Source organism: Pollicipes pollicipes, unplaced genomic scaffold (genome assembly GCF_011947565.3).
Source record: "Pollicipes pollicipes isolate AB1234 unplaced genomic scaffold, Ppol_2.1 Scaffold_6138;HRSCAF=7277_pilon_pilon_pilon, whole genome shotgun sequence".
Lineage (NCBI taxonomy): Eukaryota > Metazoa > Arthropoda > Thecostraca > Pollicipedomorpha > Pollicipedidae > Pollicipes > Pollicipes pollicipes.
Window position 1 is genome coordinate 30627474 of NW_023596818.1, and position 70242 is coordinate 30697715.

General features: G+C 57.6%; 3 protein-coding genes and 2 long non-coding RNA genes across 6 annotated transcripts in view; 2 read left to right on the forward strand and 3 right to left on the reverse strand.

Moving 5' to 3' along the window:
* Positions 1 to 16823: 16823 nt before the first annotated feature.
* LOC119106240 (uncharacterized) lies at positions 16824 to 17524 on the reverse strand. Its single transcript, XR_005095110.1, has 3 exons — positions 17490 to 17524; positions 17182 to 17255; positions 16824 to 16858 (listed from the first exon to the last, which is right to left on the reverse strand). It is a non-coding gene; the product is annotated as an uncharacterized LOC119106240 (long non-coding RNA).
* A 797-nt stretch (positions 17525 to 18321) lies between these two features.
* LOC119106467 (uncharacterized) lies at positions 18322 to 19845 on the reverse strand. 2 transcript variants are annotated; one of them, XR_005095147.1, is made up of 3 exons: positions 19635 to 19845; positions 18961 to 19071; positions 18322 to 18453 (listed from the first exon to the last, which is right to left on the reverse strand). It is a non-coding gene; the product is annotated as an uncharacterized LOC119106467 (long non-coding RNA). The 2 variants fall into 2 exon arrangements; XR_005095146.1 differs by having other exon boundaries at positions 18322 to 18456.
* A 1337-nt stretch (positions 19846 to 21182) lies between these two features.
* On the reverse strand, positions 21183 to 51870 carry LOC119105562 (CCR4-NOT transcription complex subunit 1-like). The gene is given in 44 exon segments (XM_037229023.1): positions 21183 to 21203; positions 21436 to 21619; positions 21884 to 22016; positions 22347 to 22372; positions 22514 to 22641; positions 22643 to 22738; positions 23554 to 23709; positions 24268 to 24471; positions 25030 to 25164; positions 26497 to 26643; positions 27368 to 27607; positions 27744 to 28002; positions 28231 to 28322; positions 28730 to 28892; positions 29320 to 29468; positions 29822 to 30067; positions 30379 to 30591; positions 31027 to 31170; positions 32545 to 32736; positions 33083 to 33187; positions 33442 to 33771; positions 34275 to 34409; positions 35488 to 35601; positions 36084 to 36197; positions 36970 to 37149; positions 37957 to 38262; positions 38574 to 38763; positions 39410 to 39537; positions 39994 to 40169; positions 40700 to 40820; positions 41243 to 41259; positions 41482 to 41593; positions 42050 to 42295; positions 42648 to 42806; positions 43152 to 43321; positions 43782 to 43969; positions 44418 to 44545; positions 44925 to 45110; positions 45456 to 45737; positions 46531 to 46683; positions 47548 to 47657; positions 48130 to 48304; positions 48508 to 48714; positions 51592 to 51870. Coding segments are annotated over 44 exon segments (7062 nt in total). The 5' UTR covers positions 51694 to 51870.
* A 6231-nt stretch (positions 51871 to 58101) lies between these two features.
* On the forward strand, positions 58102 to 64618 carry LOC119106466 (EARP and GARP complex-interacting protein 1-like). Its single transcript, XM_037230109.1, has 8 exons — positions 58102 to 58183; positions 59571 to 59702; positions 60302 to 60496; positions 60698 to 60805; positions 61296 to 61474; positions 62504 to 62629; positions 63279 to 63431; positions 64086 to 64618. The coding sequence occupies exons 1-8, from the start codon at positions 58142 to 58144 to the stop codon at positions 64252 to 64254; spliced, it is 1104 nt and encodes a 367-aa protein (XP_037086004.1). The 5' UTR covers positions 58102 to 58141; the 3' UTR covers positions 64255 to 64618.
* A 2258-nt stretch (positions 64619 to 66876) lies between these two features.
* The window catches only part of LOC119105563 (nudC domain-containing protein 1), a 7524-nt gene continuing 4158 nt past the window's right edge, over positions 66877 to 70242 (forward strand). Inside the window, exons 1-5 of the mRNA XM_037229024.1 lie at positions 66877 to 67056; positions 67606 to 67760; positions 68560 to 68742; positions 69489 to 69678; positions 70155 to 70242. The exon at positions 70155 to 70242 is cut by the window's right edge and continues 21 nt beyond it. Of these exons, the coding sequence (XP_037084919.1) occupies positions 66942 to 67056; positions 67606 to 67760; positions 68560 to 68742; positions 69489 to 69678; positions 70155 to 70242 (731 nt within the window). The 5' untranslated portion in view covers positions 66877 to 66941. The remainder of the gene's footprint in view (positions 67057 to 67605; positions 67761 to 68559; positions 68743 to 69488; positions 69679 to 70154) is intronic.

Genomic DNA, 70242 nt, shown 5'->3' on the forward strand with positions numbered 1-70242 from the left:
AGGCGTCTGTCGGCTGACCGCGGCACATTGCGGGCCTGCACTGGTGGTACCGCGTCACCAGTCACACTTTATAACTCCGCAAGCCACGGCTATGGTTTTCCAGACCGTCACATGCGCCCCAGGTCCAGATAATTACTACACGAAACTCGAGTCCGTGACCGAAGGTCGTTCAAAAACATGCAGCTAAGCGCACCGGGTTTTAGTTTTCAGTTTCCAAGCTAACACGACTGTTTCACAGGACCCTCTGCTCCCGTCCGTGCAAGGCCTCTCGGTTCACATCATGAGCTTCCAAACTGCACACGGTCGTCCCACCATACCTTAAGCTGCGACAAAAACTTAGATTTTCAATGCCCACAAACCTGGATGGCCAAAAGCATCGCCACTCCAATATCCCGCGACTCTCCACCCTCGCAAACGGCACCGGAGCCCCTCCCCCCCCCCTTCTCTCCCCGAACTGAGCGCGTCTCGCCGCGCCAGACCGTACCGTACCTTCGGGTCTGAGAGCGGCCATCTGACGACGCCCGGGGGTGAGCCGGCGCGGGTCGTCCACGACCATCCCCAGCACGCAGCCGGCCGGCAGCTCGGCCGGCGACTGTGCCTGTCCCACCGCCCGCCAGAGGGCGCGCTGTCGCTCCAGGCATGCCGCCGAGACCCCGGCAGACGAGGCGTCCGCGGCGTCCGCCACGCGCAGACACGCCTGCAGCACCGCCTGTGCGCCGGGCCCGCTCAGGCGCAGGCGCACCAGGCGGTCACGCAGCTCCGTCAGCGCCAGGCTCCCGTCGGCGCCGACGTGGCGTCGAATCACGTCCAGACGGCGAGGCGCCAGCTTCAGCTGGTCCACGTTCTTGTGCGGTGTGCCGGCGGGGGCCGCGGCGGCGTCGCTGCTGCCCATCGCCTCCGCGGGGTCCGCGGGGGCTGCAGCTTGACCGGCCGGCGCAGGGGCGTCGCCGCCGCTGTCCATCACATCACCGGAGTCGGCCTCGGTCGCCGTGGGGTCGTGCTCGGCCTCCAGCGGGCCGTCCGGCACCGGCTCTTCGCGCGGCTCGGCAGGCAGGTCCAGCACGCGCACTAGCGCCGCGCGCACCGCCTCGTAACCAGCCGGATGCACCCATAGCCAGAGAGTCCGCTGCCGGTCCGCCTCCCAGTCACCGCCGGAGCCGACCGGAGGCTGGCCGGCCGGAGCCGGATCCGGAGCGAGCCGGAGCCGGCCGGAGCCGGAGCCGGAAGCCGGAGCCGAGCCGGACCGAGGCCTGAGCCAGATGCCGGCTGCCAGAGAAGCGACCGGCGCCAGGGCGCGGTGCGGCTCCTCAGGCTCCAGCAGCAGCAGCCGGCCCTGGTGGCGGCCCGAGAGTAGGTGCGGCGCGCCGGCGGCGGCGGCGCCCAGCGCGCCTAGTGCGGCCAGCAGCCGCTTCTGCGGCCCGCCCAGTTCCAGCTGGCACAGGTACGAGACGTCCTGTGGCCGACCGGTGGCGGGGTCAGGCGGAGAGGCGTGACACGCGTCACAAGACGGGTGCCCGGGCTGCAGCCACGAAGGGTCGCCCGCGACAACCGGTCGCAAACACATTCCAAAAGTAATAGCATTTAGGGACGCAAACAATCAGATATCGGACGTTCAGTATTTCCCAGAATGCAAATGAAGGTGACGCGAGCTAACTGGTTTCAAAAAGAAGCTTAACGATGATGTGGAAATGGTACGCTGTGTTTGCCCGGACTTAATTGCATCGCCTCACTAGTTCATACTACTTGACCTCTTCTTCTCAATCGCCTGCATCTAACCCAAACAGCCTGAGTATCACGACCGGCAGTTCGGCTGCGTAACACAGCGTTGGTGTTTTCAGCGATCCTTTGTGCACAAGACAGTGATGGGACTACCCCACAGCTCTCACCTGCACCAGACAGTGATGGGCCTCCTCATAGCTCTCACCTGCACCAGACAGTGGTGGGCCTCCCCACAGCTCTCACCTGCACCAGACAGTGGTGGGCCTCCCTACAGCACTCACCTGCACCAGACAGTGGTGGGCCTCCCTACAGGCGACTCACCTGCACCAGACAGTGGTGGGCCTCCCTACAGCACTCACCTGCATCAGACAGTGGTGGGCCTCCCCACAGCTCCTCACCTACAGACATGATTTGGCCCTCCCTCATAGCTCTCACCTGCCACCAGACAGTGACAGGCCTGACCACATTCTACCTTCACTTGGACAGTGGTGAGCCTCCTCACAGCTCTCACCTGCACCACGACAGAGGTGGGCCTCCCCACAGCTCTCACCTGCACCAGACAGTGGTGGGCCTCCTCACAGCTCTCACCTGCACCAGACACTATGTTGGGCCTCTCTTCACAGTTATGCACCTGCAACAGACAGAAGTGGGGCCTCCCTCAAAACTCTCACTTGCATCAGACAGTGGTGGGGGCCTCTGCACAGCTCCCTCACCTGCACAAGACAGTGGTGGGCCGTGGCGCGGTACGCCGCACGGAAGCCTTTGTCGGTGGCCCTCTCCGGCAGCCGGTAGCCCCAGCGGCGCACCATGTGAAAGCGGCGCGCGTGCCAGATGTGCGTCTCCAGCCAGACGTGCTCGCGCTGCCGCCGGTTGTACTCCTGCAGCAGCTGGCTCGGCCGACGACGGTGGCGCCGGCTCGGCCGCTTCGACACTTTCAGTTGCGTCATGTCCCGCTGTGAGGCGCTTACGACGTCAAGGGCCCGCAGGCGGCACTCTCATCGCATTCGACAACTCTTGCTGCATTCGAGCCGGATGCAGCATATACCAAAGAGCAGCCTGCCGTTTATGTCAGGTGCCGTGTGGTCGAGTGCCTATGGCGTACACTGATATGCGCCAACGCTCGCGCATGAATGCAAGCCCAACAGTGATAGTCAAATCTCATAGGTGACAACGCTGTATCAGCGCAATGCCACGCCACGGGACGGGTCGGCCGCTGCCAGCTTCCGGCAGGCGTCAGGCCGAGCCCGCCACGCCATGGTGCGGGTGCCACAACACCAGTGAAATCAGTACAACCCCGGCCACTGAGCTGGTGTGATGAGTGCGCAACTAAGCACGGGAAACTCAAGGCAAAAGAGTGATTCTGAGAGCGGGCTCAGCGATCCGACCAGCCTTCCGCCCCCCCCCCCCCCCCCCCGCCGGCTGTTGAGACATGGGGCGTCTGCTCGCGCTCACCTGCTGCTCGAAGACCTGACGCAGTCGCACTGGAAGCCGTCTGGGGTCGTGGCTCATGGCGCGCCGCTGCATGTGCCGCGGCAGACGCTGGTATGCCATCTTGGTGCGGTTCGGGTTCTCTGGGGAGTGATGCACGCTGGTGTGGACTGCGTGGCGCGCACACCAGGATAATCCGGCGCGTACACCCGAGGAGCACTGACTAATGATGGATGGTGCAGAATGTGAATCGTGCGAGTCAAAGACCATGTTCTGTGGTCTATATCGCAGGAGATATTGCACCTGGCATGGCATATATGTAACTGTTTACATACAATAACAAATAGCAAATGTCACATTTGCTCTTTGCTTAGTAAACTACATAAAGTTGGCAAGCTGTGCCCAAAATCATAGGACATCCCATTCCACAAAGCCAATGTGGTGTCAGAAAATGTCATTATCAATATTTTTACAACTTTGTGAGGTGTGCATCATGTTTCAAACTCAGTCAGTCTGAAGCTGCACATGCAGCTGAAGTACAATCACAGCAGACCTGTTGATCAATTTCCAGGCACCATGTCCATGCTGGCTCATGGCTGGCACTGGGAGGCTAGGACCAAGGGCAGAGCCATGCACATTGTGCACAGACAGGCTTCAGTGCCAGGAGCCATTGGTGACTGTAGTTATCAATGGAAGGTGATGTATTTTGTAATAGTGACTTTCTGTCATATGGGATATAGTAGGAAGAAGATGAACAATGTGGAATTAAATTTGGCATCACAAAACATTGCATAAAGGCATGAAGACACAGGCTGCTGGTAGATATGCTGCACCATAGATTTCTCCATATCACTCAACAACAAACGTGAGCATCTACACTGTGATTTTGCATCTTAGTATCTTCTCAGCCTTTGAAAATGCCAAGCACACCTGTGAGATCTTTTGACCTGTTTACCATAGAGAACAGGCCATCCAGTGTGCTGATGTAGCTGACTTGTCACATTACAGCTCATTGGCATTACAGCCACAAGATGGCCCAAAAGAGAAAGGCAGCAGATTCTCACCAATGGCATCAGTCAGCCTTTGTATCTCATTTGCTCTCTCTGCTGTCAGTTCAAGAAAGCTGATATTCTTGCCAGTGAAGACAGGTTCTTCTTGATTAGAGCTCACTTCCATGTTTGATACTTCAGTATATCACTTGTCTGATGCACACAACACAGCCAATCTCCACTGGAAGAGGGTGCAATATATGTTAGTTGTAACCAGTGCCCGCCTCGCTTTAACACTACCGACAGATGTTGAAAGGATGAGGTGATCTAAAAAAGCCAGATGAATTATTTTGGGATTCAACCATTATTATTAAACAGCATGAGTACTTCACATGCTATTAAGAGGAAGATGCACATACCACATTCCACAGGGGCATAATAACACTCAAACCCACTAATGATGTCTCCAACCATGACACATGACACATCCATGAAAACATACCTGCAACAAATGTAAACCAACCTTGCTAGTACTAGGCAAGTAATATTAATCCTACATACATGTACAATCCCAGCATGGACTGGTGTGTCCAATCCAAACCAAACCAATCCAATCCAAACCAATCATAGCTGGCTAATGCTGTGGCAAGATGACATCGCAAATCAACTGGAAAAGCTTCTTCACAGGGTTCTGTACATGTCAACATTTTTGGGGCTAATTTCCATGATACCAGACATGCAGCCATCCTGCTTTCCATGCTGCATTCTCTCCCCATGATCAAATGGCAGCTATCCATGCAAGGAATTTAGGAAATATGAAGTGACCTGCACTATCACTATCTATCTATACCATGATATTTGTATATATATATATATATACATATATATTTACAGTGATCATAAGAGACCTTTTTAAATTTTGTGATTGCCTGATTGTAAAGGGTGCTAATTCAGGTCACACCATCAGGCCAACTAAATGTTCTTTATGCCAAGAATAACCAGCCCATGAATTGCTTGCTGCACACTTACAGCCACCACAAGATCTATGACTAGAGGCATATAATTATGTGCTGCAAATTCCAGGAAATCAATTATACATTCCCTGAATGCTTTCAGAAGTAGATGTACACATCCATGCACATTTTCACACCATGCAGTTGGAGTATGACTTGCTTTTGCTTTACAAATGAGTTTGCGGGACATATGCAATGTCATGCGATAAAGAGGACAACCAGCAAGTCATAAACCAGCTACACAAAACGCAAGCACGCTACCCGAAGAAGAATATCACACGCTCGCACACTCAGTTCCCATGTAACAGAATCAGGGGTGTTATACGCAAGCAGTGCGTGATTCGGCGGCAGCCACCATCGAATCTTGTGCGTCATTTTCGCTGTAATAAGGAGCTAGCAAATGGCGTGCCGGATGGGACAGACCACAGAAATGATGTTCAAGTTGACAAACACTGCATTATTACGAGCAGTCTGCTGATTCATTTGTCGAATTCAACACGGGCTTAGAGACGCACAAGTTTCTAAATATCCTGAAAAGTCACACAAACTTGCATATGCTGTTTCACTTAAGTCACGCTCCAGTTTGTTTACCATTAGTCAGAGTGGGAAACGACAATTTATTACGGACATTTTAGCAGCATGCCATATGTCTGATTGTCATCCCAATCTGGGATCGTTTTTGCGCGGAACACATTTTAAAATGCGCGCTATTTCAAAAGCGCAGGCAGGGGGCACAGGGGGCACGTGCCCCCTAAGGCCTCGAGGGGTCCGAGTGGTCCCTCGAAACTCATGATTAAGGGCCCGAAAAACCAGCCAGAGGTCCCATTTAGGGGTCCAGCCCGCAGGGCCGGGCACTCAACTGCAGGCCAGAAAGCCCTGCGTGCTGATCAGAGGTCCACTGAGTCACTAAAGGCCAATGTTTTGGTCAGGCACCACCAGCAACGCGCAGTCGGCTCCGTTGCGGCATGGGCCTAAGGGCCCATTTCCCAAGCAGGGACAAAACCGGAGCCAGTGATTTACATTGATTGGGCCTCGCAGCAAAAAACAGGGGCTCTGTGTTGTCAAGGAGTTCCGAGTCGGCCAGAGGCAGTGTTAGAGGAGGCCCGAAGAGCCTACAGGGCCCACCTGGCCCGACGATCAACGGCCCGATCGGAGGGCTCTTGATTAGAGGGCGTAAAGGGCTGGTCGAGTCTTATTCAGCGGCCCCGGCTCGCGGGGATGGGCTCTTAAATGACAGCCAGAGGGCCCTTTGCGACGGTTGGAGACCTTCTGATCCGATATGGGCCTATATGCCGGCCAGGTATCACCGCACCGCATAGTCGGCTCCGTGTCGATATAGGCCTGAGGACCCACTTTTCAATCAGCTATACAGCCGGGGTCAGTGATTTACACTGGCCAGGGGCCCTGTATCTGTCAGGGGCCACAGCGCCTAACAGAGGGCCCCGTACTCGCAAGGGCCCGGAGCCAACCAAAGAAAGTGTTTGATGAGGCCCGAAGAGGGGTCCGGGCGACCCACCGGAACCGACTAGCAAGGGCCCGGTTGGATGGCATAAGGGCCCAAAGGACTGGCTGTAGGTCTCATCAGGAATCTGAGCCCGTAGGGCCGTGGTCTCAAATGTCAATAAGATGACCCCTTACATCGATAAGGACCCCTGAGACAGAGCGTTCCTTTATTTCGGCCAGAGATCACAAACAACGAACAATCAGCTCCGTGTTGATATGAGCTTTGGCGGCCCATTTCTCAAGCGGGGACAAGGCCAAGCCCGCGATTTACACGGTTGGGCTCCTGTATCGTTTGGGGGCCACAGTGCCTAACAGGGCCGCTCTGTGTTAACAAGGGGCCTCGCACCGGTCAGGGGAAGATTTGTTCAAGAGGAACGTGGCCGGCAGCCCGAATAGCAGAGGGTCTTCTGTGTTGGTCAGGGCCTTCTGGCAATTGAAGAAAACAGGAAATTATGATGAGTTGTAGCGGTGGACCATGCTCCGGGACCGTGTGTGAGCATGTAAGGCGAGTGGGCGATGGCTCATGTCTGAGTGAGGGGAGGAATCACGGCTCGGGGCGGTGCGTCAAGATGGCGCCGGCCAGTCGCTCGCAGATCGTGTTGCGGGGATGAGTCTTGGAAGGAGGACAAGAGGTGCTGCTCGGGCGCGTGGGGTGGGTCTCTCCCTGTCGGCGTCGTGTGCGGCAGGCCACCGCTGCGCGTGAGGTAGTCCGACCGAGAATTCTTTTCATCATCGAATGCAAGCTATTTCGGCCAGAATGCCCGAGACCTCGGCAGCGGCTGCAGGCGGCGTGGTGACGTTCATCACGGCTGGTGGCGCAGCGACACCAGCGTCAGCCAGCGGGAGTGCCAGCGGGAGCAGGACCGTCACGCGGGATGGAGGCGGGCAGTTTGACGCCCGGCTCATCCCGGAGTACGATGGATCGTCGGACGTCGTGGAGTGGTTTACGCGCGCAGCGGTGCTGAGCAGGCATCGCGGCGTGGACCTGACCGGCGTCCTGCCAGCACGGCTCACGGGCGGCGCCTTCGCTGTCTGGCTGCAGATGCCGGAGGCATCGCGGGACTCCGCGGACGCCGTGCGCGACGCGTTGTACAACGCGTTCGCCATGGACCGCCTCGCGGCCTACGATGCCTCTGCGAGCCACCGTCTGCGGCCTAGTGAGTCTGCGGACATGTACCTTGCAGACCTGCGCCGGCTCGCCACCCTCTTCGGCGGAGTGCCTAACAGCGCACTCGTCTGCGCATTCGTCTCCGGCCTGCCAGACGAAGTCCGCAAGACGATCCGGGCCGGCACCCGCGCGGAGGCGCTGGACCTAGCGAGCGTTCTCGCACGGGCACGAGCCGTGCTCAGCGATGAACGCGTCGCTGTGGCAGCGGCCGTGGCGCGTGTAGAGGCGCCTCCACAAGCCCCGACGACGCGCTTGGCGAGACGCCCACTGCGACGCTGCTGGACGTGCGGTGAGTCAGGCCACATCGCCGTCGCCTGTCCACAGTGTCGGTCGGGAAACGAGTCGGGGGGACGCCGCGTCAGCGCGAGCGCCGTCTCCCCGCCATTAAGGGGCGCGCTGCCCATCACCCGGCTGGAGGTGAACGAGCGGATGGTCAGCGTGCTGGTGGACACGGGCTGTACGGACACGCTCGTGTACACTGGCCGCTGCGAACAATGGACACCGCGGACGGTGGAAAATGGCCACGATTAACGGCCAAGAACTCAGATGCTGCGGGACCGGCAGCATAGTGGTTAATACCAAGGACCGTCGAGTGACGCTCGAGGTCCTGGTAGTGCCGGACCGACCGCTGGGTGTTGACGTCGTGCTCGGCATGAGTGGCATCACTGCCCTGGGAGGCATCAGCGTGCGGACGCCGACAGACGTGCGGTTCTGTGCGGCGGCAGCTGTGACTCAGCGAGGCCTGGAGGTGGACGCAGTCGACTTTACGGCGAGGTTTAGCGGCGAGCAGCAAGCGTGGACGGTCGCCTGGAAGTGGACGGATGGCACAGGTCCGGAATGTCTACGCAAAGTGGTGGATGAGTATCCTGTGTCGCGGACGCGTGACAGGCGTGTGACGCGGAGATCAACGCATGGACCAGTAATGGCTGGCTGATGCCGTACGACAAACAGGTGGCTGGACCGCCGCGCGGGCTGGTGCCGCTGATGGCGGTACGACAGACAAATCAGGATAAGGTGAGACCTGTCCTGGACTATCGTGAGCTCAACAGCTTCGTGACGGCCCACACGGCGGACGCGGACGTCTGCGCCGACCAGCTCCGAAAGTGGCGGCGACATGGGACACGTGTCACTGTGGTGGACCTGCGCAAGGCGTACCTGCAGCTGCGCCTGGAACGCTAGCGCTACTGCCTGACACGACTGGGCTTTGGGCTCAACGTCGCCCCGCTCATCATGAAGGCTGTCGTTCGTGCAGTGCTGGCGGAGGACGCCGACATGCAGCACGCCGTGCTCCCATACGTGGGCGACCTGCTGGTCGACGAGGACATCGTGAGCGCAGACCGCGTGGTGCGTCACTTCGCTCGCTTCGGCCTGGCCTGTAAAGCGCCGGAGCGTGTAGCGGACGGCGCGCGCCTGCTCGGCCTGCGCGTGCAGCTGGTGGATAGGAAACTGCACTGGTCGCGCGACAATAGCGTCGCTGCACCACCAGAGCAGGTCACGCGGCGCGCTGTGTTCGCATGGTGCGGCCGGCCGGTGGCTCATCTGCCCGTCAGCAGATGGCTTTGCACTGCTGTCGCTTGGTTGAAGCGCAGGGTGAATGCCGTCACGCACGGATGTGGTGACGCCACCACGGACGTGGCACTCCTCTCCCAGATCTCTCAGACCGCAGACAGACTGAGGACGAACGACCCGGCCCGCTGCCCGAGGCGCCTGACAGGTGAAAAGGTCATCGTTTGGACGGACGCCAGCGCCATTGCTGCAGGTGTGGTTATCGGGAGCCCAGACGACGGTGTGGTCGAGGATGCCTGCTGGCTGCGTCCTGAAACCGCGATGTCAACACACATCAACATGGCGGAGCTGGATGCGGCGGTGCGCGGGATCAACCTGGCCATCGCCTGGGGGATGAAGACCATCGACCTCCGCACTGACTACGCTACGGTCCATCGGTGGATTGACGACGCGCTGAGTGGCCGCGCGCGCCTCGGCACCAAGGCGCGTGGCGAAGTGCTGATTCGACGGCGCACTGACGTCATCCGGCAGTTGGTGGATGAGCTGAGCCTAACGCTGACAGTCGCTCTGGTGCGGTCGGATGAAAACCTAGCGGATACTCTGACCCGTGTCCCAAAGGAATGGCTGCGCGGGACTCAGGTAGACGACGGTGTGTCAGCTGGGATCCTGGCACGCACCGGGGGTGCAGGTGCCGTGGGACGTGACAAGAGCGTGCGCATCGGCCCCAGGGCGGCAGCTGCCGCCGTACATGATGGTGCTGACGCGGCGAAGCGCAGCAATAGCATGGACATCGAGGCGCGGATCATGGCTGCACACGAGAGTGCCGGCCATCCAGGAATCCGCCTGACACTGTACTTCGTGAGGTGCGACGTAGCGCGGGAGGCGTCGCGAGCCGCCGTACGATCGGTTGTGGGTCGGTGCGATGTGTGCCGATCCATCGACCCAGCGCCACCGCGGCGGCGGCATGGCTCGCTGCACGTCTCTGACACATGGACACGTTTCGTGATAGACGTGGCCCACTACCAGGGTGGATCGCATCTGTCCCTGATTGACTGCGACCCGTCCCGGTACAGCCTGTGGCGGCAGCTGCGCCGTGCCGATGCAACGGAAGTCGTCCAACATCTAGAGGCGATCTTCCACGAGCGCGGCGCGCCGGCAGAAATTCTGGCGGACAACAACACGGTCTTTCGTGGCCGTCAGATGGCCGCTTTGGCGTCAAAGTGGGGCACAGCTCTTCGCTTCCGGGCCGTCCACGAGCCAGGGGGCAACGGCATCGTGGAGCGCAGTCATCGCACGATAAAAGTGATCGCTGCGCGACGACGTTACGTTGCATTGCAGAGGCCGTGCACCTGTACAACATCACCCCGCGTTCTGGCCACTCTGCCGCGGACGCACCGGCCGCTGACATTTACCAGTGCCAGATGCGAGATAGCGTGTAGCCCAGCCAGGGTGACGCGGCCGATGACTCGCAGAGGTCACCACCGGCGCCAGACGAGGCGCGGCAACGGCTCGGCAACTCCACGTTCCGAGTTGGTGACCTCGTCTGGATGCGCCGCCGTGGTACGCGATGTACGGCAACATCCGTCAGGGCGTCGTCACGCGGATCGTGTCGTCGCAAGTGGCCAAGATGGATGGCGTACCGTGGCACGTGCGGGATCTGCGGCCTCGGTACAGCGATGCATCGCGATGTGACGCCAGTGACAAGGAGGACGACGGACCCCTATACCTGGCCGCGGACCCGTCACACCAGGAGGCCTCTGGCGCAGTCGCTGACAATCCGGACAACGCGGAGCACGCACCGACGGCGACTGGGATGGAACCGGTGGGCATCCTGGCCTGTCCTGAGCAGCCGGCGGAAGAAGTTGCGACGATGCCGCTGCAACGCAGCCAGCGTGTGCGTCGGCAATCGAGCCGACTTTATGGTGTGTCGAGTGAGTGGATAGTATGAAACGTTGGTGTGAGTGTATGATCTTTGAAGATCAGGGGTGGGTGTAGCGATGGACCATGCCCCGGGACCGTGTGTCAGCATGTAAAGCGAGTAGGGCGATGGCCCATGTCTGAGCGAGGGGAACAATCACGGCTCGGGGCGGTGCGTCACGGTGGCGCCGGCCAGTCGCTCGCAGATCGTGTTGCGGGGATGAGTCTTGGAAGGAGGACAAGAGGTGCTGCTCGGTCGCGTGGGGTGGGTCTCTCCCCGTCGGCGTCGTGTGTGGCAGGTCACCGCTGCGTGTGAGGCAGTCCGACCGAGAATTCTTCTCATCGTCGAATACATGAGTGCTCACATTGAGGTAATAGAAGAATCATGTGCCAGTCAGGGCCCCCAATACCGAACGGTGGGCCCACCGTTCCAGCATGGCCCCGTCAAGCCCAAGTGGAGTGTATGTGCCAGTTATTTGACCACCTGCAAAGATGTTGTGTTAATGACGTTCATGCGTCGATCCGGGGTCAACTACGTGGGTCACAAGGCCTCCTGCATCAGGGAGCGGACCAATGTGATATGATGCATCCCTCAAGGGGCCTACAGATCAGCCAGGGCACGCCGCCCCGTGTCGCCAGAAGAACGCCGGAAAACGCACCGCGGTGGGACAGAATGGCCCTTTAGTTCTTGACCGAGAGCAACAATGTGTCCCGTAGTGCTGTTCTCAAGGGACCCCTTTACTGGCAATAAAACTTTACTGGAAAGGGTCTCTAGTGCTCAATGGAGTTGGTCGAAACGAATTCAAAACGCTCAAGGCCATCCCGTGTTTCCCAGAGAACGTTTAATTTTTGTAGAATCGACTAATGAAACAAACACCATCAAAATGTTTGAAGCTGAGCGCCGGGCGCCGATAATGTAGCAGTTCACGCGCCTGCGTTAACCACTGCGTGTCTGAGAAACCACAGGAATCCCAATGACACGGCCGTAATTTCGGAGAGCAAGGAAAGCGATGACTTGGGTCACAGTTTTCGTAAAACCGAACGGCGTTGGCCACTGCATGTAATGCCAGGGGGTGAGCGCCGAATGCTCAACAATGACCATAAGTGAAGTCATGTTTCTGCATGCCTTTCAAACTTAATTTAGCAACACTACCGATACAAATTTTACCTTTCTTTTCCAGTTTCACCACCACATCCCAGTACCACTTTGTCATGCTGTAAAGACCGAACGCTCTTGTCACGAACCTAAAACCCGCGCAGGTGAAATATATGTCCGTAACAGGGGCGGATCTAGCCTGAAGTTGTTTTTTTTTGGGGGGGGGCAACCGTTTGTCTCCAGCTGGCTGATGTGGGATCCGAGGCCCAGTGCATGGCGCTTCTCGCGAGTACCTAGTAGGGACACCATCCAAGCACCGAAATGCTTTTGAATCTACTATCTGCAGTGTGCATGTTTACAAAGCTCGTAGCCCTCATTTTCAGGTATTATTTTGCTATCATTTATTTGCTATTATGTAGGCTATTATTTTGAGGTACATCTTTTGAGGTAAGTAGACGGAACTTCTATGAAGTTCTGGGAATGTTTTTTTTTGGGGGGGGGGGCCAAACCATACTCTCAGAGTTTTGGGGCGCCATGGCTCCGTGCCCCCCTCCCCGGATCCGCCTATGGTCCGGAATGCTTCTAAATGTACGATTTGGTGTCCAAAAGCGTTCGAAGGTGCTTCTTTCAGATGCGCCACCATTTTCGTGCACCTGTTGGCCACGGCGTAGTGTAAGCCGAGTGGCCGACGCTGTGTGGCCTATGGAGACTGCAACGCCTGGCGTCGAAGTTTTTCATTTCCAAGGTACGCGAACGCGCATGTTCAAAACTACGTTACATTCATAATTCCACTGATCAATTTTGGCTGAATGTTGAAGGCATCCGGACAAATATGGCTTGGCCATGTAAGTACAAGTTGTTGACCGATTTTGATATTCAATCTACATTCGCGGAATCATTGCTATTTCTGCACAACCCAGATACAAATTTTGACAAAGTTTGTGAGTTCTATCGGTTTAAATAGCCCTCTAGACCATTGTAAAATGAAGAGCGCCAGCGAATTACCTCAAATGGTCCGTCAACGCGTGGTTTTTTAGTTCAGTTACCATAAATTTAAGGCAGAAGTGAACTCCCAGTAGCGCCTGGCCTATATTCCAGTTTTCGGTGAAAACGGGCTATGCATGTCATCACAGGAAAAATCTATATAGCTATCGGGTCATACCCGGCGATTTTTGAGGATTCCTTTATTAACTGGGGCTCTTTGTCAATCCTGTGCATCTCTTGCCAAGACCCTGGCTGCGCTCCCGCGCCATTATATACGTCAGCTATGCCGAAAACAAGCGAGGACGTGGCAGATGATCCTAGGTCGACGTACGTACTTCCTTGCTCTCACCAAATTCCAATTCCGAAGCCAAAACGTCCATAAAGACCGGCACGTGTCTACTATAAACATATATTTCAGACAGAAGCATAAAATGCGATATATCAATACAGGGGGCGACATTGCCTCCCGGGCAACCGGCATATATAGCACTAAACATACCTGCGCCAGGATGCCGCCCACCGGCGGTGCTGCGCATCTAGTGCCACCAGAAGACCGGCCCTGTGACGGCCGGCAGCCTCGGCGCACAGCACGCGCTCAAGCGTGTCGAGCTGTACATCGCTGCCCTGTTGCTCTCAAGAGCCTCGCGGTAACGCACACCAACCTGAGACCTCAGAATATCGGACCGCGCCGGCGCACGCCTCCCCGCCCACACGTTCTACCACAACACATCCATCATATTCACCGCTGGCCCAGCGCATACGGCTCCTCCAGCGCGTGCAGCTGGCGGGCCATCCAGTCACGAGGTCCAAACAAAAGGTTAACTAGTTCACAGCTCTGGGCGCGCTGACAGAAACGGTAAAATCGGCCCTCCGCCGCCGCCGCAGCTAGCCGGCGACGCGGTGTTCGCCACTGAAAGACTGACAACGGCAACGGAACGCAGGTCCGCGCGGCGGCACGGGCGAGACTGACGGCAGCGGCACCGAGGCCGCTCCCTGTACACGACCGGGGTGCGTGCGTGTGTGTGTGTGTAGGGGGGGGGGGGGTGTCCGCGTCCATGCACTTCTCTCGTGCGCCCCCACCAGCAGCGGCTCGCGCTCAGCAGCTGGGGGCCGCCGCCTCCGCATGGGGATCAGCAGCCGTGCACAGGCGCCAGGCGCCGTCCTCAGCCGGCCCGTCAGCAAACGCACGAACGGACCCTCTGACGACCAGCGCGAGGGTGGCGCTGCGTGAGCCTAACTCAAGCGGTGACTGGGAAGCCCTGAACTGCGATGCCGCCATGCAATCCAATCGTGGCGCCGCGCCCGCCCCTCTGACGGCTCAGAACATCTCTCGATGCTTTGAGCGACGGCCCCCCCCCCCCCCCCCCATACATACAGGGCGAAACCTGCACCCGGGTCGCACTTCTGTCACACAATGAACCAAACAGCACCTACTGATTATGCTATGCACGGCATGACCAGGTAGCGGTGCCAGGCAGCACCACCAAGCAGCACTACCTGGCAGCATGACCAGGCAGCAGTGCCAGGCAGCACAACCAGGCAGCACTATCAGGCAGCACTACCATGCAGCACTACCACACAGCACTACCAGGCAGCACCACCAGGCAGCAGTACCAGGCAGCACTATCAGGCAGTACAACCAGGCAGCACTACCAGGTGGCACCACCAGGCAGCATGACCAGGCAGCATTACCAGGCAGCAGTGCTAGGCAGCATTACCAGGCAGCACTGCCAGGCAGCACTACCAAGCAGCAGTGCCAGGCAGCACTACCAGGCACCACCACCAGGCAGCAGTGCCAGGCAGCATTACCAGGCAGCATGACCAGGCAGCACCACCAGGCAGCACTAGCAGGCAGCACTACCAGGCACCAGCACCAGGCAGCACTACCAGGCACCACTACCAGGCAGCGACTCCAACCAAACAGTCAGCTGGTGAAAATATACATTAGACAATATGACAAGCAAGCCTGAATGACACACCATGGCAAGTCCAGGCCCCCCGACAAGACCCGCCAGTGACCGAACCATCCTCGACGGCCACACCAGCCTCAGTTCAAGGTTCCCACCGCGCTGTCCTCGACGGCCACACCTGCCTCACTCAAGGTCACGTTCCAGGCCGAGCCGGCACGCGGGCGTCTATTCATTGGACACCGCCCTGCTGCGGCACTAAGCAGGGATCTGGCAGCTCTTGGCCATCCCAGCGCAGGGGCGTTGCCTCCTGCACTGTCCTGAGGTGGTGTCAGCCAAGTGGGTGAAGTCATGTCAGGTCAGAATAGTGGCTCGCCTCTGTACAGGGGTTCAAGCATCAGGTCATGTCAGGTCAGCGAAACGAGGTCAAAGGCCAGCAACATACATCGTCTCTGCGCGGAGCACACATCAGGTAAACAGGGCCAGCCACCTCTGTCCAGAGGTTACACGAGGTCACATCAGGGCAGCAGGGCAGGCCATCTGCCTGAAGGTCACACCAGGTCACACTACGTCAGCAGGGTAGGCCGCCTGTGCGGAGGTCACGCCAGGTCAGCAGGGTGCGTCGCCCCTCTCCGGAGGTCGGAGGTCACAGCGGGCGACGTCCGGTCAGCAGGGGGAGCCGCCGGCGGCGCCGGCCGGCCCCGACGCGTCGTCCTCCTGGTCGGAGCCGGTGTCAGCCTCCATGGTGGCCGCGATGGTCCGCAGGCTCCGCACGCCCGACATCAGCTGACTGCCGACCAGGGCCGGCGCGTCAGCGGCGCCGCCGCACCGCCCAGCTCGCCCACCCCACGCATCGCCGTGGCTCGCCCGCCCGGAGGGCGCGGCCACCGCTGCTGCAGCAGGCATGATGCCAAACGCAAACCTTGATCGTGAGAGGCTCGTAGGAGTTACGGTGCAGGGCGCGGCGTTGCTGGTTGGGAACTGGGTGGGATGGCACGATATCACATGCTTGATATTTGACTAAGGGAACAATGCCTCCATGCCGGACGTCTCTACCAAGTACAAATTCATTGCTAAGGACAACACCAGTGTGACCACTGACCACAGGCCAGCCAAGTACACAGGTATTCATGAACATCTTTGCATTCTCCTTCATACATCCCTACCATCACCATAGCGGTCCTCAACTACCATCCGTCTTAAGCTTTCAACCCACCCCATCTGTCAACAACCCCTGCTGCTAACTGTTGGCTGCCTGCCAGTCATCGCCAGTCACAAATTATTTGTCCCAGACTATCAACAGTTTCAACAACCTCCGGCGGCCTCGACAGCCTCCGACCATCATCGGTCATCTGCCACTATTCGTCGCCACTTTGAGCCGCCGCCGGTCATCGCGCGTAGTTCGCCACCCAGCTGAGCCGTACCTGATGAGCTGCTCGGCGCCGGTGGCGGCGGCCACAATCTGCCCTGCCACCTGGCGGGAGGAGGCGGTGGCGCCACCGTGGCGGCGCAGCGCGGCGTTCTCGCGGCGCAGCGCGCGCACCTCCTCCTGCAGGCGGCCGGCGTCGGCCGACGCGCCTGTAGTCACACCCGGCCGTAGCTGCTGCTGCTGCTGCAGGCTGCTCGACCTGTCCGACGGCCGGGGGGAGGGGGGGGGGAGGGGTCAGAGGAGAGACGCGAACGGACGATAGTGCTGCCGACGGGCCCGCAACGCTCAGAGGACGCTGGAACGCAGGCCGCCGGTGCTCCAGACGGACAAGTCCGTCAGCGACGCACGGAATGTGTTTGGCGAGCATGGTACATAGTTCAGGATGCAGGTGTTGACATTATGACCCTCGGGACGATGCCGCTGGTCAATAGATATCACCCTTAACTTCCAAGGCCAAATGTTCGACAAGGAATACAGAAATCAGACACGTTTGGTCTGCCGATCATTAATGCACGGACAAACCTTCTTCTCTCATACTGCAGCTGCTGTTGCAGGCGGTCGATGTCTCTCCGCAGGCAAGCGTTCTCCCGCTCCAGCTGTGGCACAAACGCGTTGTCAGGCATGCTACTTCGCTGAACACAGCTGGTCCAGCAGCTGACGAAACCTGGCACGAGCGCCCTTCGTACACAGGAGACATTCCAGCATGCCGAACAGCGATAAGCAAATTTCAAACATAAACACGTCTCTTGCCCGACCACTGAACAGACAAACATCGCCAGGGGCACGAGAGGGCGCCGTGCTGGCCGCTAGCCGACACCGCCCCGACTGACCCGCTGCAGCCGCTGCGGGCTGGTCGGCTCGTGCGGCCGCGACGGCCCATGCGGCGGCGCGCCGTTGGTCTCGCCGTCGCCGTGCAGCGTGCCCATCGGCCCGTCCGACAGGAAGTCCGGCAGGCCCTGCGGCTGGGCAGCGCCGAGCGGCGGCGCGGCGGCGCCGGCCGCGCACGACAGCGATGTCGGCACCTGCGGAGGCGGCGGGTCATGTCAGGGGTCGGGCGCTGGCCGGCCGGCACTTGCTGCGGCGGCGGGTCATGTCAGGGGACAGGCACCAGCCGGTTGGCACCTGCAGAGGTGGCAGGTCATGCCAGGGGTCGGGCGCCGGCCGGCTGCCCCTGCAGAGATGGCAGGTCATGTCAGAGGTCGGGCGCCGACCGGCCAGCAACAGTCGCATACACCCGACCGAACGACCCACTGATAGCAGGCATTAACACATTAAAGCCATTGAAGAACAGATGGTGTTGCACCTACTTACAACCTGGCAGACTTCTGCATTATGGTAGTGGAAGGTTTGTGCTCCCACCAACTAAGGCTAGTGAGCGGGAGTGGGCAAGCGACCAGGAAAATCACGCATGTCTGCCAGCGGCTTGCCCTTAACAAACAACACTGTTCTGTAGCATTGACCCCATGCTCGGACCGGTGCTGGCGTAAAGCCGCCCCCTGGCCGCGCCTGGGGTCTGTGGTCGCACCTTGCGCCGCGTGCCGGTAGCGGCGGCGGGCGGCTGCCGCGGGGGGGGCCGCTGGCGCTCGCGGCCGTCGAGCGAGGCCGCCGCCGACGCCAGGTGGTCCTGTACGAAGTCGGGCAGGCCGGCGGCCACGTCCGGTCTGCCCTGGCCCCACGTGCCAGGCGGGCCGCCGCCGCCGCCGCCGCCGACCGGCTCCAGGAACCGGCGGAACGAGAGCGGCGCCTCGCCGCCGCCGATGGCGCCGGCCGACTTGGGGGTTGCGCCACCATCACCTGCTGGGTGGAGAAAGGTGTGGTGTGTTGAACCAGGTGCCAGTGGTGAGTTGGGTGAAAGCTGTTTGTTTTTGATGTTGGTGAAAACGAGTAGGGGAAGAAGCCCCATAGCATTGCTGAGTGAGAGGGAATACAGAAATTTTCAGAAGTATTACAGTCAGCAGTCAGGATCTATGACAATATAGTTCACTGAGAGCCTGTACAGTGGCCCAAGCTGCAGAGAACAAAGTTATCCACATCTGAAGATGCTATATGTTTTTAAAGGCAAGTTTTACTGTTTAAATCACTATAGAGTACACAAACTTCTATCCAAAACATGTTTTCCATAAGCTTTAAGTGATGAAGAACAACAGCTTCGAAAATGAATGAGGGCATTTGAGTGTGCATGATATGAAATGCTCTTTTTTAACACATAATCAATAACCAGGTGGATTAAGTTGAGCCATGCACCAGCCATATTTGCTGCCAATGACATAGCCTGTATATTAATTGAATGAACAACCATACCTGCCTGACCATGGTTCACAGTTTCATCATTGGGCAACCCTAAATCAGGAACAAATGGGGACTGCTCATTGTGCTTGTCTCCTTCCTGATGATCATCTCCATTTTCCATTTCTGAAATAAGGTCACAGATATTCTCACAACATGATCAGTTGCCATACATGTGGGTGTGATGTACATAATCTGCAGGACTTTTATATTCAATGTGCATCATTTATAAATTTCTGAATTTGTTGCTGGCAGCACCATATGAAAAGAAAAAGATCACCCTTACCTCTCTTTCATGTCAGAGAACACATCATTGTAGAAAAAATATATATAATAAAAAAGATTTGCATTGAAAAATCATATAAACTAGCATCTATCACTGCAGCTGGGATTTCAGTGGAACATTAAGTCTCAAGTAAATCTGTGGCCCACTTTGCTTAAAACACAAAACAATTATAGCCTTGAGATCAAGACATTTGTCATGCTTATTCAGGCTTTTCACACTTATTGGAGGAGCATGGATGCAGTCCAAGACATGCAACCATGTACAAGGTGAACCACAGAAGACATCATATCAACTAGGTGATGTAATACAAATGAACAAAGATAAAATATGCAGCAAGGAGCATAAAGTGGAGTCATCTCACACATGTTCAAGGTAAAGGAGCTATCAGGCCCCATCTGTCTACCTGTAATTGCAGACTCGGGTAGTAAATGTCAGCTCCCCGCGTGTCCCTCGAGTGCAACGGGGACTTCGTAATATTGTACCAATGCAAATATGATGTTCCTCAAAAAGCTGTAAAGATTTGTAAGTACTAATTAACTGAGTCCAACACCAGCCTAAGCAATATAAAATGAGCACGACTGACGAACCCGACACAACTGACTGATAGCTGGCGACTTTGTTGACACCCAGCAGATCAACACGCATAACCATAGCAGGCATCAAGGCGTATCTGCGTATTTGACGCATGGATGCGCCGTGATGCAGAGCTTGCTTGTACCCGTCAGCTGTCTGTATTACATGACGTCAGCGGAGCCATCACCGACAAAACATTTCGAATTTTACGATGCATTTTGCACCTCTACTTATTAGAGAAGGAGGGCACAATTTAATACACAATTGTAGAACTTTTCACCTTCACGTTAAATTGGTAAAGCGCGCCTATTTGATTTTGGTAAAAGTTTATTTTTTGAAGGGAGAGGAATGGTAGCTAATTGAGGCCCTCAAATAGCAGCGGGATCTAGTGATACAGACAAGATAAGGATTGAGAGACTCGCTTGCAATATGTAACACTTATTTTCGCATTTTGTCAGCAGTCAACTACGGTGAAAAATTAAAAATGCGGGCCTGAAGTTCCCCCCCCTTCCTTGCTGCGCTTGTGGTTGGAGTCCATCTAAGCACCCCGCATTGGTTGAGGGGCTGGCTGTTTCGGGACCTGTCACCCCATCAGTGTCCCTAATCCAGGTCATATTGAGGCAGTCCAACATTATTGGTCCCTTGTATCGCTCTCGCGAAAGCCCACCTAACCTTTTGACTCAGAAATGTGTGCCCATTCGCGACACATTAAGCGTTATTTTGACGATCAGCATACATGATCTGAGCGCGGCTGGCGCTAGGGGTGCAGTGTGAGAACGTCTTGCACATGAGCTGATGAGTAGATCTGCGTTTAGGATATGCAGATAGGATTCACAGATATGCCATGTAGCAACTCCCGCCTTCCTATCTGTTTATCTGCAGACAAAATAGCACGAGTAGGTGCTGATCACCAGCCATACAACTGAACTTTACTTATAATGCTGCTCATGTTTCTCCCCCAGAACCGCCAACATGCGTATCTGTGTGCAACATCGCCATCCCTTGATCCACGGTGAACTCGGTGCAACTAAGCTCAATGTGCAACTGACAGTTGGAGTATCATCCTGTCACGTCACACAATAACTGCCTTTAATAGCACCACTCCTGCTTGTTTGTTCCCAAGTGCCACCTCCACCAGAGGTGTAACCATTCTACCGTCACAGGCGTCAAACACCAACCTTGCTGTGTTTATTTGCAGATATACAAAACTACAGTGGGACTCGCATGACCACTCAAAGTAAGGGAAACATGTCCGGCAGGCAGCCTGGCATATATACGTCTCAAAACCACATAAAACTGATTAGGTGATCGCAGTGCCCCGTCTCTGCCAACCTCACACAACCATGCAGCCTCGCAGACAAAACAGCCGATTTGAGGTTCACAGCTCTGCAGTGTGCGACTGGCAGAATGCCAGCACGCGCCGGCGAGTGCCGGTCGCGACCCCCTGCCCCCCTCCCTCACCCACGCACTACCGGCGTCTCTGGTACGGGCGCCGTCGACCCGACCTGCGCGTCACCCGTCTGTCTTTGAGCCGCTGGCCGGTGCTGCCACCCCCGCGGCGCGGCGCGGCACTACTCGGGCCCGGCGCCGGTCGGCTGAGGGGGCGGCGGCCGCAGCGCCGCCGCCGCCGCCCCCTTCTGACCCAGCGCTACGCACGAGCGAGCCACGCTGTCAAACAGCTTTTCGATCTCGGGCGCGCAGTGCACGAACTCGTGCTTCCAGAACTTGAACGCTGGGTTCTTGATGAGTTCGATGAAGGTGATGAGCAGGCCCCACGGGTGCGGCCGGTTGACGATCAGCCGCTCGAGCAGAACCCTGCCGCACGGGGGGGGGGAGGGGGGTCGGGTTACGTCGCCCGGCCTGCTCGCCACGCCCACAGCCCGAAGAGTGCCACTGAAGGCAGCCACTAGATCAGCAGGAGGGAACCGAACACGGCCATCCACTGCACCCCATTACGCTTATCATTCATCACTTTGTCACTGCGCCCAAACCCAGCCGCTGCACATTGCATTGCGTCGGAAGAGCGGTAGTGCGGTAGTGACGAATTCAAACGATGGCTGCAGCCTGCTCGCCACGTACCTGGTGATCTGTTCCTGGATGGCCGCCGTGTTCGCCTCCGCGAACAAATACAGCAGCAGGTTGAGGAAGTAGTTGGTGTGACTGTTCGGGTACCGCAGTTGGTTGGCAATGGCGTTCAAGAACAGGTACCGGCCTGCGGGCGCACAATCCGACCATGCTCAACGTTACGAAACTCGACGTTCAACAAAACGCCACGCTCAACGTCGCGAACACCTCAACAGATTCAAGTCCCAGGTATGTTGGTAGGTTTTCCACATGGCTGTCAAAACCCTTCATTGGCATCATCTCCTCTGCTCCAGCACCCAGCTCTGCATGACACCACTTCGACGTTCCACGTCCTCGGCGAGACCCCGACACCCGCTCCTCCAGCACCCCCGCTCTGCATGACACCACCTCGACGTCCACGTCCCTCGGCGAGACCCCGACACCCGCTCCTCCAGCACCCCGCTCTGCATGACACCACCATCGACGTTCACGTCCTCGGCGAGACCGCGACAACCCGCTCCTCCAGCACCCGCGCTCTGCATGACGCCACCTCGACGTCCACGTCCTCGGCGAGACCCCGACACCCTTCAAGGTTCACCCCTGCGCCGGCCCTGAACCTACCCTCATATCCAGGTCGACAGCCGGTTCTGGAAGATATCCATGTGCGAGCTGTGCGCGATTGTTTGCTTGCTCGGCTGCAGCCCCTTGCTCTGGATGGCGGCGATCGCCTGCGTGCCCACGTACAGCACCAGCGCGTTGATCAGCTGCACGTTTGTACCGGCTGCCGGGCTGGGCGCCAGTCTGCAGCGTCGAGCGCAGGTCCGTGACGACGTCACCCGGCGTGCGCGCCTTCAGGTACGTGTCCAGCTCCTGCGCCGCCGACGGGAGTCGGTTAGCTGGGCGAGCTCACGGCCGCAGGCCCGGACGGCGGCGAGCTCACGGCCGCAGGCCCAGCGGCTCACGGCCGCAGGCCAGGACGGCGGCGAGCTCACGGCCGCAGGCCCAGCGAGCTCACGGCTGCAGACCCAGCGGGCTCACGGCCGCAGGCCAGGACGGCGGCGAGCTCACGGCCGCAGCCCCGGCGCGCTCACGGCCGCAGACCCGGAGGGCGCGCCGGACAAGGGTGGCGCGAGCGGCGGCATGCGTAGTCAACGTCCTGCCCTAGCGACTGACTGGATATGGATGAGAAGTTAAGTCATTATCTCAATATTAATGACCAAGTCATGCAAAACTGGCATTGACAGTATGCGGTTGACGAGGTGCCGGTGGCAATAGCGTACCCACGTTCCTTCGTTAGATAGAAATAGAATGTTACTAGCGAAACTACCTGTTGGACAAAGTTCGGGGGCATGAGTCAAAGTCGCGCCCGTATACAGCCAGCGTCGAGGCACCGGGTGCCCGCAATGATGTATAAAAAACTGGCCATTGTGCACTTTTACTCGTGCGTTGATTGAACTGAAAGTCCTTTGAAACAGACTTCAATGAGTGCTAGCATCTAGTTCAGTAACTTAGAAGAATCTAGAGAATTTAAAGCACAAATAGTCGCCAAAAACTATCCTATTCAAATAGACAACCTGCCGCCATTTAACAGAACTTAACGACAACTCAGTCACTTTAAACTTCCTCTCGCCAGAAGCGGCCCTCGGGCGAACCCGGCAGCCGAGCGGCAGCCGGTCGTCGCTCACATTTTTGAAGCTGGGCGGCTGGATGAGCGAGGCGAAGTTGGTCTGGATCATGGGCGCCTCGCGGATCTCGGGGATCATGTCCACCTGCAGCTTGCTGGTGAACGGGTCCGGCGGCGGCATGTTCCGTGGGAAGGCCGACAGCACCAGGTTGCGCATCTGCGGCAGCGGCCGACGCCAGTCAGCACCTCATGCGGGGACTCGGGTGAAGACGTGGGCTCAGCGCGAGCCAGCACACCACGGCGGGAATTTCATCCCATGCCACGCCAAATGTCCCAGCCAGCTACTCACAATCGTGGCGACGACAGCAATTTTCGGTGTCGGGGAGCGGGGGGGGGGGGGCTGGAGCGAGGGGGCGGGCGGAGAATGCCGATGCTATTCGGTGCTGTTAGTTCCTCCCCTAAATGAGCGCTGGGCACAATACCTTTTGAAGCATTTCACGCTCCGAAAGGTCATAGTAAGCACACAGAACCCACGATTACTTCATGAGCTGAATCCGGAAACTTTGCACCGTCACACAGGTGACACCATCCACAGGTTTCAAGTCGCACTAGCCCAGCATAATTCGGAATTTCCATGAGCGCACTCGTTACCCACATACAAACCCATGGCCTCTCAATTACCAACCTCGCAGACCACGTGCCCGGGGTCCCACGTCCGGTCCGCTGGACCTGACCTGCGTTCACTGGGCCCCACGCCCGGTCCGCCGGACCTGACCTGGATGCAGTTTGGCGGGATGACGTCGCAGAAGTTGTAGTGGTAGTCGCACAGGAATTCTGGGAAGTCGTGCAGCAGCACCAGCAGCACGCGCAGGCAGCCCTTGTACAGGATGGTGACGGGCTTGGCCAGCTCAGCGTTGCGCAGGAACGGCGACAGGAAGTTGAAGAGGTCGATCAGCAGCTGCGCGTACGGGCCCCAGCCCTGCCGATGAGGCGACGCCGGTGAGCAGGCTGGCAAACTCCATCACACAAGGCCACCTGTGTGCTGGCAGCCCTTCATGCTCTTAAATGCATGTTGCAACACGGACAAAAGGGTACAATACGTAACTACGAATCTGGACGCCACTGAAAAGGTGAAAAAGAAATGTGACGCTTGATTCCATTTAAGTATTTCACTACGCGTTACGTTGACATAAATGTCGGAAAAAAACGCAAGAAAAAACAAACGTGCCACAGAAAATTAGGATCCAATCTTTCCAGCTCGTTGACCATTCAACCGCACATTTTCTTAAGACTCTCATCTACCGTCCATCGAACTGAACCTTGAAAAACTACGACTTCACGAGCAAGGCCAGCCACCAACCGCCACCGTGTCGGCCGGGTACCAGCGCGGGACGCTGCAACCGAACCCAACGCCAGCGAGCGAGCGAGCGAGCGAGCGAGCGAGCGCGCGCGCGTGCATGCGTGTCGCCCGCGCCGCCGCGCCGCCAGCGCGCGCGCCTCCGGTCACCTTATGCTGCAGAGTGACTGCCCCAGTCACCTTGTGCTGGGGCGTGACTGCCAGCATGCGGCCGATGAACACGCGGTGAGAGACGATGTCGAGCCAGGCGTACGCAAAGCCGGGCGCCTTCTCCGGCCGCAGGATATGCAGCACGTTACAGAAGGCCGTCAGCACCTGCGGCGGCGGCGACGGCAGGCGTCAGCATCGGCAGCTGCACCGGCGGCAGCGGCCGAGGCCACGGTGTCGCGCGCGCGCGCGCGCACGTGTGTGTGTGTGTGTGTGTGTGTGTGCGTGTGTGTGTGTGTGTGTGGTGTGTGTGTGTGTGTGTGTGTGTGTGTGTGTGTGTGTGTGTGTGTGTGTGTGTGCGTGCGTGCGTGCGTGCGTGCGTGCGTGCGTGCGTGCGTGCGTGCGTGCGTGCGTGCGTGCGTGCGTGCGTATATGCATGCATGCGTGCATGCATGCGTGCGTGCGTGTGTGTATGCGTGCGTGTATGCGTGCGTGCGTGCGTATGTGTGTTGGTGACGTATGACGGTAAGATGGGTATGGTGACCGGTCGGTTTGTCGTGAGGTGATTCTCGCACCGCCTCGTCACACTTGTCAACTGTTGCATAGCGCACAGTGGACACGGGGAGTCAAATGACTTGTTGCGGCTGCAGATATCTGACATGGCCTATTCCAGGCCCCATCCACTTGTCACATTCGTTACAAGCCATTCCAGGTTGGACATTATCACTATCAGCGCCGTAACTTCTACCACGCATGATGCCGTTGTTTTTTGTCATTTGAATGGTTTTCTCCCTCACTTTAAGTTCTCTGTAAGTAACGACTGAAATTTCATAGTTCACGCAGAACGGTTAAGACAAGTAATCTATACACCATATTGACAAGAAATTCGTGCACCATATGTTCAGATTGTCCACAGGACTAAGGTAACGGAGACGGAGACGGAGACGGAGACGGAGACGGAGACGGAGACGGAGACGGAGACGGAGACGGAGACGGAGACGGAGACGGAGACGGAGACGGAGACGGAGACGGAGACGGAGACGGAGACGGAGACGGAGACGGAGACGGAGACGGAGACGGAGACGGAGACGGAGACGGAGACGGAGACGGAGACGGAGACGGAGACGGAGACGGAGACGGAGACGGAGACGGAGACGGAGACGGAGACGGAGACGGAGACGGAGACGGAGACGGAGACGGAGACGGAGACGGAGACGGAGACGGAGACGGAGACGGAGACGGAGACGGAGACGGAGACGGAGACGGAGACGGAGACGGAGACGGAGACGGAGACGGAGACGGAGACGGAGACGAGAGACGGAGAGAGAGAGAGAGAGAGAGAGAGAGAGAGAGAGAGAGAGAGAGAGAGAGAGAGAGAGAGAGAGAGAGAGAGAGAGAGAGAGAGAGAGAGAGAGAGAGAGAGAGAGAGAGAGAGAGAGAGAGAGAGAGAGAGAGAGAGAGGGAGAGAGAGACGCTTGACACCTAGCGGCGGCCTCCGACCTGGAAGTTGATAGCCTCCAGGACTGTCTCTGGCGCGTTCAACTCAAGCAGCAGCATGATGAAGATGCGGTGGTAGGGCAGCTGCTGGAATTCCGTTTTGCGCACCTCGTGGTCCTGCAGCAGCACGCCCGTCACGATGCCCAGCACCTGCCGAGGGCGGGGGCGCCGTTAGCTGGCCGCCGGCACCAGCGCCGGCACAGGTGAGCGCAGGGTCACGCTCGAGTGACGCTCGGCCGGGCCGGGCCTCAACGGACTGCGTCGGTCACGGTCCGCTCCGGCTGGTCAGACCAGCGGGGCCGTGGGTCCACCGTCACGGTCAAGCTGCATCCGCAGCTCACGCAGCCGCATGCTCCCGCTCAGACGACAGGCCCTGTCACGGACCCAGACCACACCACACCACACCACACCAAATCATGCCATGCCACACCATACCATAACTACACCACACCACATCATGCCACGCCACACTATACCATAACCACACGCCACGCCACACCACACCCGCACACGCACGCACGCACGCACGCACGCACGCACGCACGCACGCACCCACACACACCCACACACCCACCCCACCCACACCCACACACACACACACATACACTACACATACACATACACATACACACACACACCCCACCACACCACACCACACCACACAATAATTACATCAATCACATCACATCACATCACATCACACCACACCACACCACACCACACCACACCACACCACACCTCACCACACCACACCACACCACACACCACACACCCATCGTAATCGTCATCGTCACCATCATCGTCATCGTCATCGCCACCGTCACCGCCCACGTGCCGACACCTCCTGGGCCGCCCGCTTTCGCCGCCAGCGCACCTTGTTGAGCAGGTTGATCTTTGAGACGGCGTGCGGCGACTCGCCGCTGTGCTTGACCAGCAGCGCGATCAGGCGCACGAACGCGTCCAGCGTGCGGAAGCACTTGGAGCGCACCATGGCCGGCGAGCCCACCGCAGAGTCCGTCAGCGCACGGTAGCTCAGGTCCACACACATCTGGGTCGACAGCCGGAAGAAGCGCGTGATCAGGTCGTCAGTCTTCAAGATGCCCTGCACGTTCATCTGAAACCGAGCGACGACCGCGCGTCAGCCGTGTGGCGGGCCGCGTGGGCCGTTCACGGCGACTGGGCGATGCGGCGCTCCTCAGGCGGCGAGGTCACGGAGCGGCGCGCCACGTCTGCAGCCGGCGTCCGCTCACCTGGTGCACGATGATGGTGAACGCCTTGGTGGAGTCGCGGCCGGAGCTGGGCATGTGGTACAGCTGCACCCACTCCCTCAGCAGGTACTCGGTCTTCTGCTGCATGTCGGGCGGGTCGTCGAACTCGCGCGCCTGCGAGATGCCCTTGTGGATGTGGGCGGTGGGGCCGCTCGGGCTGCGGTCGGCCGGGAACGGCGGCTCGCGGCCCGCGCCGCCGGCCCGCACCTGCTCCAGCAACAGCGGGATGTTCTCCGGACAGCTGCCGGCCGGAGGAGACCACGTCAGGCGGCGGCGGCGGCGGCGGCGGCGGCGGCAGCGCCCACAGCTTACAGAGGTCGTCTCCGTCCTGCGCGCCACGTCATGGAGCGACAATGAGGCGGGTCCGCCCGGGACCGAGGCCGTCTGCATCTGTCTGGTCTGGACCGGTGTCCAGCGCGGCCGGACCGGCTGTCCGGAGGGCCCGGTCCGCCCGGGACGCCGCACTCACCCGGGCTGCTGGGCCAGCTTCGCCAGCGCGTCCAGCGTGTTCATGAAGTCGTTCTCCGTGACTGCGTTGCTGCGGTCGTCCACCAGGAACGCCTGCATGGCGGTATGAGGGTTGACAACCGATAAGAAGGGACAGATGAGGTTCTGTAGTGTGCCGCCACACCTGATCTGCAGCCAGCTCTTGTCACTGCAGCCCACAAGAGAGGCTACAGTCCACACTAGCAGAGGTGGTAATGAGACTGTACATGATACATATATATATATATATATATATATATATATATATATATATATATATATATATATATATATATGTACATAGTACATATATGAGACAGGCATAGGACAGTAGGAACGGGCAGACGCCAGACGGCTTATACATTACGTGCTAATCGACTAGAACACACGAGACCAGTGAGGTCCTCTGACCACGCCCGCACCGCCATCCACACCGACCTCACAGCGCCATCTTCAGCTCGCCAAGCCCAAGCCCGGCCCACCTGAAGCAGCTGAAGACTGAGGCCCATCAGGCTGTAATTGCCGGCCTCCATGGCGTGCGCCAGGTGGGCATCGAGCTGCTGCGTGGAGACGAGCCGGGCGCGGATGAGCGCGTCCACCGCCTCCAGGTTCAGCCGCTGGTCCTCCCGACACTCTATCACCAGGCTGCCGGCGGGCCGCCGCGGCGTCAGAGACTGACCCTCGCCGGCCAGCGATCGGACGGGAGGGGACGTCACAACAGTCACGGAGGAGCCGGCACCGCCCTGATGGGATCGGTCGGCAGGCGGGGACGCCGGTGCCGTCACTGAAAGCCCGCCTACCAGGACCCGGTCATTAGACCGCGGCCGTCCAAGCACGGCCGGGGGACGCATCCCTATTACAAAGCTATCGCCATCACATGGCTGATGTCAATCAGCTCCACTCACCAGTCCTGCACCCGCAACGACCATTCAATCGAACCCAGCGCCGACCCCACCGACGCGTCACCGTCATTTCCAGCTCCCCAAACATCAACACCTGCCCGTATCGTCACCGTCCGGCGCCCCGCCCCCGCCACTGCCGCCGCCGGCCACAGCAGCCGCCGCCGTCTCACCTAGTGACGTGCTTCTGAACCCAATGCGGTCCGTGCGCGCGCGGATCCTGCAGCGCTCGCAGCACCATCAGGTGGCCGTCGCGACAGCGCACGGCCAGGTCCGGGTCAGCCGGCAGCTGCGACATGTACTCCAGCAGGCCGTCCACCGCCTGCGGACGGCGAGGCGCACAGTCAGCCGCCGACCTCGGGCAGCCAGAGGCCGCCGCTGCAGCCCCCCATCGGCCTCAGGTGCCGCACAGGCCGCCACTGCAGCCCCTACCCCTCCCCCCACCGGCCTCCGCGTGACCGCAGAGGCCGCCACTGCAGTCCCCGACCGGTTCTGGGTGTGGCCGGTTTGTAGCCGAGCAACGCACACATGTGAGCTTGTATCGCATCAAATAGGGGCGGAATGTACGGGCAAAACGAGAAAAATCAGATCGCAGCAGCACCGCGGCTCAGTCCCTCCCGCCTGACCGGGCCACGGACGGCTCCTCATATGACAGGCCGCCGGCGCAGTACGCACCATCTTGACGAGGTGGACGTGGGCGTTGGGGTCACGTGCCGCCGCGCTCAGCGAAACGTCCTTGGCAAGGCGGGCGAGCGCCTGCGCCTGGGGCGCGGCCGCCGCCGCCGGGTGCAGGCTGTGCACGGCCGCCTGCAGCTCCAGCGACAGCTTCTCCAGCAGGGCCGGTAGCTCGTCGCTGGCGGCGGACGGCAGCGGCAGCGGCGGCGGCGGCGGCGGCTGAGAGGCGCGCAGCGGTGGTGGACCCTGCCAGGCGCGCGCAGAGCGACGGTCAGCGAGGCGCGCGCTCGGTCGGCGCGGGTGTGTCCGGGGTCGCGCCTGGCGTCCCGTGGCGACCAATGGGCCAAAGTAGGCTTCCTCGCTACTCTTCTCAAACGTCATCAGCTCAGTTATCGCTAGTTTCGTCCATGCAACAACAGTAGCTCACACGAGAGTGGACAGCAGTAAATCCGTAATGCGTCAATTGCCCAATTTACGATACCACAGCGCATATAGACACCGAGCGTCCTCCTTGCAGGTGGGGGACACAGGCCGCCCACCCTGAGTCAGCCGCTCACCAGTGCCACACCGCTGGAGGCGGGCGGCGCCACCTCCGGCGTGGCGGCGAAGCCGGGCACGGAGCGCGCGAACTCCTCGAACACGGCCGCCTGGCGGGCGGTGAGCGCCGCCAGGCGCAGCGGCTCGGGCATGTGCGACTCGTGGTAAACGGCCATATGTGGGTCGACGTAGCGGCGTCCTTCCTCGCGCGCCCTCTTGCGCAGGTCGTACTCCTGCGGCGCGCACAGACGACGGTCAGTGAGCTCGGCGCCGGCCGGACGGCCCGTTCGCTAGCATAGGGCAGGACCATTGCCGGCCCTGAAGCGCTGGTTTGGTTACAATTGCTTCGACAGATCGCTGCACTAACGCCAAACCTGGAGGCGGGTCCAGCCTAGATCAAAGGCGGCCGTGCCACGATCTTTACCACGCGATGTATGTCGCATACACATACACCCGCCCATACATACGCCGCATACACATACATACCCGCCCATACATACGCCGCATACGCATACACCCGCGCAGCTTAAACACAGGCGGAAGAACCGGCACAAGGTGGGCCCTCGGTAAGCATGCGTAGAGGGTCTCACGACAGTGGAGAGCTGTTACCGGAACGACACGGTGCGCGGACAGCCGCGTCCGTCGCCGTCGCCGGGCGCGTTACTGACCGCCATGAGCCGCTTGTCCACCTCCAGGATGGCCTTCTCGACGGCCGTCTTCTGGATGAAGCAGCAGGCCAGCTCCACGTTGTCGGCCGCCACCCGGCCGGCCGTCTGCTCCATGAACTCCTGCTGCTGCGGCGTGGTGGCCGTCTGACGGCGAACGGCCACGCCCGTCATTCGTCGGCCGCAGTCGGACTGGCCGTCGCCGGGGCACGGCCGCTGTGGCGACCGCGCCCCGGCGCAACCACCGTACCTTGGCCGCAGCCCTGTACCGGCGTCACCCACCTGCAGCTGGCGCGATGACAGCGACAGGCTCGTGGCCGGCAAACTCCTGCCGTGGACGCGGTACGCCAGCATCGCACTCGTCACAACGTCGCCGGCCCCAAACACGATCAGCATTCACTCCGACCACGTCTCCCCCGGGCTCCAGCGGGCGGCTGGGAGGGAGGTCCGACCACGCCTCCCCCGGGCTCCAGCGGGCGGCTGGGAGGGAGGTCCGACCACGCCTCCCCGGCTTACAGCGGGACGGTGGAGGGAGGGTTCCGACCACGCCTCCCCCGTGCCTCCAGCGGGCGTCCGGGAGGGAGGTCCGGACCACGCCTCCCACGGGCTCCAGCGGGGCGCCGGGAGGGAGGTCCGACCACGCTACCCCCCGGGCCCCACGGGCGGCTGGGAGGGAAGGTGACCAAGCCTCCCCCGGGTCCCCAGGGGGGCTGGGAGGGGAGGTCCGACCACGCCTCCCCCGGGCTCCAGCGGGCCGGCTGGGAGGGAGGTCCGACCACGCATCCCGGGCTTTCCGGCGGGCGGCTGGGAGGGAAGGTCCGCCACGCCTCCCCGGGCTCCGGCGGGCGGGCTGGGAGGGAGGTCCGCCACGCCTCCCCCGGGGGCCTCGGCTGGGCGGCTGGGAGGAGTTCCGACCACGCTAACCCCCGGGCTCCAGCGGGCGGCTGGGAGGGAGGTCCGACCACGCTACCCCCCAGGGCTACAGCGGGGCGGCTGGGAGTGAGGGGATGCCGACCACGTCTCCCCCGGGCTCCAGCGGGCGGCTGGGAGGGAGGTCCGACCACGCCTCCCCCGGGCTCCAGCGGGCGGCTGGGAGGGAGGTCCGACCACGCCTCCCCAGGCTCCAACGGGCGGTTGGGAGGGAGGTCCGACCACGCCTCCCCCAGGCTCCAACGGGCGGCTAAGAGAGAGGTCCGACCACGCCTCCCCCAGGCTCCAACGGGCGGCTAAGAGAGAGGTCCGACCACGACTGACGGCCGGGCCCAGATACGGCAACAGGAAGAAATCGCGGGCTGGCAGACGCAATGACCTAAATGGGATCTTTTGTAGTGAAATACGGACGCCCATTCATTTCACGATCATACTGGGGGAGCCCCAACCCAACTCGATAGCACAGCGACAGCATGCTACCCACACGAACCGCCTGGCTCGACCGGCGGGTGGACCGCGGGCCGGCGTGACACTGCATCGCCTGCACGAGCTCGGCGCCACCGCCGGACGTTGCCCGGGGCGGCCACTCACCCGGACCGTGCCGAGCAGGGCGGCCTTGACGTTGGTGGCTATGGAGACGGCGAGGTGGTCGCGGCAGTTGATGAGGGTCAGTCCGGCCGTCAGACTGAGCACCATCTGGTGAGCGGCCGCGCGCATCTTCAGCTCGTCCGGGTCCAGCGCCAAGTCCTTCTTCACCACCTGCTCCACCGTGTTCACCGCCAGCTGGTGGAGAGGGGAGAGGGCGTCGGGGGCTGCACACGGCCGGCGGGGGACCGGCACGCCGTCGACACGGCCGGCGGGGGGTAAGCACCGGGCCAGCTCCTGAGGACGACGTGCGACGCAAAGAAGCCGACGGAGCCCGCCGCCGCGTCGTTGGTGACGGCTAGATACCTCACGTTGCAGCAGTTCTCTCAGCAGCAGCCGGCTCACACCAGTCCTAGTCAGTACACACAGACACGCAGCAGCACACACTGAGACTAGCAGCAGGAGCGCGGCAGTTCCCGACAGTCCTGACCACTCCAGCCGACGTTGCAACAGGAGGCCCCCACGCCCGGTGCCGCCGGCTCACCTTGCAGTTACGTTCGACGGCGCGCGGCAGCCAGTCTTGGACGGTGCGCTCCACGGCCGGCCTCACGATCTGCTTCAGCTGCGGATTCGACTGGAACAGCGGCAGCTGCCCGGACGGGAGCCGCGGTCAGGGCTGAGCGAGGCGCCAGCTCTCCTCGCCAGAGGAACGAACACCACCCTTAGAACAGCGCACTGTTACCAGTGACGAGAAGCTCCCACCTACAGCTTATTACGTACACCTCTACAAAATGATCGTTTCTCCAGCAGAGCCCACGCATGACAAATAAACGGGAAGAACATCAACTCCTCCGTATAAACTGCGGCACCACTGCGGCGGCAGGCGGTGGCTGTCGTCCGCACCGTGACGTTGATGGTGATGTGTGGAGCGAGGCCTGCGATGCTGCTGGTGTTGATGTCCCCGAACGAGAAGCGGGGCGCCGTCGCCGGCAGCACCACCTCGGTCACCGCCGCCGCCGCCGCCTCCTCGGCCTCGCCGGCCGGCGGCGCCAGCGGCGCGGACGTGGCCGGCGGCGGCGGAGGCGGCGGCGGAGGTGGCGGAGGAGGCGGCGGCGGTGGCGGAGGCGGCGGCGGCGGCAGGGCTGGCGGCGCCGTCAGGCTGGGCCGCTTCAGCTGCACGGGCAGCCGCTGCTGTCGCAGCGGGTCGTTGAGGCACTGGCTGGGCGTCAGCTCCTGCCGCCGAGGACGGTCGGTGAGCGCGGCGCCGGTGCTACAGCGGCTCCGGCCGGCTCACCGCTGCCGGTTGTGAGCGGCAGCGAAACGAGACGGGAAGCTGCTCTCATACACAATGGCACGCGTGTCGCATCTCGGATCATAACGTCAGACACACAACAAAGATCAAATGCACGGGAATAGGTCTGGCTGCAGTTAGGCTGTAACAATACAAGGCTCCAGACCGAAATCATCAACGTCATTTTCAGTGGGCACACTTCTACGAAATACACGTCACACAGATACCCAAGGCGTTACACAGGACTGCAAGATGGATGTCCAAGGCATTATGCGGGACTGCAAGATGGATGCCCAAGGCATTACGCAGGACTGCAAGATGACACCCAGGGCATTACGCAGGACTGCAAGATGGATGCCGATGGCAAGACGCCCTCTGCAGTCAGCGCAAATCATAAAGCCCATAATCAATGGATGATTAGGCACAACCGGCGCAGGCCACTCACGTTCACGTCCAGCGAAAGTGTCTTGCAGAGCACCTCAATCTCGAACTTGAGGTTGAGCTTGAGGTCCTGCTCTTGGTGCAGCTCCGCCAGCAGGTTCATCAGACCCAGTGTCCAAGGATTCGGCGGCTTGAAGATCTGCCGGCGGTGAGCAGCTGCGTAACCAGCCGCCCTCTTCGCCGGCCTGAGAACCGGCCAGGCTGGAGCCGGCGGTCTGAGCACCGGCCAGGCTGGAGCCGACGGCCTGAGCTTGGGCCGACGGCCTGAGCACCGGCCAAGCTGCAGCTGACGGCCTGAACGCCGGCCAGACTGCAGCCGACGGCCTGAGCACCGGCCACGCTGTAGCCGACGGCCTGAGTTTGGGCCGACGGCCTGAGCACCGGCCACGCTGCAGCCGACGGCCTGAGTTTGGGCCGACGGCCTGAGCACCGCCCAAGCTGCAGCCGACGGCCTGAGCACCGGCCAGGCTGCAGCCGACGGCCTGAGCACCGGCCAAGCTGCAGCCGACGGCCTGAGCACCGCCCAAGCTGCAGCCGACGGCCTGAGCACCGGCCAGGCTGCAGCCGACGGCCTGAGCTTGGGCCGACGGCCTGAGCACCGGCCAAGCTGCAGCCGACGGCCTGAGCACCGGCCAGGCCGCAGCCGACGGCGCCAAACGGAACCAGTCTGACCGCTAAGGCCGACCAGGCAGACCCGCCACGGCGGACAAGGACCAGACCCCAGCAGTGGGGTCAGCCAGACCCGACAACAAAAACCGGACGGAAGCCGAGGCCTCAGCCGTCCACCCCGCTGTAGCTCATGCGTCGCCCGGGCCTGTCGCACACTGCCGCGCGGGCCCTCGGCCCGCCGGTGTCGCGGCGGACGGTCCGGCGACACCACCAGTGCAGGGCTGCGGCCACCTCGCCAGCATCAAGGCCTAATTCCACCGAGCGAAACCACGACTCCACGCACTTCTAATTCGCCTCGGGTGGACAAACAGGCCGCGAATCACGCAATTTTAACTGGACTTTTAATCGGCTGTAATCGGCGCACCATTAATGAAAAAGACAACATAGCAGTGAAACCAAATAACAGTGAAACCAAGTATTTCCGGCAAAACCAAGGCGTTTAGGTTGCGTGACGCTCACGCCGCACGAACCAAAAGCACGTGCCTTTCACTGTAACAGCGGCCCCAAACGCCCGCGTATGTCGGTGGCCTACGGCAGCATCACCTCACCTTGGACTTCGCGGACGACTCGAGAACCTTGGCAACGAACGGCACCACGTACAGAAGCTCCTGGACACCCAGGTGGTAGGCCTCGATGACCAGCGACTTCATGTCCAAGTCCGTCTGCAACGGCCAGTCGGCGCCCATCAGCAATGTCCCAGGCATCACTGGCGGAAGGGCTATGCAGCCGCCAAGACATGCATCACCAAATCAACAGTCACGTAGATTTCGAAGCGGGCAAAGATGTAAGCAGCGAATAGTTGGCGAACACGAACCACAGCCTGCTGGCTGGTACAGCCGGCAGGCGGCGTGATCACGGCAGGTGAACGCCGCTGACGTAAAAACCGCAACACCCGTCGTGGCGCGACCGATGGCGACGAGCGACTGTGACCGAGTATGACCCCACAGCGCCGTGGATCAGTGCCACACCCTGTCCGTCTCTCCCCGCTCACGCCTCTTGGGCAACGCGCCCGTCACGGGCTCCACGGCTCGCTGCAGCACGCTGTCGGCGCCCCCACGGGGCGTGCGCGCCAGGTCCACGCAGCCGAGCCGCCCGGGGCCCGGCTGGTGTGTCGACACGCTGGCCACATCGGGCGATCCCAGACCTGAAGGATCGGCTTGTTCTTGGCGATGGTCATCAAGCCCAGCCAGTGGCCCAGGTTCTTCAAGATCGTCCGGTCGTTGAACTTCTCCACGCCCTTGTCTGCTCGCAGCAGAACCTGCCAGCGAAACACCCAAGTATACTGAGAAACACGTTCCTAGACACGCGCCACTTCCTAGCCGCGAAATGCTATCTGTGAAAAGCACACACCGGGCGTGCTAGCAAAAACGCATGCAAGATACATGTTGACCGAGCAGTGTTTCACAATGGCCTCAGGGCAGCGTGACACCGCGACATAGCCGCGGTGGCGACAGACGGGGACCCCCGGCAACAAGGCTCATTTGCTTCCTGACACGGCCACACAGTGGCACAGCACAACGGAGCACAAGCGGTGCAGTGGCACAACGCCGTACGTCACGCCACGTGACAACACACAACACAAGACCATAATGACATCTGACCCCCACCGGTGTCACCCCGCAGGGTGCGATGACACTCCCGGCGTGTCGACACCCGCTTCGAGCTTGAATAACATCGCTGATTTACAATTCAGAATGCGTGGATTTTTGCACAGCCGCTGTCATCTTTGCTGACACTCCTGCCGCCATGTTCGTCACTGTAGCTCGCGCCATTTGTGCAGTTAGGTCAAAGTCCGACTAGTCAAAGAAGGAAGACCTTTCTTCGGCGCGGGACGACGTCATCACGCCACATAGGACATGACACGTCGCGTCGTATCGCGGTCCGGTTCGCTAAGTTACAGCACAGCATGGCACGGCACGGCACGGCACGGCACGGCACGGCACGGCACGGCACGGCACGGCACGGCACGGCACGGCATGGCACAGTGCGACCCGCCCCAGCGCGGCCCGAAAGCGGCGCCATCCACTGACCTGGATATTGTTGTACAGCTCGCGCAAGCAGAGCTGCAACAGCTGCGGCAGCTCCAGCGCGTCCATGAAGTTGGCGTAGAGCGTGTGGAAGTTGGGCTCGATGCTGACGCGGCGCATCACCACGTACTGCGCGAACCAGGGCCAGTAGTCCCGCTCCATCACGGCCAGCAGGTCCTCACACTGCGGCACAGGCGGTCACCGGCAGTTAGTCGGTCGGTCGGTCGGTCGGTCGGTCGGTCGGCCGTCAGTCAGTCCGTCAGCCAGCCAGCCGGCCAGCCAGCCAGCCAGCCAGCCAGCCAGCCAGCCAGCCAGCCAGCCACAGACCAGCCCGCGTGCGGAGCCGGACAGGTGACAGCGGCAGAGATAACAGCATGCCAGCTCCTGGGCCGCGCAGTCAGCACAGTGTCCTGGTCAGGGTTATCGCACGGTCGCTTCCCAAGCCGACGCGCAGAGCAGGCGAACCGACGAAGCCAGATATAGCAGACGGCCGAGTGTAGTGAGGTCACGGGTCAGCTTCGACCACGCCGCATCCAAGCGCTTCCCGGAGCCGACGGTCGTTACTGACATTTTTGTTTACATGCGGGCTGGGATATCTCATCAAAAACCATCACTTGTGTTTCCTGAGATGCCAGACTAATGAGGCAATCCACCAGCTGATAAGCCAATCAACAATTGATACACCAATGCTCGGATAAATAGCTCAGACGAAAGGCGTGTACGCTCAGTATTTTGTTATTTTTCTCTCAGGTGACGTGTCAAAGCCTCCTCGTCCTCGCTATTAGGGCTCTACGGTGCCCTCAGTACTGACGCTACATGGCGCTGCCTGTCGCTCACCTTGGCAGGAATGGCAGGCACCGCCGGCAATCACACCTTATATCTCTGGCTTCCCAGACGCGTCAACCACTACACTATCGGTGGTACGCTGTCAGAGCCTTGTCAGAAAGCAACCACTCAGGCCTGCCACGAGGTGCTCTCGCGCCGCCTCACCTTCTGGCTGAGGTTGAGCTGGCTGAGGTTGTTAAAGATGAAGCCGACCTTGTCCTGCACGACCTCGGAGGGCGGCGGCGCCTCCTGCAGCGCCTTCACCAGCGTCTCGATATTCGTCGTGTTGGCTATGGACGGCCGGCCGGAGACGAGCGCGGCAGTGAGCACCGTGGGCCGGGCGCCGGCCGAGGAGGCGGCGCTGCCGGCCGGCGCCGCCGGCGTCGCCAGCAGCGACTGCAGGTGAGCCGGCAACACAGAGCCCTCGGGCCGACCGGCCGGCTCCTGGGAGCGCATCCCGCACTCCACGTACTGAAACGGCGCCGAGCACGAGCGATGACGCGGCAGACGGGTGGCCAGCTCTCGGGGCAGGGGCACGAACGGAGGGACGCACGAGGGACGCCGAGCGTGGGGGCGATCACCGGACGCGGGTCACACACATGCCTTCATGCTTACAGCAATGACCGTAACTGATAGATCTCCGACTGTCATGTTCAACTGCTGCCACCGAGAGCGTGATAAATTAGCATGCGGATGCCTCCGACAGAACGGTTGAAACAATAAGGCCACGTTCGAAATGCCGGCCCGCGAGCCACGACCGCCGTGTGGACACTGGCGCTCACCTCCATCAAGTGTCTGGGGAACTGGCTGAAGTGCTGGATGGTGGCCAGATGCTGGCAGTACTGCGGGTACTCGCGCAGGCGGGGCCGGAACCGGTCCAGCGCCAGCACGCCGAAGTAGTACATCTTGGAGCCCGGCTGGTTCTTGACGGCGTCCAGCACGTAGCGCAGTGCCAGCCCAAGGCCGTTGTAGCTGCCGGCCGGACAGGACGGCGTGAGGGTGGAGGTCTGATGATGGGGAGAGGTGAGGGAAGGCATGCGCTAGAAAGAATTAAGGATCCATGGAGACACAGGGCCAGAATGCCGGGGAGACGAGGTTTCAATAGGCACGGGCTCAGGGAGACAAATTCAGGGACGCAGAGGGGTGGTGGACACTAGGGGAGACACGAGGTAGAGCTGGAACCACAAAAGATCAGGAAGACACTGGACTGGAGACACAGCGTGGCGGCGCTCAACGACCACATAGTCTGGAGTGGTGTGGGATGGTGGACTTTCCCACACCGGATTGTCCTGCCACGAATATTCTCACAACGTAGTGAAACGTCATAAGACATAACACAAATAACAAACCCATAACACAGACAGTGAGTCATCCATCTTGAAATTGCATCACAATTACACATGCGCCTTAAAAAACTTAAGGGCATACTGTAACTTCTGTCCTTCCGAACGCTGGTTTCCAACACATGGCTGTGGGATCACAGTAACAGCCATGAATGCCTTGCTGCGACCATCATGACTCCGCCACCCCCGAACACCTCTTGCCCCCCATTTTCTGTTCGCAGACGCATGGGTCGGCAACCCAGCGTGCGCGCGCGCGGCCAGTCAACCAGTCTCACTTCGTGACTAGGCTGTGCTCTATGATGCCGCCGAACAGCTGGGCCGTCACGTACAGCTCCTTGTCCGGGTATTGCGGGAAAAACTTGTACTCATCCATCAGGCTGCGCAGCATGCACGTGAACACCTCCTGCCAGGGGGCAGCGCGTCAGAGGAGCACGTCAGCACCAGAGGAGGGCGATGGTCAACCCCAGCCACCGCAGCCAGCCGACCCGGCAGTAAATATGTCCTACCCCAGTCCGCGCGCGACTGGTGACCACGTCGCCGCAAAATCTGTCGCCCTCAAATGCTCCACACAATCCTCAGGCGGTGTGTAGGCTGCTATCGAAGCGCGCTCCATCTCCCTTCGGCGTCTCGAAACATCACTTCAGCGCGTCTCGCACACTCGCGGAAACCAGCCGCGCAAACAACACTTAAACTCAAGCCAGTGCATTCACGCATCCAGGACCCACAGTTATATCACCTACACATATCGCTACCACCCCCACCACCACATTCCCACAAGCACCGCCCTGCCTCCGTCGCACACTCCCTGTACCCCCTCCCCCCCCCCCTCCATCTCCTCTCCTGAGCAGCCGGCACTGACCCGCTCGCGCTGGACGCTGCTGTCCTGGTACCGCTTGAGCATGTCGAGCACCTCCTCGATGGAGAGCGTCGGGTGCGGCGGGTGGTTGTAGATGCGCTGGAAGTTGCTGTTGGCCTCCTCCTCCACCTCCTTGGAGAGCGCGGCCGCCTCCGACTGGAAGAGGCTCAGCTCCGCGGCTGGAACGGGCCGAGCCGGAGGTCAAGCGCCGAGTCAGACCGCGCGCCATGCACCGTATGAACAGCGTCCACGGTAACCACAGCTGAGAGATACTGATAAGACAAGGGAAGGTACTAAATCGCTGGCATGCGTCACCTCGATAAGCGGAAATGATAGCTTAATTCTCAGCTGCCAGCAAAACAAACGATAAGTCTCAGTTCCCTAGATCATGGAGACCTTGTTAATTGGTAAGGGTGTACTGCTATGGTGGCATTTCTTTATTTTTGGATAACATGGCTTTTCTGGAACATTTCAAATGGGCTTTGGGACAGCCATATGCTTGCCGCGTGAGCTACCTGTTGGGACGACCAAACTCAGCCCGTCACGCGCACACGCACACACACACACGTCGCCGCACACACAGGGCGTAGAGCACGGCCCCCCCCCCCCCCCCCCCAGAGCAGCATGAGCGGCACACGACTGCGGGGAGCTCCACACCGGAGCCCGACCCTGCCCCCCCCCCCCCCCTCTCCCTCTCCCACCGACTGACACTGTGAGGTGCGGGCCGGCAGGGCGTGGGCCGAGCCGAACGGCCCCGGCGCCTGGGAGGCGGCCAGCGGCCCGGAGCCGGCGCTGAGCAGCTGCAGCGGCCCGCTGCGGCCCGCGGCGCCCACCGCCGACGAACCGCCGCCGCCGCCTGCTGGCCACGATGGCGTCAGACGTGGGGTCGGCAGGGGCCGAAGCGGGAGTCAGCAGGGTTAGCAGGCGTCAACAGGGTCAGACGTGAGATCAGCATGGCCTTACGTGGGGTCGGTAGGGTCAGTAGGTGTCAGGAGGGTCAACAAGGATCAGGATGGTCAGCAGCGGTTGGGGGGTCACCTGGGATCGGTAAGTTCGGCAGGGGTCGGTGGGGCCAGAAGTGGGGACAAAGGGCGGACTCAGAGTCAGACGCATGGACAAGGGTCAAATGGGTCGGACAAAGGGTCACCTGGGTCAGGCATGGGTCAACAGGACAGGCCCGGGGTCATGGGTCAGCAGGTGAGAGCAGGATAACCAGCTGCGTTCATCTAACATTACATCGTCACGGGTCCACGGCGTCCGAGATGTAGCCTGACGGCGTGAGTCAGCCATGTAACAAGCCTGGACGCGAGCCAACAACCTTACCGCGGAGGGCACTATCTGATCACTTTTTCCCACCCGAGACGTGCTGACATCGCGAGAGCGCGCCGCAGCTCGGTCGGAGGCAAGGCTCCACGCGCCGCCCGAGCGTCCAGCTGAGCCGGGCGGCGGCGTCCGGCGACGTCAGGCGCCACCCGGGGCCGAGCTCCTCACCGAGCAGCGTGAAGGGCGAGGTGAGGCCGAGGCCGGGACTGGGGGCCGAGCCAGCCGCCGAGAGCGCGCTCAGGCCGCCGGTCACGCCCTCCAGGCCCGGCGCCGGGAACAGCTGGGGACGCGGCGCCGGCGAGGTGTTACAGTGTGACCGCTCAGGACGGCACGCAGGCGCACGCGCTGCCGGTGGCCGGCTGGAGCGCGGCGCAGATAACGAGATCACAGCATCAGGTAGCATCAGTGTACAGCGCCAGGTAGCATCAGTGTACAGCATCAGGAATTATCCGTGTACAGCGCGAGGACACGTCGCCAGTAACATGTCGCGGCGAGAAGCCACACAACGTCTTGAATCCAACGGCTCGCGTTACCTCCTCGTCAGCTGGACACTGGCAGCATGTCTCATCCCGGGTCCAACGACCGACGGCCTTGCCGCGGCCGGAAGTCTGCTCTTACAACTGCCCCCGCATACATACACGTATTGACCGTCGCCGCGTCTCCACCCCGCCCTTGTCCCGCGCCGCCCCTGGCGCCTGCCCTTGGCGCCTGCCCCTGGGCGTGACGCCCCTGTCACCTGTGCGGAGAGCGGCGAGGGGCTGAAAGGCGACGGCGGCGGCGGCGGCTGGCGCTGCCGTCCCAGCAGCAGCTGTCCGGCGGCGCCCACCATGGCCAGCAGCGCGTCGCTGAGCTCCGGACCCACGCCCGCCGCCCGCTGGTGCAGCACGCTCAGCATCGTCACCGCCATGTCGGCCGGCAGCGTCGCCTTCGCCGGCGGATCGGAGTCCTTGGCGGCGCCGGCTGACAGCTGCGGCACGCGACGCTGCGGGCGGCAGGGGGGGGGGGGGGGGGCGTGAGTGGGGCGCACCGACGGAGACAGGCCTGCCCCAGGCCGGCCACTGAAGGTCGGCCACGGATGCCACTGGTAACAGAGTCCGGGCTGATCTTGGGGTACGGTTCCGAACCATTTCTACCTGCACGGCCCTTGTGTCATGCAGGTTAAAGATGACTCATAGCTACAGCAGAATACGGCGGGCGGCTTACACCATACTGTACACCGAGTGCACCGACGCCACGTGCACAATAACGCCGTGTGTTTCGCACTGGCTCGTCACTCGGCTCCGCCGCCGTCTCCTGCCAATTCTGATCCCCGTTGGCAGACGGTAGGGTCTGACCTGCAGGAACTTGACGCAGGCGGTGATGAACGGCTCGCCGTGCTCCATGGCCTTGTCCGACACCCACTTGTCCAGCTTGAGGTACTCGCGGCGGGAGGCGAGGCAAGCCAGATCGATGACGAACGGCAGCGCCTGGTGGTTCAGCAGGTACGACAGGGCCTGCCGGCGGCGGAGACGGGGCGGTCAGCTGAGCCAGGCAGACGCCCTGGTGGTGGGGGGCACCAAGACGTCTTGCGACGGCTGTGGATGACGAAGCTCGACACCGGTACAGACGGCCACATTCTCGCTGCATCTGATAGCAAACTTCAAAAGAGGAATACGAGACCCAGCTCCCGTCAACCACCCCACTGAAGAACGCTTAGTTTTATTATAACTCACAAAACATGAGCCCACTACACCGCCACGTTCCACCGCCACGCCTCCCCTGCTGCCTTTCACCCCCAGCACCGGTGCCCCATCCCCCCCCCATCCCCCCAACCCCACCCTCCGCTTGACCCCGCACACCTTGAGGTCCTGGGCCACGTCGAGGACGCGCGAGAGGCGCGCCTGGTCGCCCTCGCCCTGGCGGTACCACTCTGCCATGGTGTGCGCGAGCATGGCCTGCACGGCGGGGCCGTTCTGCGGAGAATGCCAGGCCTGGTGCAGCACCGCCCCGCTGTTGGGGTGGTGGCCGGCTGCCGGCCACGGCGGCGTCGGTCAGTCGAGCTCCTCCGAACGGCAGGGAGGCGGGACGGCCGACCGGGGCGGCCGACCGGCGCTCACACGGCCAACCCAGGTGCCAGACGAAGCAGAGACGCAGAGAATCGCGAGAGTGACGCGTTTCAGATCCGGTGGTTGGCTTACGCGAGAGGAAGCGATGACTTTCGGACCCGATGGCAAAAAAAAACACGAGCAAAACAGTCCCATGTCACTGAAAATCCGTCAGGGCAGAATGCTCTCGCAAGTCACCAAGATCCACGCATCACTTCACTCCATGACAACGCTATAATCCGTCTACCATAAATACAGTTACATTGCACCGCCATCAACAGCAACGGTCGCACAACACCCCAGTGGCGAGCGTTACACCCGGGCCGGGACGGCGACGGGCGGCTGGCCTGGCCACCGTCCCGGCCCGGGCCCGCCGCCACTCACTGAGGAAGATGGGGAACAGCGTGGAGAGCAGCTCCTGGGCGAGGTGAGACGTGCTGCCGGTGGCCAGCAGGTTCAGCGACAGGATGTCGGGACAGCTCTGCAGCGGGAAGTTGAGCAGCTCCTGGACGGCGCACGAGTGCCCACTCTCGGCCAGGTGCAGCAACAGCTGCATCAGCTCCGTGCACCGCCTGCCCGGCAGCCGGACGGCCGTCAGAACGAGCACACCGCCGCGCGGCAGGCCATCCAGATGCGGCTGAACGGAGCGTGTCACGCGCGGCCACCCGAATGGAGGGAAGGAGCAGAGAGCCAACTCCGCTCAAGTGGACGAGCAAACGTGGCAGCACAACATTGCCGTAGAAAGCGCAGTTGAGCAGAAACGCGCGGCACAGCAGCCACGCCCAGGACTGTGGGGCAAACCCAGGATAACACGTGGGCACATCAAACCACCATCTCACCCAGTCACCTGCCAGTCTCAGACCTCCCCAGAAAAGCGCATCACGCGAGCCTGTCTGCAGCGAACGTGACAGGTCGTAGCCTGTCACACACAGCGCACCTACACTCGGCCTCACACGTGCCAGTGGCGGCCCAGCCGGGCGCCGCGCGCCGCCACACGGCCGAGGAACGGGCGCCACTCACCACGTGTTGACCTCGCGGCTCTCTTTCTCCGGCGGCATCTTCAGCTGCGACGTGTCCACCATGTGGCACTGGTAGTCGGCCAGACAGAACACGTCCCAGCACTTGAGGATCTGCTTGATATACGACAGCTGGCGGCAGGAATGCCGGGCGTCACACAGGGCACGAGTCGGAGACGCTCTGTCGACGCGCCGCACCGACCGCGCGTCACCGACAGCACCGGACGTAACGCCCGTGTGCTGCTGCGCGCGCCATATAACATGACAAATAAATTCGTCGACGAGGACGATCGACGCCCGCAAGGTAATCGTGACACTACGTCACGTGAGGCCCCAACCCCTGTCGCTGCGTCAGGGTAACCCCAACCCCAACCCCAGCCACGCTGCGTCAGGGTACTATGCATCAAAGCGAACGAGATCGCGAAAAAGAAAACCAGTTGGCGGTACTGATCCCGCCATTCCCCACCAGCCTGCTCGCGCGCCCCGCGGCCGGCGCCGGTACGCGTCTCACCTGGCTGTCCGCGTTCTTCCAGACCCGGTAGAGCACCTCCACAGGGAAGGCGTCGGCGCGAACCCCCTGCAGCTGGAGACCGAGCCTCAGCGCCTGGGTCAGCAGGCAGAAGGCGGTGCGGTCCTTCAGCTGGAAGCCCGGGTGGTCCAGGTGGTACACCACCTCCTTCCACTGGATCGACGGCGCCTGCCGGTCAGGAAAAGACGGTCAGGAGCGGACGAGAAAGAGAACGTCCAGCTATATTCCTTATTGTGTCAGTGAACCGGCAACAATCTAAAAGTCTCACGACATTACTCCCCGAGTCCCAGCTTTCCGCACGTTACCTCCTCCCTGCCTATCGACTCACTGCGAACAGCCCACTGTTTGCCTCTGTGTAACACCGCCTCGCTCACGACTTGCACACATTACGCCTCACGACTGACTCTCCAATGTCTTTTCACGTCGCTGATGGCTTAAAAGCTCGCCGGCTACCCGCAAGCCATCTTCCAGTCAGCCCCCCCCCCCTCCCCCATTCCAAGCCCGCTTCCTCACCAGCTCGTAGACGGTGCGTACGAACACGTCGATGTTCCACGTCTGCGGGCCGTCCTTGGGCTTGTCGGCCGCCCAGATGGAGGCGGCCGGCTGCAGGCTCTGGATGGGCACCTGGTCGGCCAGGCCGGTGTAGGTGCGCACCATGGCGCCCAGGCAGCGCGCCACCGCCGGCGCCGTCAGCGCCGAGGCGCCGTGGTTCACCAGGTGGCGGCGGCACTCCTCCACCGACGCGCACAGGTTGTAGCCCACCTCCAGCACGAAGTCGGCCAGCGAGCCGTCCAGCTGTGTGGAGAGAGGGACCGGTCGGTGGAGACATGCCATGCAGCGGGGGCGTCTCATACGCGGCGGATCGCACACTGTTCACCAACGGGCGGCTAGGCAGGTGTGGGCGTTGGCAAAGCAACGTCACACGACGGCGGCGCTCACCGCCAACCACGGCCTAAGTAGTAACGAACAGCTATACGAGTCGGCATATAAACCACACAACCCTGACACCCAAATGCAAAAATATCTTTTTCGCGTTTTTGGAATAGTTCATCAGAACAACGGTCCGTCCCGGTGGCTCAGTTGGTTAGAACGCCTGCCTTCCGATGCACCCACTCGTGGCGGGGTGGGTTCGAGTCGCTTTAGGGCGCCCGCTATTTGCCCTTGACAGGTACGGCCTGCGGCCGGTGGCAGCGGTCGCGCTAAAGGTCAGTTGACGTCAGAGGGCAGGACGGACCGCGCCGAGCATTACGGTACGTTCACCTTTCGCCACCGAATTCTGCTGTTGACATGGAATTGCGCGATCGGATTGTAGGGGTCAGGGCTCACACAACAAGCACTGCTTAGCGTGAGCCCTGATCCCGGAAATCCATCCATTCAAAGGGTTCGGATCAAATCTTTAAAAAAATATAATAAAAATGGAGCGTAAGGTATTGCTCCTTTGGATGACCAGATTAGCATTATCGACGCCTGTATTTACACAAGCATGCAACGAAAGATACGTAAGCCGACCACCGACTGACAACCAGCACGTATGGTCACCAGAGCGCGCACGCGGGCGCGAGCGGGCCGGGCGCGCGCCACCACTGACCAGGTTGGAGGCCATGTTGCCCGGGCTGCGGATCTTGTCGACAGGAATGTCGGTACTCTCGGCGAAGATGAGCGGCGCGAGCACGACAGGCACGCGGTCACGCGGGAAGTCTTGCCGGATCGCCTCCAGAAAGCTCTCCTGCGAGTCCGCCGCCTGCCCGCGCGACGCATACCGCTCACAGTCATGGGCCATATGATGATCACGATCACGGTCGCGGTTTCAGTGACCGTCAACGTCATCATCACCGTCACCGTCACCATCGCATTCGTTTGTCACGGTTGTCTTTCATGGTCACTGTTACGGTCACTGCTGACCGTAACACGCATACCGCTTACAGCAATGGGCTATATGACGATCACGGTCGGGGTCACGGGCACGGTTACGGTTACGGTTACGGTCAAGGTCACGGTCGCGGTTACAGCCGCGGTCATCGTCATCGCCATCGCCTACGTCACCTTCACACTCGTTTGTCACGATTGCCTTCCACGGTCACTGCTACGGTCACTGCTACGGGCACAGTCAGACACTGTTACGGCCACGAGCTCGGTTCCGGTCATGGCCACGCCTCGGTCACAGTGACGATCACGGTCACAGGCGGCGGGACCATGGCGAGAGCCGGAGGGACGAGCGCCGGCCATTCTGACGTGCGTTATTCAACGTGAAACACGATCGTAAATCGACTGTACTGGGGAGTGCCCAGCAATACAGAACTCGCACCTGCATGCAGCGAGCAACTGACCACCACGACAACGTTTACAGTCACTCCAAACGGTGACGCGTCCACTGATAACCATGACTGAACAGAACGCCGCCTCTCGCCTCTCACAACACCGCTCACGCCATCGTAACTTTTCGCGAGTCAGCAAGAGTACAGGCGCCCGCGTTATCTGTCGCCGAGCGCAGCGTTCATCTCCCCGCCCCCCCCCCCCCCCCCCCCCGCTGCACGGGTGCCGGCTGCGATCAATATCGCCCGCGGCCTCGGTCAGCCGGCCGGGGTGATCAAGTGCCCGGTGTCACCTTATCGAGCTGATCGGGCGGCGCGAATAGGAGCCAGGAGATAAGTTGATGCAGCACCTCCGGCGACGACTCCTGCAGACCGTCCTGGTCCGACGCGCCAGTCGAGTCAGCTGATGGCATACAGGCTGTGGTCAGCTGATGGCACACGTCAGTCAGCTGACGGTGCACGTGCTCTGCTGGCAGGCGTTGGACAGTGGCAGGGTACCCCTCACTGGTATGACGTTAATTTACGAGCGCGGTTGATCGTGTGATTAGACTGGGAGTTGGCAGCACCGCTGGAAGCGTCGACAGGCAGGCGGCCATCTCAATGCTACACACAAATCAGTTGCTACAGCGATCGCCGCTAGACGCGGGACTAACGTGCTCAGTACTGCTACAACAGTCGGGTAGGACGGCTTGTCCTGTTGGGATAATGCTGTCTAGACTGGGACTAGCTTGTTAAGTTTACGGAGAAAACATAACTGTTACGAAAGCTTGAAAATGTGGGCTCATTGAAGACAACTAGCCAAGAACATAATCAAAAAGGATCACTCTAGTGAATATGCCAAATAAATACCGGACAAATTTTGCCAATAACATTACCTGAGTCAATGTAGTCCTTGATGAGATCAGGAAGCTTCTGCTGGATAAACTGCTCGGCGTGCCGGACGGTGTCCGAGTTCCGGGAGTGAAGGAGCGCGATGGAGAACGCGACCTCCTCCGGCTTCCCGAGCTTCAGCGCCCGGCAGAGCTCCTGCAGAAGCGTGTCAGACGGGTTCTGCGAACCAAACGGCAACACCGGGCTTGAGCCTGAAACACTCAACAGCCTGATGAATGACACATCCAGCTGCACAACTCACCTGACAGGTTAAGTCTCACTTCCACCTACCAGCCAGTAAGCAAGCACCAGCATATGCCCTGTTCCTTCTACACTCACCCCCAAAGCAGCCAAATACAACAAACACCAGGTGCGCCACCCACCTTCTGGCGCACAGCAGGGTGGTCGGCCAGCTGACACAGCACGTGGACGAAGTTGGGCCGGGTGACGAGGCCGGCACACTGGCGCTGCAGCAGCTGCAGCTGCGGATTCTCCTTGGCGGAGGCGCGGCCGGCACCGTCCAGCGGCACGTGCGAACACAGGCGGCGCAGCAAGTGGGTCTGGGCTTCCTGTCCGTACGCACCCACCACCTGGACATGGGGCGGCAGGCCAAGTTACACAACTGTGGCACATCATGGCCCAGTCTGACTGTGGCACAGAGTGGTGTGGTGAGGGCTATGGCTGGTCAGCCACAAACTATGACAGATGCTCCATTTCAGCGCTCATAGGGGGACCCAACGCCTTCACTTTAATGCACTGACACAACATGAAAATGTCTCCAACAATCCTCAAATAATGCCTGGGTACTTGATAAGCATGCCACAACATCTTCAGCTTTCTTAAGTAGAAGCACTGAAGTGCAAAATGGAATGTTATCAATGCATGAAGTGTAGGTGTGCATGAGAAGCCCAGTGGTATATGATCATGCATAGTTAGTAACCAGCTGTGAACTTACTCATTTTTAGGTTCCCTTCTCAGTTTCCTTTTTCCACAACATGAATGACAATGTAAAGCTAACAGAGACACCTATGAGACCTATGAGCCATCTACCTCACATGGATGACCAGCTTTCTGAGCTAGTACTTTGGCATAAATATGTAATTGTTGCCACTCTATCAACTAACGTCATTCTTTTTGGCCTCCCAACATTCATTGGTTCCTTATCACTGAAATATGAAAATGGACTACATGAAGTTTGAATACAAAACATTCTGGAGAGCCCCTACTCAATCTAAAAACAATCAAGCCCATATTTCCCCCAAAATTGTGTTCTGAGATCAAACTATTGCAAAAAATTGGCAGAACTACGGCAGACTAATAATGTTTTAACATTTCTGACATAAAATTATCTGGACAAAAGCCAGAGCTTCCACTCATAGCATTTTAGATACACAAGCAAAGCTAGCTGATGTTTATCATTCACGGGTGACCTTTGCCATGATGACATATTGTCAACACTCCTTACTGAAAGGGTGCAGAGATGAATTCCCTCTCCAACCCTCAGCCATGACAAAATCAGGTAAGAAAATAAAAACCGTGTGACGCAAAGTGAAAATTTTGTACTGCGAAAATCTGAAGCATTTGACGACCATCTGTGCCATTGCGCATTACTGTTAACCAGGTCGAGTGGGACCTGGGGTCAAAGATGAAATTGCATGGTGATGGGTAAAGAGTCGGATGGCAACAGAGTCATCACAACGCAATATAAGTGAACGGATGCATGGAAATTGCATGTTATACAGGGTACAAACTGTATGATATAAAGATAGGATGTGATTATTATTGTAAATGCAAACAATAATGGGGTAAAATCACAATAAGCTAACATCACATCATACAAACAAAATATGAAATAGAATGCACAGGACAAAGGTTACCACAAGTCAAAGGCTAGGTAGGCTTGGTAAGCAAAGTAAGCTTAGCTGTGTAACACTTGGTGAGGTTCAGGCATGGTCATATGTCAATCATCTATTCTAGAAGTAGTGTTGGACATGGTGCTTATGACCATGCCAATTACATGCATTCCAAAATTAAACAAAGTAAATTACACCAACCCAAGAATGAACTGGGTGTGATTCGGTCTGTTTGATTTGGCTGGGTTAGGTTACCTTAGATCAGTCTTTACCATAATTTGCAACTTAAGTGTTCAAAACCAAAAAAAGGTTGTAACATTAATCACAACCACATCTATCACAAAACAGCTTTACTCAAAATGTGTTCTTTGTCAATGAGTTGCAAACAGTTGCACTGCACTTGTTGTTAGCCATAGAAAATGGAAGGTGCTGGGAAGCTGACATTATTAATTACCTATCATGGGTCAATGTATACATAACATGGCAGATGTTGGTAGAATGGAGCAAATATCACAGAGGATGTGAGCATAGGGCTTGTATATGGCAGAGATGATATATTACATGATATATATTCTAGTGTTTAGCATTTACCCAAATGTTCTGTTGGAGCTGTAGTGATGATTCATATCCCTGCAGATGTGACCATTCAGATGATGACTACCCCATGAAGGTGACAATTGGATTAAGGATCAATGCAATTCCTAACTTTATGGTTATTTATAAATCCATGAGCTATATATCAGATGACATAACAGTTGAGTTTCTGTCAAGGCTCTACACAATTTTCCTCCATAAGCACCTTCACCGCAGCCTTCAAAAATTCACCTTGGTTTGAAGTACATCAGATATCACTCTGAATAATAATGTGCTATATTACAGTAAATTACTTGTAATCAACCTTGTATGAATCATATTTCAGTGACATCTGGCTTAGTCACATACAGTCTAAAATGATTATAAGCCAAGTTCAAAGATCAGTGTAAAGCTATAAGCTATAATATACCCTAGATCATATAGTTGCATCATGTTATCTAAATCTAAGCTTGACCTACACCACACTGATATCATATATGACATCCAACACCATTCACATTCTGATTTGAGACTCTTCAGTTACCTGAATGGTAGCTTAAAGAGACCATGGTCAAAAGGCCAAGTTGCCTTCAAAATTTCTGATCACTGAGGTAAGATAAGGTAAGGTATATGATTCATGATTACGCCATACACATGCGTTCTGTTCATGGAAACAGAAATATAGGGAAAAACTCTGGCAACAAAACTAATTGATAGTATTATTTTTGAAGCCTTTAGTTTGTAGCTAAGTGAGACTTTGGAGAATGACACAAAATGTAATGAAACTGCTCATTAAGCACAAAAATTACAATAGAGAACAATATTGGAGACTAGTGATATGCCCAAGTTAAATCAAACTGCATCACATTGATACCATTATGCTCCAATTTAAAATAGAAAATGATGCTTTAGTTCTAATATGGGCACTGCACACCTTTCCAGCAGCTGGAATTTCATATTTTGAGCAAGACATGACACACAATCCCACTTCATTTCAAGATAGCAGTTTGGCAGCCCCTAGAAACAATAACATACTCTTACCTGCGTTATTTCTTGACAAGATGCCTTGAAGTTTTTCTTTGTGAGATTACCCACCAGATTATTTATGTGGATGAGAGCAAAAGACAACGAGTCCAGGTTCATAGTGCCATAAACGCCACACAAAAGGAAACTTCTGGCCCGGAAGTCTCCTCCGCTTTCACAAAAGAAATTGTCAGTTCACACAACTTATGTACAAATTCTCCGGTACATTCGAAAACAGCAAACACCCCTCTCATAACGCATTATTCACGTCATGACCACTGCACTTGCAGACCACCCTTTAATGATACGAGGCGCAGCCATCCCCTGACGCCATTGTCCAACGCGGCAGGAATCCAAGGCTGGCTTGATTCAAGGCGACATCTATGCAAAAATAGATTTGGTAGCATCTATTCACTTTCAGGCACAGGAAAATCTTGGATTAATTTTAGGCAGTGCGTATCCACCCTCCAAAACGGAGGGTGGTTACGCACCGGGCTTATACACCGTCCAAAACAGAGAGTGATTACGCACTGGGTTATACACCCTCCAAAAATATTTCAGATGGTTGTACATGTCAAGCATACGCGGATTGGCAGCCTTCGAGGGAAAAAAGTGCAAAAATGCAGAAAGCCGTGCGAAAGATCGGTTCCGTGCGTGATAGACGTCAAACGACCACGAAATCGGTCAACTCACTCAGAACCATTTCTATTTTAATTACGAATTTTCGGCCGCCGGGCCCGCAATTCCAGTGGATGCATGGTTAGCGTGCTGGTCTCGGAGGCGGTAAGCTTCGGGTTCGAATCTCGACGGCGGCCGCCGTTAAGTGGGTGGCTTCATGGTCTATCGGCGCGGCGGGGTGATGCCAACTCGCTTCACTTCTAAGCGAAATGAATTATTACTAGCACTTTTCATATCGAACAGCACCGTAGTTTCTAATGCTAGGGGGAGGGAGTTCACACTCTACAGACATATTTAGGATCTCGTGAAGGTTGACCGCAAATCTAAATGAGTGCGACACACTGAATAGCCAGTGGAAATGACGGATACGACGAAGGAGGCATGTATAATTACGTTCGCCAATTGCGCGTAAAAATTCATCGGCGCATATTCGACTGCTACTCAAAGGCGAAGGCACCAAGGCCAATAGGGACGGAACCTGAGCGGTCATAGGTGCCGCAGGAGGCCAACACAGCGGCTCCCGTCAACAAGTATAGGGTCCTCAGAGCAAGCAAAAAGAACTCACGTGGTGGGCCAACGTGGTGGGCGCACGTGGTGGGCTCCTAAACGATCGGTAGTGCCTTGACAGGCGGACCTATGAAGCCCCGATCATAGCACAGGACCCTCTGAGCAAGGGGGAATTATCCAATACTATAAATAAATACCCCTGTGCAATGAAGAGTGCACGGGCAGGCTAACAACACGAGTCTCGATAGGAGTGAAAAGTCAGCCGCAAATGAGACCAAAGGAGGAGAGCCCTCGACCAAAACAGAGGGCCCCTGAGCATCGAACGTCTCCTTGCCTTGCCTTATAAGACCCCTAGCAACGGCACAAGCCTTTCAAGTAAGTATAAAGTATCTGATACTTATATGAAGGGATCCTGAGCAGCTGAGTGCACTCTGGCATATGCGGCCTCGGAAAAAGTGTATGTAGCCTTTCGGGCGGGTGGGAAGAATCCGTGGAGGAAAACATGATTGATCAACTGTGCTGAAGCATGGAGGCAGGTAGCGTCCCAACAGCACATTGGGCCCTACGAAAAAATGTGAAGAGATCAAGGGTAACGTGGAAAGCTCTTTAGCGATCAGATTGACGCAGCATGTGGACATATAGGGACAGGCAGACAACAGCGTAATGCCTCTAGTCAGCGTAATGAGCCTTAAAATTCACCCCAAGCAACACTAAATCAGCGAAGAATGAACTTCGTTTACTTATGAACTCTTTACTTTTGCTAGCAATGGTTGTTGGTCATCTGTAGGCCCAAACGCATCCAATTTTGTTGTGCCTTTGTTGTAAGGAAACTGCGTCCGTCCGGCCGGTTACAGGCCCCTTCGGAGCCTTTGGGTTCCCTCGGCATGTTCCGTGGGACATGGTCCTGTGTCCCCCCCCCCCCCCCACCCTCTGCATCCACCACCGGCCGCGGCAGCTGAATAAATGGGGCCCGCAAAGAACATAGGGCCATCCATTCAAATAAGAAATACTCACGACACAATGTGTAGGGCTCTGAACGATCGAGTGCGCCAGAACAGGTTAACATGTAGGGCCCCCGTCAAGACCTTGGGGCCCTCCATTCAAATGGGAAGCATTCAAGACCCAATGTAGAGGGCCCCCGAATGATCGAGTGTGCCCGGGCAGGTTAACAGATAAGGCTCTCAAAAAGAGCGTAGGATCCTCCATTCAAGAGGACCCTCCAATGATCAGCAGTGTATCAGACCATGCAAACATACAGAGCCCGGTCAAAAGCGTAGGGCCCTCCATTCAAATTTAAAACATCCAAGACCCAATGTAGAGGTCCCCCGAATGATCGATTGTGCCCGAGCAGGTTAACAAATAGAGCTCCCAACAAGAGCGTAAGAGCCTCCATTCGAATGGGAAGCACTGAAGATCTTAAGTAAATGGGGCCAGAATGATGTAATGTGCCCGAGCAGTATATCAGAAGGAGCCCAACAAGAGCGCAGGACCCTTCATTCAAAGAAGAAGTACTCAAAACCCAGTGCGGAGGGCCCCCGAAAGATGGAGTATACCCGAGCAGATTATCAGGTCATCCAGTCAGGAGTGTAGGGCCCTAAATTCAAACATCAAGACCCAGTATAAAGTGCCACCGAACAATCCAATGTGGCCGAAGCGGCGAACAGATGGGGTTACCGACAAGTGCGTAGGTCCCTCCATTCAGATAGGAAGTACCCAAGACACAATGTGGAGAGCCTCCGGATATTCGAGTGCGCCGGAGCAGGTTAATAGATGGGGCGCCGGCAAGAGCGTAGGGCCTTCCGTTCAAATATGTATTACCCACGGCATGATGTAGAAGGCCCCGAATAACTGACTGCACCAGAGCAGGTTAACAGACAGGGCCCCCGAAAAGAGCGGAGGGCACTCCATTAGAAAAGAAAGTACCCAAAACCAGACGTAGAGGTCCCCCACGACCGAATGGGCCCGAGCATCTTATCAGGTGGGGGCCGCGACGGGAGCTTAAGGCCCTCTATTCAAATAAGAAGTACCTAAAACCCCATGCGGCGAAGGCGAATAGAAATCACCCATGGAAGGGCCCGTGATTGACAGGAGTTCCCCGGCACACTAACCGGACGGGCCCCAACAACAGCGTAGGGCCCTCTGGGCAAATGCAAAGAAATGAAGGACCGCGTGGAATGCTCCTAAAGGACCAAAATGAGCTTGTAGGGAGCAGAAAGGTCCCCCGGAAACAGCATGGGAACATAGACGGTGTAATGGGACTTAAAATTTCCAGCTCACAACTTCTCCAATCATTGAGTAATTTTGGGACTTCTCATATGCCTTTCACTTTCGTTTACGACTGTTCTTGGTGGTTTGAATGTCCATAGATACCCAGTTTTGTTACATCTTGTACTAAAAAAACTCTGTTCGGCCGGCTTTGGGCCCCTCGGAGCCAATGGGCCCCTTCGGGGCCCGAGGGTGAAGCATGCCCTGTGGCCCCCCTCTCTGGATCCGCCCATGCTTGTTACCGTACGTTCTGGGGGGGATACTTTTGTTATTTTCCACGTTTCTGCCCCTCCCCGAGCTCGGCTTGCCCTTGGTGTCGGACTGCCGTGGGGAGAAAGCGATTGACCCTAAGCCTGAGGTATCATTCAGGTGACCAGGACGAAATCTGAAATGGGAGCATCGTAAATCCGATAGTGGACCCGAAGGGCTGGCTAAAGGTCACTGAAGGGGGCGCGGGTCGGACCCCCAAATACCAGCCAGAGGGTCAGTTGCACCCACTGGGCCCCGGTCTGGGCCTGGGGGCCAATTTCCCAAGCAGAGTCAAGCAACAAGGTCAGGATCTGCGATTTACATTGGTCGGTGCACCCCGCGCCAGTGAGGGGCCCTTGTGTCGGCCAGGGGCACACAGCGCCTAACGGGAGGTCCAGTGTTGACAAGGGCCCCCGAGTTGGTCAGGGAGTGTACGAGGGTGCCTGAAAAGGGACCGATGTACCATTCAAGACTGACAATAAACGGGCCGATGGGAAGGCTAAATGGCCGTAAGGGTCGAAAGGCTACAGGTCATCCTGGCCCGTATGGCTGTGGTCCCAAATATCAGCCAATATGCCTCTTTCGCCGATTGTGAACCCCTGGGACAGTGCGAGCACCTATTTCCGCCGGAGACCACTATACCGAATAGTTGACTCTGCGTTGTTCTGAGGCCTGGGGCCCCCGTTTCTCTAGCAGGAACGAGACCAAGGCCAGTGATTTGCATTGGTTGGAGTCCCTACAACAATGAGTGGTCTTTCAGTCAGGCCCCCAGAGTGTCCAACAGGGGGTCCTGTGACGGAAGGAGTCTTGAGTCGGCCAGGGTTTACCCGGGGCCCTTACGGGACCCTTCACCCTGTTTTAACCAAGGGCCTGTGGACCAAACATGGGTCCCTGTGGCAGTTATTGGATCACCTGCGGTTATCAGAGATCTTGTTGCCCCAATGAGGGATCTTGCGCCTATTCCGGGTCAAATGCCCCGGTCAGATGAGCCGCCAAAAGGCCTTCCGCTCCAGGGAGGGCACCAATGTAGGACGTACACCTGTCAGGGCTTCCAGACGAACCCATCAGGCGAACCCGCCTCCATGTCGCCAGAATGGCAGCTGGTAGACACCTCAGGCTGGGACGGAATGATCTTTAAGCAATGCCCGGAAGGGTCGTGCGCACCTAACCTTTCACTAATGTTTACACATGTTATACATTAAATCACACATGATGTTTACGAATTACACATTTTCAATTCATGTTTACACCAGTTGCTGGCCTCATTTAGATTTACGGTGAACCTTCACAGGATCCCCAATACTTCTGTAGGGTGTGGACTCCCTCCCCCTGGAGGGACGGTAGTCATCTTTATCTTTAGTTCTCCCTCCGGCATAAAAACCTGCGCTGCTGTCCGGTAAGAAAATCCCCAACTAGAATTCATCCCGCTTAGCGAGTTGGCATCATCACGCCACACCAATAGGCCATGAAGCCACTCACTTAACAGCGGCCGTCGTCGAGATTCGAACCCGGGCGAGACCAGCATGCCAATCATCGATCCACTGGAGATGCGCGCCCGGCGACCGAAAATTTGTGATCAGAATAGGACTGGCTCAGAATGAGTTGATGGATTTTGTAATCGTCTGATGCCTAGTATCAAGCATAGAGCCGACTTTTTGCACGGGATTCTGCATATTTGCAGCTTGCTTCCCCTAAGGCTGGCAATCCGCGTATACTTGATACGCACAACCATCTGAAAGATTTTTGAGGGTGTTTAAGTCCGGTGCGCAGCCACTCTCCATTTTGGAGGGTGTATAAGCCCGGTGCATAACCACCCTCTGTTTTGGGAGCGCGTATACGCGCAGCCATTATTTTAAGGAATGTTGGCAAATTATCGAATAATCTGGAATGTGCGCGCCGTTGGAATGGGCCTCATGGCCCATTCCAGTAAGTGCACAGCAGCAGTGCAAGAAATCGTAGCAAAAATCGCAAAATTTCAAATTATGGTGGTCCATGGGCTTTTGTTGGAGAAAATTCCGACCACAAGCGTGCATAAATAGTTAACATGGGTTGAAAACCCCTATAGATTGACATTCGTTTAATCTGGTCGGAATGACATAGGACGACACTCGCTCAATCTATCCAGTGGTTCGTGGTTCTTTTCTCAACCCTTGGGAATCTATGTTCGATGTTTTAGAAGCTCAGCTTCAGACGTCTTAAACTGCAAAAAACTACTGAGCCCTTCAGCTGCAGGGGTCCTCGCCACCTTCAGAGGACCGTTATAGCATAAATTCAACGTTGCTTTTTGTTACGCGACTAAATCTAGCAGCACCATTGTTTCTTTGAGAGCATGATGGGGTGTTGCTGTCGCACGGGCATCAACACAACAAGATGCCATAAAGAGCGAATGCGGCAAACATATCGAAAAAATGGAAAAAATATTTCTGTCAGCGGAATGTAAGAGCATGGAATAGGGTAAATTACCGATCGATTATTCTAAGACAAGTTTTACTTGACTACCTGCATGATCACGTGGTTTTTGAACGTCCGAGCTCAGCTTATAGATGCGATAGCTGTCGTTAGCAATTTTATGTTGCAGGGTACGTAATTTAAATAAAAGGTAGTTAGGGAAATGTTAATACACGCCATGGTTTAACTGTTACGTGGGAGCGGGATGGATTCAGAAGATGTGTTTCAATGACGTCATTTGCACAGTTGAGCAGAAATCTGTGCTCAGTCCAGTAAAGCTTTTACAAATTTAGCGCAGCGCCGACAATTCCACGGCGCAACTTACCTCGTTTTGTATTTGGCTGCTGAGTTACATACGTTTTTTTTTTTGCTTTGAGGGGATAGGGCCGTGGTCGCTGCTAAGCACGGCTGGTTAGGAGTGATGGAGGACGATGCTCCTGTGATTTATGGTCTTGAGTTTCAGGTATTGAAAATTCCATCATTGTGTTTTGCGATAAGGTTTAAGTATCCCATTTATGCACTCGTAGAAATATGCATTGCAATGATGCTATTTCAGTTGTGTCTGAACTGGTGAAATGCCAATTTTCTGTGGTTATTTGCTCACATGTATTAGCAGCTGCACTCCCAAATTGCTTATCAATATTTTACACATCATGCATACTTAGATGTAAACAATGAATCACTTGTTTTCAACAAATTGCACATTACTCACTTAACTGGAAGGTGTGAAAACAAACAACATATTGTCCATAACCTGGCTGCTTCAAAGCTGGATTGATGTGAAGTCAGTCTTCCAAAACTGTATGTTGCAATTTATTTTTCAGACATTGCAATAACATTGTAACAATAATTCCAGTACATGTGCATCATATATCTGAGAGCTGGGAGCTTGGTGCACATGCATGACCAATTTAAGTATGTAGAGAGCCTATGTTTCAAAGAATTGTGATGTTTAAAGGGTCATTTGGGACAAAAATGCTTTAGAAATTGTTGACTTGATAACAATTTGACAATTCTATACCATTTGGTGTGGCCTCAGTTTACTAACTGCAAGCACCTGGTTCACTGCATCAGTGATGTATTGTCATTCAGTACAGTGGATGGATGTTCCTATTTGGGACCTGAAGTATGGCATGTGTGGCAGCTGGGAAGTGCATGACAGGAATCTGCCAGTTTTTTTTTGCATTTTATGTTGTGTTTTTCAAATTTTATTTTATGTGGAGGGATGCATACCTTAGTTTAAAATGAATAACAGGCACCTTTGGTCATCCATATATTTTTTAAGCATTATGATATATTGACATTTTCTGTAGCATGTTCGGCCATTTAAACATGTTTTACAGAGGCTGCCAGCATTTAATTTCAAGGAAAATGCATATCCTCAATGAGAGGCTGTCAGGACATTACATTAAGGATACATGTTCCCAATAGCATACACATAAATTTCTGCCATCCAAAGGTATAACCTCATTTGGCTGTGTTGTGTTTTGTATCATCTGATTCATCTACTCATGCTGAATTTAGTGATTAAAACCATTAGTTCAAATTTTCACAAGCTTTTAGCCCATTCTTTTAGCTAAAAGCCTATGCAAATTTGAACTTTTGGCTGGAATATCTGAATTCAGCATGAGATGACAAATCAGATGACATAAAAAATGTGAAATGGCCTGAGATTGATGTATGGGGTTTTACCTTTGAACAACAGAGTTAGCAACTTTTAGCAAAGGTGATGTGTTGTTACATCTTATCACCTTGAAGACTAAAAGGACTAAGTTGTGCTTTTTTGGAAAGTTCATTGAAAGGTAATTGCTTTAGAGGTGCTGTTTTTAGGAGTGTGTTTCTGCCAACAGTCCAGAGCATTGGCTGCTGTGCAAGGAGGCACAGATGATGTCATGTTCATGGTGGGAACCCAGTCACTGAAGTATGACAACCAGATTCATCTGCTCCAGCTGGATGAAGACACAGGAGCCCTCAATAAACAGGTGACTCATGCTTAACATCTGCCAATGCATGTAGTGATGAAAAACCTTCATGAGCTTAATGAATAAATGGAACCTCTCTCTCCCTCTAAAAATCATATTGTCTCTCCTTCATCACACTCTCTCCCTTTCACCTACCATCACACCACAGGTGGTGTGTGACACCAGGTGCAACTGGTGTATGTTTTCCTGTTTAGCCCACTTCTGTGTGCTACCAGTGCAAATAGCTCATGGTGTGACCAGTCTGTGTCCTGTCATTCACTCTGCTCACCTCTGCCAGTGAAGTGCAATATCTGGTGTGACCATCTTCCCATCCTGGGCAGATCTTCCCTCACCCTGCTGGTGAGGTATGGTACCTGGTGTGACCATTGCCTGTCTTCCCATCCTGGGCAGATCTTCCCTCACCCTGCTGGCGAGGTATGGCACCTGGTGTGACCATTGCTGTCTTCCCATCCTGGGCAGATCTTCCCTCACCCTGCTGGCGAGGTATGGCACCTGGTGTGACCATTGCCTGTCTTCCCATCCTGGGCAGATCTTCCCTCACCCTGCTGGTGAGGTATGGTACCTGGTGTGACCATTGCCTGTCTTCCCATCCTGGGCAGATCTTCCCTCACCCTGCTGGCGAGGTATGGCACCTGGCCTGCTCGCCAGCCGACAGCCGGCTGTTCAGCTCGTGTTTCGGCCGACTGGAGGAGGGCTCCTCCCGGCTCGGTGGCGCCATCTGGTCCCTGCCGGCCGAGGACGACGGCGGCTCGGCGTCGGCCGCCCTCACCCGCCTGGTGGACCTCAAGGCACAGGTGGGTGGTGCACATCAAAATGGCTACTTCAGGGCAGGCCTCCGCACGTTACTTGAGCTATTCGCTTATTGTGTAGAACAGTCTTAACCTGTTTTGCATGCAGAGTGCTTACGCACAGCCTGTTTGACGCAGCATCTGTGCGCAGATCGGCGGAGAGCCATCGCCAGTCCCTGCTGTAGTAGTGTTTCGGTGCTGTTGCAGGACATTAGCAGTGTGCAATGGCAGCTGGTGGACGGCAGCCAGGCAGTGGGCGTGGGCGAGCGGCAGCTGACCGTCTGGGACCTGGACACCGGCCGCGGCTCAGCGGCGGTCAGTGCCCGGTGTGCCGTCGGTGACCTCCTCAGTGACCTCCTCATTGACCTCTGATCTCTTCAGCCCGCACCAGACGGCCACTGGTGCGGTGAAGCGGGTGCCGCGTTTGTCGGTCTTTTTTGCTGTGCGTGGTTGTCAGTCAGACGAGTCCGCGTAGTGGTCGGAGAGCTGTACGCCTCTTTCCTGGTTCCGTCTTTAGATGCTGGAAAAGCAGTGCAAACGTTAAAAGGAACAAAGATGGACAACTTTGGTGTTATCCTGTTTACTTTCCGACATTATATTTTTACTTCCTATAGTGGCAGTGGGCAGTTAGCCCATGCACCCTTTTGTAGGTCGACACCGAACACCGGTGGTGAAGACGCGTTTTCGTGTCACGCCATTTTCGCGGTCTTCTTTGCCTTGATTTTCGCGTTTTTGATTTCCTTGTGCGCCATTATTCGGTGGACGCGTGGTCGAGGCCTGACAGAGTCGCCGTCCGTGACGTCAGGTGTCTGCCGAGATCACGTGCCCGGGCCGCGTCCAGTCTCTGCTCGCCTGCGCCCGCTGGAACCCGCACCAGTGCTGCAGCCAGCTGGCGGCCGCGTGCGACGCGCACGTGCGGGGCTTCGACTTGCGCTCCGGCCAGCTGGCCTGGGCCGTCGAAAACGCCGACGCGCAGCTGGTCAGGTGGGCCTCCGCCAGACACCGCCGAGCCGCGCGACAGCACGAGTGTGATGACTGGAACAGGGGCGGGGAAGGGGGGGGGCACTCGGCCAGACACCGCCGGGCCGCGCGACAGCACGAGTGTGATGACTGGAACAGGGGCGGGGAAGGGGGGCACTCGGTCAGACACCGCCGGGCCGCGCGACAGCACGAGTGTGATGACTGGAACAGGGGCAGGGAAGGGGGGGCACTCGGTCAGACACCGCCGGGCCGCGCGACAGCACGAGTGTGGTGACTGGAACAGGGGCGGGGAAGGGGGGCACTCCGCCAGACACCGCCGAGCCGCGCGACAGCACGAGTGTGATGGCTGGAACACGGGCGGGGAAGGGGGCAATCCGTCAGACACCGCCGAACTACGCGACAGTAAGCTTGAAGGCTGAAACAGGGGCGGGGGGGGGGGGGGGGGGCACTCCTCCCGATACCGCTGAGCCGCGCGGCAGGGCAAGTGTGATGACTGGAACACGGGCGGAGGCGGGAGGGGACTCCGAGGCTTGGGTGAGAGCGCTTGTTCTGAAGGTGCGTTCGCAGACACCACCACAGGCGCAGGTGTGGCATGTTTAGTTGCGCAAAGTTTGGGGACGTTCCTCCGCCCCCGCCCCCATCCCCCCCCCCCCTACACATACTGTGACACAACGCATGGTCATTGTGACCTCTCCGTGAATTGTCAAGATGACGCCGGTGACATATATCCCGCATTACAGTAGATTGGGAGTCGGACTCGAGTGTTGCGATGCGATGCTTGAATCACTGTAAATGCCGATGTCCTTGGTGGAGTTTCCTGGAGGACGGTATGTACCACGGAGTTTGGAGTGCGAACCTTGTCCCGCTTGCGCTCGGGTGTCGCTGACCGGTGCGGGGGAAGCGTCTGTCTATGCATAAAAGACGCGGCACTACATGCCATGGACTGGGAGCTTGAGGGCGCTGCGTACCTGGTCCGCGTGATGATTTGAGACCTGCCCGCCGTGTCATCGCCTTCTATCGCCACGCGTACAGAGACATGGACTTCAACCCGAACAAGCAGTACTACTTGGCCACCTGCGGGGACGATTGTCGGGTGAAGTTCTGGGACATCCGGAAGCCGACGGAGCCGCTCCAGGTCATTGCTGATCACTCCCATTGGTGAGTGGACGGCGGCAGGGAGCGGGAGCGCACAACGTGCGCCCCTTCAGAACTGGGTGTGCATTGTGGTGTTTGAGTTGCCCGCTATTCATTGGTATTTCTGAGCGTTCGGTGCCGCTAAAGCTCAGTAAGCATCAGGAGCATGTGAGAACCGATGGGGCACCTTACAGGGCAAGTTTAGGAGTCAGCTGCACTGCACCTGGACAGCCTTAGCGGCTCCCACTGGCACGTGCGGCGGCGTCCGGACAGCCCTAGCAGCTCCCACTGGCGCGTGCGGCCGTGTCCGGACAGCCCTAGCAGCTCCCACTGGCGCGTGCGGCCGTGTCCGGACAGCCCTAGGGGCTCCCACTGGCACGTGCGGCCGTGTCCGCACAGCCCTAGCAGCTCCAACTGGCACGTGCGGCCAGCCGGACAAGCCGGTGAATTGCGGCGCTGCTGAATCGTGCGTCATTTATGTATACTGCTGAACCGCTGCCCAGCCTATCGAACCATACCCGCACACTATCGCACATCTGTTCCCCAACGCATCACGAAACATCCTCCCGCAAATCACTCGGGTGCAATACTGGCCTCTGTAGAACGACCGGGTGCACCTGCTGGTAAGAACAAACGTAGCACCAGTGCACTGACTCCGTCTGCCGTGCCGCAGGGTGTGGACGGTGCGCTTCAACCACTTCCACGATCAGCTGGTGCTGACGTCATCGAGCGACTGGCGCGTGCTGCTGACGTCAGCCGCCTCGCTGAGCTCCGAGCCGTTCGGCCACCTGCTGGAGGAGGACGAGGACGAGCCCTCCCAGAGCAGGTAAAATGATGGGGACGAGTGGGTGGGACGAGGTCCCCACGGCGGGTGGGAGGTCCCCCCTGTCCCCTGCGGCCTCCCTCCCCCTCGAGAGGACGAGCATGTGTTGTTCTGCGGCAAGTAAGAGGACGGGGACGAGTTCTCCCGTGCCGGTCCGAGGACTGGACCACTGGTGAGGAGCGAGGAGTGCCACTCCTCTCGCGGTGGGTGGAAGGACGCGGGCCTTCGGTGCGGGCAGGCGAGATGAAGCCCTCCCGTGGTGGCTAAGACCCGCCGTGGGCGCTGGACGGTTGGCCTCCCTAGGCGAGCGAGGAGACAGGGCCTGGTCATACACAGAGATGGTGCCGGGGTGCGGCATTTGTCCGTACGCCAGCGAACCGGCTATATCACGATGGTCACGAGTCATGATATGTCGTTTATTGTCACGCACATGATGCCTGTGCCGAGCTGTGCGTCATGGCGCCGGCCGTGTCGGCTTACCGCGTTGACCGTCGTCCCGCCCAGTGAAGAACCCTCCGTATGTCACAGCTGCCCCGCGGCCGACCCCGTGTGCCCAACCCACACCGTCTTTCCCTGCCCTGACGCGGACTGTCCGCTCCCACCGGGCCCGGCCCCGACCTATGGCCGCGGTCTGCTCTGATGACCGCCCTCACACAGAGCCCGCCTGGAGGACGGCCAGCTGTGCCGCTGCGAGGAGCACGAGGACTCGGTGTACGCGGCCGAGTGGTCTTCGGCCGACCCGTGGACGTTCGCCTCGCTCAGCTACGACGGCCGACTGGTGGTCAGCCGCGTGCCGCGCCAGGTCAAGTACAAGATCCTGCTGTGATGCCGCTGGTGCCGCGCCGGCCGCCGAGCGCGCGCCGCTGGCGGCGCTGGCAGCGGCGATAGGAGGACAGTGCGCGGAGGTGGCACGCGCGTGGTTCGAAGGTGTGCCTGGTGATCGAAGCGCTTGTGTTTTTTTGTGTGGAACTAATCTTGCTTTGTTTTCAATGTGGAGTGCACCGTGCACATTAGATGTTGGCGACATGAATGCTAATTTTGTGTTCATTGTTAGCAGGTGTTGAGACATTCTTATAAACGAAATTGCTCACTATTGTAAGGTTCCTTCATGACGGCTCTTATGTGCTGATGTGTTGTCTAAGTGCTGGCCGTTGTCATTCCAGGGTATCATAATAATCACTGGCATATCAGTACCGAGTTTGAAGTGCAGCTTCCATGTCAACACTTCAGCGTGCCCCGACTAATGCAATCCACAGTTGTACTCTTCCCTGGATATGTATTTTGTCTGTCATTCGCTGGAGGCATGTTCCGCCGGCTTCCCTGGACGCGGAACGCCTGGAGTCCACCGAGCCCGGGTGGGACGGGTCCCCGCGGACACTCGGCGTTTTCTGATGTCGAGAGTGCCGCTGCAGACCCCGCCGCCGGTGGCCTCCAATGAGGGCTTCCGAGACGATCCGGCGTCAGGCCGCAGCCTCGCGCTCCTCAGAAGGCCTGCTTTGGTAGAGCATGACACAGCCAGACCCTGGACCAGAGCCTGGACCGTTTGTACTCAGAGCTGGCTCGCGGAGTGAGGCAGCGAATGGGGCGACATTGGGAATTGGCGAAACAGCGACAACGTGATGCAATATCTTGCGCAGACGGTGGCATATGGAGCCTTGACAAGGTCGGGCCCGTGCTCCCGGGAACAATGTGAACGAGCATGAGCGATGCAGCTTTTCCGGCCAGGGAGACGGATGATTGTTGGAGATATTATTTTCTGGTGTGATTGTCTATTGGCTGGTGTGAGTTGTCATCTGGTCGATATAAGCAATCAAGACACTCAAGACACTCAAGACTACTGGTGCCCTCCCTGCTCTATGTTCAAATAGGAAGTACCCTAGGCGTAGTTTGGAGGGCCCCGAACGGCCGAGTATGCTCAAGCAGGTTAACAGATAAGGCCCCGACAGGAAGGCCATAAGCACACAGCAGAGGATTGGACGGGCCTTAGATCAATGTAGAGGGCCCATGGGCATACCGCGAGTGTATCAGTACATGGACCGAGATCAACGTGATGGGTCCCTGAGCAACCGAGAATACCCCGGCAGTTTAACGTATGGGGGCCCGGTTATAGCGTATAAAGCTTTCCGAGGGAATGGGAATAATCGTGGAGGACACCTGATTGACAAGAGTATCCGGCTCGCGAGCAGGGAGGGCACCAGTAAAAGCGCAGGGCCCCCGGAGGAAATGCAAATAAATCAAGGGCAATGTAAAAGGCTCCTGAACAATTGGATTGACTCTGCAAGTGGATATTTAGGGCCCCTGGAAACAGCGTAGGGTCTCTGGACAGCGTAAGGAGCCTTAAAAACTCCCAATCACCATCCTCCCAATCGGCGAAGAATTGTTTTTGTATACTGGTAAGCCCTTCTCTTTTGCTTGTGGCTGTTCTTGGCCGTCTGGAAGTTCAAAGACGTCCAATTTGTTGCGTTTTGTGTTTTTTTTTTTTTAAAAAACTATTTGGCCGGCTATGGGCCCCTTCGGAACCTATGGTCCGATTCAGGACCCAGGTGGGGCCATGGCCCTGTGCATCCCTCTTCTGGACTCGCCCCCCTGCTAGAAAGCCCTAATCAGATGACATAACAGAACCCCTCTGACTGATATTTCAAGTCACGGCTATACGGGTGGGGGACCTGGTCCGAGTCTAATCGGGCCCTTGATCTTTGGTCTCGAGGAACCCTTCGAGCCCCTCCTTGAATCTCCGCAAACACGGCCCTTTGCCGGCAGAGAGGGCCGTCTGTCTAACAATTTAAGTGTCCGATCCTATGGGCCGGGCCCCTGAATAGACCTTCGGCTAGCCTTTCAGGCACTCAAATCGGCCCTTAATTGGAAGTCCCGCGGGTTTCGAAGGACCCCTCCGATCCTTATAGGGGGAGGGGGGGGGGGGGCATATGCTCACTGTGCTCCCTGCCTGCACCACTGGACTGAGGTCCACAACCATTGCTATATTGCGCGAAATGCTGGTACTACCTGACCATAAGTTAATCCATGGATAAAAATGAGCTTCAAAATAGAGGCCTGCCTGACTGGCCGGAATGTTGACGCTTCCCACTATAAGCACTCACTAGCTACCTGCCTCCCTACCGTTGATCCATACTGCTCCGGTTGTGGTGGTCCCCACGTTGAACTGTGGACCACATTTATACGCAATAGGGGTCATTTCAGCCTCAGGTTTCAATGCGAACTGAACAGTTGCTTTTGCATTTTTTGCATATTTTTTTTGCTTTTTTTGGTGCTCAAATAGGCCCGCGCAAAAACATATTTGCTCCAAAGTGGCGCAGATAGCCGTAAATGAGGGACGCCACATCACACTCTTCGACTGCTTTTCGCGCGGCGGGGCGCTGTACATTGCGGTCCAGCCGCGCTCAAGCAGCTTGAGATTTGTCTTCCCGTTTTCTGGCGCGATTTTCATGAATGATACTGTGACACGCGTCTTCAGTTCAACCTGCATTTGATCGTGCGCTGGACATCAGGAAAGCAATGGAGACCGAATCCTTCGTTCTGAAGCCGAACAGGGATCTGTTAGACCCGAATTTTGAAGGCTATAAATTAAATTTAGACAAGATTGCTATTCATTCCAAGCATGTTGAAGAAGGTTAGTGTGTGTGGTTTAATATATTCTGATGTGCTGGTTTTGGGATTGACTGACCTGCATTTACTTGATTGTCACTCATTTACAAGCCATTTTCTGGCCTGGCATGCCTGGCATGGTTTGTTAGTCTTGATTGTTACCCCTGCCTCACATTGCTTGAATTGCTTGACCCTAGCTGGTTGCCAACTTGCAATTTTGAATCACGCAGCTGCACACAGTAAACTTTTATGTTGGGGACAGTGATGATATAGTGGTTAGGGGTTTGACTCTGGACCTGTAGGCATTGGGTTGAGGCTGCTGTCACGCCATCAATGCATGCTACATGACACACTAATGAATGTGTCTGTCCCAAAATAGCCTTGTTGAACATTGATGTGTAAAGCCCCAATGATTTTTCCTAGATTTGTCATGTTGGTTAAAAGTTAGCAATTTTAACAAGTAAGCTATATACATATATATATATATATATATATATATATATATATATGTGTGTGTGTGTGTGTGTATATATATATATATATATATAATCATAGCTGGTTTTATTATTTTCAGGGGTTCTACAAGCTCCGGAATCCTCCAGCAATTATTCCTACCAGCAAGTGCGGCTATATGCTCTCCACAACCATTTGTGGCCAGACCCATGGGCCCCTGACCAGAGCTTCTACTTCTCTGCAACTGGAAGTGTTTGTCAGGTTGGGATAGGGCCAGTAAGTATCAAAGGATCTGTGAAGGACAATTGTGTCCCATTTTGCACTGCTGTACAAATAATCAATTTTCAGTAGTATGTGATTTATTTGATCTGGTGTTGATAGAGCAGCTCTGGAATCCCACAGATCATTGGCCAGTGCAGTTAGGATATGTAAACAAAGCAAATGTAAACAAAGCTGTGGCCATGGTCTAAGATGTTAATGAACCCAGGGCTACAATGTCATTGTCAGTGTTTTACTTTATGGCTAACTCCATGAATATAAGTTTCATCAGTCTCCCTTCATTTCAAATCCCTGTGTTGTCATGTGTTTGCCATCTGCGGACCACTATCCAATGTTTTTTCTTCACTGGTCCCATGCTGCCAACACATTGTTTCCATGGGCCAATCTGCAGCAATGCAGACAGCTTAGAATATGTGCTTTCACTTGGGCTTGGGCTTGTGGGCTTGGTGCTTATGGGCTCAGTACTTTCTCATAGTCTCCTGTCTGATAGTCTCCCTGATAGATAGTCTGATGGTCTGATAGTGTTTCCTCATTTGCAAGAGCTTCCACTTCTCATGATATAGTTTCCCAGCTCCCACCCACCTCTGCCCTGTCTGCCCTCATGGCAGAGGCCAGCTGGATCAGCAGCAGCACCAGGTATCATGTCCCAGACTCCTGTCCTGTCTTGTCCCCCCTCATCAGCAGCAGTGTCAGGCTCCACACAGCACCATCTTGTAAGACCCACCCACCATCAGCATGTCAGCCCCACCACCAACAGCTCCCATCTGTACCTGACAGCATGCGCGACTGCCGCCAGGCGCTGCCGGCGGCGGTGCGCTCCGTGCCGGTGCTGCAGCTGCCCGCCAGCGAGTCGCCGCGCCCGGAGCCGACGCACCCATCGTTGAGCTTCGCCTCCGACCGGCTGGCGCTCGTGTCGGACGGCCGGGGCCGGCTCCACCTGGTGGACACCGGTGACCGCGCCCTGTCCCAGCCCTGGCAGGTACGCCGGCCGACCCAGCCCCGCCGCCGGGGCCTCGTGGCTGGGGTTTGCCTGTGACATGTCACAGGACTGCTGGTATGTTGCATGACCGCTATTGTCGTTTTGTCACTGTGCGCGGTGGACAGTGTGTGATGCTTTGGGACTATTGCTATTATTTGAGGCTCTCTAGGTGAAAATGATGCAACAAAAGGCTGACAGGTTGTTAGCAGTAGCTGCTAGTCCGGTAACGGACGAGCCGATGGCGACACACTTCTGTGGCTTCTGACAGCCAATGCTCCTCTTCTGGGCATGGTCAAATAAGCGAATACCCCTCCTCTGCAGCATGGTCAAATAAGCCAATGCTCCCCTTCTGCAGCATGGTCAAACAGCAGAACAAAATATAGGCAAAAAACCTCCTCTTCGTTCGTAGTAGGTTGTTTTTTTGCCGGCCACAACGGAAGCGCTACATCCGGCATCAGCGTAGAACTCCGACCTTACCGACACCGGCATGTGTCCAGCATCACTGGTCAGCATAATTCGGCGTTGCCATCTTCAGCCGGGCCTCTCGGGTCGCAGTCCCGACTGCCGTCGCCCCTTCCCTGACCCCGGCGTCTCGGGTCGCCGTCCCGACTACCAAAGCATCTTCCCTCAGCCGGGCCTCTCGGGTCGCAGTCCCGACTGCCGTCGCCCCTTCCCTGACCCCGGCGTCTCGGGTCGCAGTCTCGATTGCCCAGGCCCCTTCCCTGACGCCGGCGTCTCGTTGACAGATCCAGTTCAGCGACTCGCTGCTGGAGGGCCGTGGCTTCGTGCTGCAGCACTCGGTGCTGGACGCGGCCGGCCGACTCCACGTGCTGGCCGGTCACGTGGCCGAGGGTAGCGCCGTGCCCGAGTGGCGGGAGCAACACAGCGACGACGGCGCGTTCGTCAACCTGCTCACCTGGTTCACGTTCGTTAAGGGTGGGTGCCGGGCGGCGGCATCGGACGAGGGCGTGCACGGTTGCTGTGCTGGGTGAGAGTGTGAGTGAGTGAGTGTGCATCGTGCACTGTTTCGTGTGGCTGGGTGAGGGCGAGGCTCAGTATGTGGAGCTGGATAAAAGTTAAATATCCACAGCGATAGGTGCTGGAATGTGTTTGAGAAAGTGGCTGATTGAATGCATCAATGGTCCTCACTTGCTGTCTAGCACCAAGGAGTGTGTAATTGGCTAAGTTAGTGAGTAAATGGCACAGTATCCGTAAGAATAGCTGTGACATGTATGAGGCATACTTGCATCAGCCACTCCATTACGAGTGGGCTCGGTGCGCACCCGCGCTTTCATCTCCTCGCTGTCTGAGCGTGGCATCAGACCTGACCCGACACCTCGCTCCTAATGTCCATGTCCAGCGCGCACGCTCCCGCCACCCTGCCCACCTCTACCGCAGCCTCCGGCCCGCAGGTGGCGCCGCCTGGCGGCTGGAGCGGCTGCGTCAGGCGGCCACTGCCAGCACCGTCCACTACGCGGCGCTGGACGCGGCGGGCCAGGC

Excerpts from the sequence above, each read along its gene's own strand:
- LOC119106466 (XM_037230109.1), top strand. The coding sequence starts at position 58,142 with ATGGAGGACGATGCTCCTGTGATTTATGGTCTTGAGTTTCAG. Across the intron at positions 59,703-60,301 it reads CAGGAGCCCTCAATAAACAG|ATCTTCCCTCACCCTGCTGG; the intron begins GTGACTCATGCT and ends CATCCTGGGCAG. Across the intron at positions 60,497-60,697 it reads TGGTGGACCTCAAGGCACAG|GACATTAGCAGTGTGCAATG; the intron begins GTGGGTGGTGCA and ends GTGCTGTTGCAG.